Here is a 72089-nt window from a genome sequence, read left to right on the forward strand (position 1 = left end):
GCCATTAGACCTACGATATGAACAAACAGTCTTGCTGGGGGTGATGGATGTTGAAGTACTTGTGTAGTCAGCCGACAGTACTCCGGTGTTCAGTAATTAGGCAATTTCTGAATGTGTGTCCAGATGGCATCCAATAAATTCTATTTGTTCAGTTGGAACCAGATGTCTCTTTTTAAAAAAAAAAACTGTTTATTCTGGAGGTTATGGTCAGTCTTCTATTGATGGTATACACCCCCTAGTAGGTTGTTTTCCCTGTGGACACTTGCGAACATGTTATAAAAATTAAACAATTTTCATCAGCTAATACGTCTCATGTATTTGACATCAGATATTTTAATAACTGCATTTCTGAATGGGTTATTTATTTAGTAGAATGCTCTTGTTCTGCTTTTTACAAGGACAAACATCTAGACAGTTTAAAGTGCATATTTTTGAACACTTAAGTGACATTATGCATAAAAAGGATGCCCAATGCTTTAAACATGTTTTGCAACATCCTACAGCTATTTTTAGATTTACAGCTATAGATCATATTTGTTTCAGGGGACCTAACAGACTTGGTTGGCACGACCTATTGAACAAGAAAGAGCGGACCTGGATTGTGAAATTAGGAGCGTTGTTTTCTCTAGGTTTAAATGATGCATTTTCTGGGAGAAGGGTGTGTGTTTCTCTTTTGAGATATATTGTGTAAGTGTGTAATGCATTTTCACTTGTTTTATGTGGCACTGAGGAAGCCTTTGGCCAAAACTGGTTTGCCTTTTTGTATATGACTTTGTACTTTTTGTGATTTTCCATTAAATATTCTATATTATCACTGATCATTGTGCTGGCTGTTCTTGAGGTTTTGCATTGATTTTTTGGCCTGCATTGGTGTTGTACATGTGGAGCATTTACTGCTATAGTTCATTGAGATTATCAGATTTTGTTTTAAGTGGAACAGGAGGTCCAAATGGTATAGCAGCACATTCCAAGAGACAGCAGTAAGGACCCAATCGTAGAGGTATGGGAAAACATGGACCCATAGCAGATGTAGGCACATTGCAACCACTGCCACTACCTTGGTAAAACACCCTGGAGGTTTGAGCTGCAATTGAAAGGCAGTGCTCTGAACTGGTAATGATTGGCTCCTTGAATGTCCCTCTGTCTTTATATGATATCATGCATCTTGGAGATCTATGGAACACATTCACTCATCCTTTCTTAGAATAAGCAATATGGACTGAATTGTGACCATCCAGAATTTTGTCTGCCCTACAAAACTGGTTTAGATGACACAGATCCAGAATGTGTCTGAGGTCCCCTGCCTTCTTGAGCTCTTTTTTTGTAGTAGCTTGGGTATGTCTGCTGCTGCATGTTTCCATTGACTAGGTAAAACATTGGTCATTTTTTTTTTTTTTTTTTTTTGCTGGGGACAGGGAAAAGGAATTGAATAGCCTCTGGACATTATTTTGAGCACCCATAAATATATCATGCTTTGCCAGGTTTGTGGGTGCATGGATAATCATCCACTTACTGTCTCCAGAATGCAGCAGTCAGGCAAATTTTCAGGAGTGCTAGTAGGGCTTTTTAGTGAATGGACCACAAAAGCCCTTTGTTTTGCGATCCACCTTTGCCTCTTGGGCTACGTCCATAACAGTTACCTCCTTCTCTGCCATGAGGAGGTCTGTCCCCAGTAGTGTCTTGATAACAACTCTGATTTCTGGAACCACATCTTTTTGCCTCCCCTCTGATTCCTAGAGAAGGTTTTTTGCAGGATGGAAAAATGGATTACCATAGCAGAGAGTTTTACCATCTTGTTGACTTGTGGTTAATGGCTCTTTTAGATTTGGTCCAAAAAGTGTGGAACCATCAAACGAGGCATTAATGAAGGATATCTTAAAGCCTTCCACAAAATCACAAGGGTAGATCCAGGTATGTCGGTGCATGGTGATGGCAGTGTCTGCTGCCCTAGAAGTGCCATTAGCTGGACTAAAAAGAAGTCACATGGTCATATTCAATATAGACTGAAGGGTAAAGAGTTGGGAGCCCACAGTCTTCTGAACATCTGCAGGCTGATTATCCGAGATAAATTTGGAGAATCTTTGGTCAAATCTCTCTGGAAACATGTAACATGAAACAAACAGTTCAGCAATTTGACTTCAAAAGTCACTGAACCATATGTCTGTTTCCACAATCTGTCCAATGACCTAGACTCCCTCTTGGAGGGGGGACAGAGGAATTTTCTTCAGATAGTTCCCTCTTGGTGGCTGCTGTCACCACCATGGTATCTACTGGTGGACCTCCATTTTAGTGTTTCCTGTTCTTAGGTGCTGATAATATTTTATCTGGTTTCTTCATTATTGGTTCCACCACATTAGGGTTTTTCCATGTCTATTGACCCATGAGGCCAATAACAGTATCAACAGACAGTATTACCCACTATGAGAAAGAGCCAGAACCAAAGACTTCTAAAAGCACTGTCTCATCTGGCTAATGGTTATCTGTGGACCAACTGCCTCATTGTTTCATCAGTTCAAGGATCTCACCAAAGATGATTTCTTCTGAGGGGGATTGAGGGGCACCCTCACCACCTTCATCCAAATCTGAGTCTTCAGTGAAAGACTCCGGAGAGGAGTCTACATGCTTACATTTGCACTTCACCTTTCTGTGACTCTGTACTGGTGGATGATCAGACAAATAAGAATCAGACTGGGAGCTCATAAGTTAAACTGTCTCAGATGCCTGTGGTACCAACTGTCCCTGTCGGAAAAAAACAAAGGGAAGAAGCAGAATCCCACTGAGGTTTGGATGGAACTAAGCTGAGTGGTAACTCCTTTTCTTTGGACACAGCCAAAACACTCTCAAAAGCATCAAAGGCAGTCTCCTCTTAGAGGAAGAGGAAGGAGGAGGGACCTGTTGGGAGCCAAAGCTCTGAGAGGGAGACAAGCTCTTAAAACTTTGGAGTTGACCCATCCCCTTGAACCACGGCACTAATGCTTCGACTCTGAGATTTTTCCTGATTTGAATGAATTGGAGTCAAAAGAGGTTGTGGATGCTACTGAAGTTGAAGCAGCCTGAATTGTCAACTCCAACAAAGGCACACCAGTGTAGGCTGGATCCAAAATGACCAGGTCTGTGGGACAGACCAGCACTGAAGAAAGAGGAGGGATTGTTGGACCAATACTCTGTGCATTCAGAGGTGATGGCACTAAAAGAACCCCAAGCTGGATTTGCGTTCTCAGAAACTTCATAATTCTACTGCTATCTTGTTCAGTACGGCTGCTGGATGTCTAAGCAGAAGATGCCGTCATGGGTGGTCTGGAACATCTTTTTTTCCTGGAGAATATAGACTTGGACTCACAGATTCGGTGGAGAACCAGAGCACAGTTGAAAAAGGTCGGTTCTGAGAAGCTGGCAGATACAACTAGGATCTGGACCAGTCAACACAGAGGGATCCAGAAATCATTCCCTGGTATTTTCTATCTGACTTTTTTTTTATTTTCCCATGCTTTACCTTTTCCTTCACTTTATCATTTTTCTATCTCTTTGGGCTTCCCTTTGTTCTGTTTCTTAGCAACTGATGTGTCAGCAACAGATGAGGAGGTGGCAGCTGAGAGACAAGACCCTGTCTGTGGAGGAGAAAGGCCTTTAGCAATCAGTTTCTCCTTATGCATTGGGATAACCTTAGACCCAAAAGAGGCACCAGTTTTACAATTTGTCTCAAGATGAGCAGTGCCCAAGCAGTAAACACATGAATGAGGATCCTGAGGAAGGATGTTGTTTCTGTATTCAGCACGCTTCTTAAAACCTTGGCTGTAGGACATTCTAAACAACTACAAAAGCAACAGCAAATAGAAAAGTGCTGTTACCCTTGACAAGATAAAGTATACAACCACTGGAAAAACTAACTATACTAGAATATATGTATCTAAATCAATGTTTGTTTGTCTTTCGGCTTTTCCCGGTTAGGGGTCGCCACAGCGGAACTCTGATCCGCTAATGATTGGCAGTTGTTTTTTATGGTGTCAAGTTGCCAGCCCAACGCCCAACCTTCAACGAAGGCACGCCCATTCAACGCATGTCTTTCGAACGCCCACTCGACCACGGGGAGGACATGCAAACTCCACACAGAAGGCACTCCCGACCCAAGCCGAGAATCGAACGGGAGAACCTCTTGCTGTGAGGCAACAACGCCACCGTAATTCAATAATCCTAGAAAAACAGTAAGAATGAGAAAAGTTGCCCAAAGGGATAACCATTCTAAACTATCCATGCTTTAACTAACACCTATATGGTGCGGAATATCACATCTCTAGCGGCCTAAACACATCTTCATTACAGAGCATTTTCTGAAAATGAAACTTAAAAAGCATAAAATAAACATAAATATTTTGTGAACAATTAAAGCCATTGAAGCTGTACAATTAGCAATGCTACCAGCAAGAAGTATTCTTTACAGTAATAGTCAGTGCATTCATAGTCTTTTTCATAAATACTGTAATGTATTATAATGCATACAAGCCCAAATTATATTTTTGTAAACTTTACTAACAAATGTTTACATCTTACAAACTGTACAACCTAGACATACATTGTTAGAAAATCTATTAACCAAACATAAGCTTTTGCATGAGAAGAAATTCCTCTATACTGTACATGCATTTTTGAGATATTTACAGATATCATGTAAATACGTGCTTAACTGCATAATTATCAAAACAAATACTACTGTCTCAAAATATGCAGCTTACAGTGCAAATATCATACAGTTTTCTTCAACAACATCCAAGACATCAGTTAACACCATGCAATAGTTTTAAGTCACTTGGTTTTTGAAGTATATGTACATATTGGATATTGCTTAGTTTCATAATTACAAGCAAACTAGCAATATTTATAGTACACTGTGATATAAACCAGCATTTTCAGTGAATTGACCTGTCTTCCACATCGGTATTTCACACCATACTCCTCAATAAAATGTAGGTCTCTCATTTATGACACTATGGATATAAATATGAACATATAGAAAATAAAAAAATCAATGAATTCCAGTCCTGGCTTTGTCACCATTTACCAGACATAGTAGCAATAACTGAAACCTGGCTTAAAACACATATCTGACACTGAAATCCTTCCACCAGGTTACAACATTCTTCGTAATCACAGACCCCATAAAAAGGTGGAGGTATAGCCTTAATTTATCGAGACTCCTTAACAATAAACATTCATCTGAAAACTGTCCCCACTTTCAATAATATGGAAATCCTAATAACATCCCTTCATATAAACCCTAATAAATAACTCTGCATTGCTGCTATCTACATTTCCCCAGGTCAAAACATCTCCCATTTGGAAGACTTCCTATGTTGGATTAACCAAAATATCTCCCAATAAACTATTACTCTAGGAGACACTAACATTAATTGGCAAAACCTAACCTTCAAAGCTCCTGCTACCAGCATTAACCTCCATAGTTTCACACAACTTATCACAGAGCCTACACGTGCTTTAAATACCCCAGCAGAATCTACATTAGATTGGATTCCAGTATCTCACCCCCATTACTACTCCAATACCGGCATCTTCCCAAGCACTTTAAGTGATTACCTACCTGCTTACACCCACAGAACCCAAATACAAATCCCCAAACCTCACACATACAAATCTACTAGAAACCTTGCCCACTTTGATCAAAACATATTTATCAATACCCTACAAGCTCAAAACTGGACCCCAATAAAAACACTGCCTCTGGATCATGCTGTAGACTAGTTCAATAAAGTCTTTCTTAGCACATTAAATAGTTTAGCACCTTTTCGTACAAAATGAACAAAACCTAACCTTGCCCCCTGGCTAACAAAACAAACAAAATAAATCCTTCTGTCTAGAGACAAAGCCTGGAAAATATGGAAAACAGTAGAACTCAAGCAAATGAACAAAATTATAAACAACTTAGAAATACTGCAAAAAAACTAATCATAACTGATAAGAAAACCTATTCTCCTCATAACTATCTTCCCATAGTAATAATCCCAAAAAATTCTGGAAATCTGTATCCTCCCTGGTTAATCCTGGTAACATTCAGAATCCATCACCCTCTCCCGACAAAGACCCTCACCAAATAGCACAAATATTTAACATCCACTTCATTGACACAATTCAAAAAATAGTCAATGATTCATCTACAAAAAGCAACCCTAACTCCCAAAATACCACACAAATAGACCCCATATCCACCTCTATACACAAAGTACGGTTTACTCTAACAGTAACCCACCCAATCCTTCTTTCTCACTACAACCAGTACCTACATCCCCAGTTCTAAAATTGCTAACCAAACTAAAGCCCTGCTCACTCTCTGCTGATAACTTACCACCTGAATACTTACAACTTGCTGCCAGAGCTATAGTCTACCCTGTAAGTATTCTTATTAATCATTCAATCTCTGAATCTTAGATCTCCCAACTGTGGAAAAAGTCTATTATAACTCCACTAACACAAAGATGGTAATGCACATGATCTCTCAAATTACCGGCCAATCTCCATTCTCTCCCCGCTATCAAAAAATCCTAGAAAAATGCATGCAATCCCAACTACTAAACCACCTCATTAACAACAACTTCCTAGCTCCCACTCAGCATGGATTCTGCCCTGCACATAGCAACCACAGCTTTCTCCCCGTCACTGATACTGTGAATAAAGCTCTTGATGCTGGCCTATCAACTTCAGTACTCCTGTCAGACCTATAAAAGGCTTTTGACACAGTATCACACCCTAATTTATTACAATATTTAGAAAAACTTGGTTGCTCTCTAAATGTATTAACCTGGTTTTCCTCCTACCTAAATGATAGACAACAATCGGTTAGATGGCAAAACCAACAATGAGAGTATCTGGCAAATAACACAGGAATCCCACAGGGGTTCATTTCAGAACCACTACTCTGTAATATATTCATTAATGATCTTAATAAAGCCTCCCAACAAAGCATATTAATTCAATATGGTGATGATTCAACTATCTCATCCTCCAACAATTTTGCTAACCTTCAAAAAATCATCCATGATGCATTCACATCCATAGAAACCTGGCTAAATGACGCTCAATTAATGCTGAACCCCCAAAAAACTAAATTGTTACTATTTTCATCAAAGCCTCCAGCTGCAGAATTCAAAATTTTTTCACATAACAATACATAAATAGAAATGGTCCTATCTGCAAAACTTTTAGGAATCACTATTGATAACAAACTCTCTTTTGAACAACACATTCTCAATACAGTAAAGAAATTGCATTTTAAACTTGACAAACTATACCAACATAAACTCTACCTAGATAAACGAAATAAGATAAAACTACCAAACACTGCTTATCCCACCCCTCTTTTATGGATCCCCCATTTTCACTAACCTCCGTACATCCCTCAGTAATAAGCTGCAACCTTGCTACTACAAGATAGCAAAATTTGCCTCTAACATTCCCAACTGCTCACACCACTGCAAAGCTATCTTAAAGCTGTCCTGGCTTGAATTTCACCACTCTCTCTATTATACTCAATTAACACTTGCTCATTAGCTAATTTTCAAACCTGATAGCTGTCCTGCACTCTAGTCTATCTTACACACATACACCCCAACTAGAACCTTCCGGTCTTCAGAAAGGACACTTTTAAGTGTAGCTAAACCCAACAAAAGAGCAGGACGATCCCTATATTCCTACAACATTGCCAAACTATGGAATAGCCTCCCCTCATACATTACTCAACTTGACTTCCTAATAGCCCTTAAAGCTACACTAAAAACCCACTATTTAAATAATCCCAGCTGTACCTGCTAAATACAGTGTAAGCCCCCTTAACTTCACACACTTAACTACTCAGATCCTACTCTTTAACCCTCTGTTATATTATTTTCTTCCCCGTCTATATGACTGTTTCTCTTACCTACGATATGTGCAATTTACTAATGATTACGATTACTTTCTTGTGATTGAAAGTATGTTATGTAGCCATACAGTCTGATAATTATGTAATAACTATATACCATTACTCCCCACCCTATGATAATGTATGGACATCTCTTTCACGTTGTATTTGTTTTGTACAATATTTGATTAACTGTGGTGCTTTTCTCCCTGGGCCTCCACTGAAAATGGGTTTCTGACCCAGTGGACTTTCCCAGTCAACAAATACCAATAAATAAATAAATAATATAAATACTAAGTGGCAAAGAAAGATTCATTTCTCCACTGCAGGACATCCTAGCCTAAAAATCTTAGTGTCATTTTGCTAATATCTCTTTGCCCTTTCTAATACTATGTTTTATTGGCTGGCAAGTCACTTAGTTAAAGAGGCCAGACCCAAGAATGCTGTGGATACCATAATGTGGTGTGGGCGTGAACTTAAAGTACACAAAAAGGAATTTGAGGCTTGAGTGTGTTAACTATAAATCTTAAAAAAATAATAAATATACCAAAAATATATACAGATACAGCAGAAGAGACGAGTTTATTGGTATGACAGGAAAAAATTGAGAAACCAAATTTAAAGGATACGCTTATTGAAGAGAGACCTCATAAAACCCATCTGTTCTTCAGGCTGTAAATGAGATACAAGGTACTAAGGTGGAGTAAAGGGAAGCTCACGATCTGAAAGGTTCAGGAAAGGTGCCAAGGTCAGATCTGGTCAGATCCAACAACCCATAAGTTGAATCAGACAAAAATAGACAACATTGGATAGACAAGCATACAGTTAAACTGAATGTGTGGGACTATTAGCTTCACAACAGGAAAGAGAGGAATTCTGGGATAAACTGAAAAAGGCACATAAAAAGGTAGTGAGCGACATGTATTTGCTGGAAGATGTTTAACATCTACTGTCTGCAGTAGTGAGGAAATCATTCTATGCTGCACAACTCAAACAAAGGTATGGCAACGAAGTCCAAGGAAGTCATTGTCCCACTGTATTCGGCATTCATCAGATCTATCATTGAGTACAATGCCCCCTTTGGCATGTACCTAACCAGGCATCTCCAGCAATTTCAACGTCCACAGAGCTTCCTCACTAAAAGGTTATAAGGTACATGAACTGCATGCACTCCTGGCTGTCCACTCCCCTGACATTCTCTTTTTATCTGAAACCTGGTCAAAACCTAACACTGCAGACAATGATGTGTTACCACCTAGGTAAAACATACACAGGCTGGATCGTGTTTCCAGGAAGGGGGATGGGGTAGCTGTTCTCTATAAATCTGAGTTGAATGTCACCCTAGATCCTATACAACCACCTCAGATTAATAACTCTTCTTGCCACCAAATTGCAACTTAATAAAAATAAATGTATCAACATCATCTGTATGTACATTCCCCCAGGTAACAATATATCTACACCTGAAGATACCCTTCACTGGCTATCATGTCACTACTCCCAATAAACCCTACTACTCTGTGATTTTAGCGTAGACTGGGGCACCTGTTCCTCAGAATCCCCAACCACCCATATTAACCTGCATGCATTTACACAAATCATAACCACCCCTACCAGGATAGGTAAACCTAACCAAAAAGAAAGCATACTTGACTGGGTACTCATAAATAGTCACTCCCAACTGTACACCTCTGGGACCCTCCCTGATGACCTAAGCGATCACCTTCTCACCTATATAATTGAGCACAAAGCCATTAATCCCCAACAACCCTTACTCAGAATGGTAAGAAACAAAAAAACTTTGACCCTGCCAAATTCCAACAAAAACTAAACTCATGTAATTGGTCTATTCTAAAACACCTCCCCTTAAAGAAAGCAGTTGTATACTTTAACAACAAATTCCTTGAGATCCTTGATTCGCATGCACCTGTTCGCTCAAAAAGAACAAAGGCAAAAACTGCGCCATGGCTTTCAAAAGACTCCAAACTCAAAATTATCCTTAGAAACAAAGCATGGGCTTTATGGCGTACTACTAAAGACCCCCAAGATCACATTAAATACAGGCAATCTAGGAACAAAACTAAAAAATCCATTTTACAATACAAAAACAATACTACTGTAATTTACAGACAATAAATCAAAATAATCCTCAGAAGCTTTGGGCAGGTTTAAATAAACTACTACATCCTGGACAAACTTCAACCCCTATCCCCACTGCTACCATTAATAAACTCCCTGAGGATGTCTCAGACAGTTTTAATCGATTCTTTACTGAGACAATTCAAGCCCTAGCTAGCCAACTACCTCCTAGCTCCTCCGGCCCTGAAGAAAGAAGAAAACAGGTTGGCACAACAAACTTAATAATATGGAAACTATGTGGATAACCAGGTTAGGGGCTTTGTTCAAACCTGGACTAAATGAGATGACATAATTGTTAACCTGCTTTTTCCTGCTAAGTTTTTCATGAAATGTTTTTCGTGCTATATGTTTTTATGTAATCTTTTTTATTAACATCTCCTCATTTCTTCATCTTTATTTTTATTTTATTTTATTTTTGAAGAGATGGATGCATCAGATACAATCCACAAACTTTTTTTGGCAATACCTCTTTAAATCAGTGTGTATATATAAAAGCGACACACTGACGGATAAACCAATAAACTCCACAAAACCACGAACCAGCAAGCAGGAACACTATCAGAGACAGCTTTATGATATAAAATGGTTTTAATAAATCCAAGTAAAGTTAGCGCTTTCGGCCAAACCAATGTTCAGCCTTCATCAGACAAACAGCAGAATGCTTAATGAAAGAACTTTTTATATTGTTAACATGTGCTTAGTACCAATCAGAGACAAGTGCATTCATTAATTAAATATAGCTATGGTAACCTTAAAGAAGTACATCACATAGCTTATATAAAACACTAAATAGTGTTTCTTAAAACAATTACTTGGTACAATAATAAATCTTGGAAATTGCTTGAACTTGAATTTTAAAATAAAAATGTGCTGAAAAGCACATCAGATGTTATTTAGTAATAAACATAAACTGTACATAAAACATTTAAAATGCAAGTTAACATTGAACCTTGCATTACACTTCACATTCTTTTAACAACAATCGGACCCCTAGGATGTTAACTTCTCAATTTGTCATATACAGCTAGCATTAACGGAAAAACAATAAACCTAAATATGCATACCTGTTAAAAATAGGGTTCATATTACCAATTCTATTCAAAAAATAGATCACATATGAATACATCTAATCTTGGAAAGTCATGAAAATATATATTTATGTTACATAGGTGTTTTGACATGTAGTTCCTACAGACCCCCTACTGATCACCTTTAAGTAAATACATGAAGGTGATAGTAAATGAATGATGATAAACCCAAAATTGATGATGTAATCCATCATGTTACATCTTTAGTAAAAGGGTCTATTAAGGTAATAATTTAGTATTAACTATTAATAAACCTACTTGTAAGCTGTTTGATTTAATTACCTATTGTAGGATAACCACTTAAGAACACATTTTATAGAGAGATTATCATTAATTCCTGGTGTGAGATGGGCTCTAGTTCGAATCTGCCACATAAGTTCGTCAATTTCTAATCTTATTTGCCATGGGCCCCCTCTTATGTCTGGGGTTCTTTGTTGCAGTACAACAAAACTGAACACGTGCCCACTATTGTGTAGAATGTGCTTAGCTAAGGCATTATTTTCATCATGTCTACTAACAGCGTACATGTGTTCATAAATCCTGGTTTTTATCCTACGCTCCGTTTTGCCAATGTAGAAGGCTTTACAGTGGTTACACAGAGCGGCGTAAACCACTGATTTAGAGTCACAGTTGAAATAATTATTCACTTTATATGCCTTATCATTGATAGCAAATTGTGTTCCAACTTTAAGGAACTTGCACTGTGCACATGTACCACACTTGTACATGCCGTGTGGCCGATTAGAGATAGTTTTTTTCTTTGGTCTCTCTAAAATAGCTTTTAGATTTTGTCCCCTCCTATAAGTTAATTTTGGTTTTTCACCCAATATGTTAGAAAGAGTACTGTCGTGTTTTATCACATCCCAGTTTTTATTGACAGTTTCTCTAATTTTGTAAAAATCCAATGAAAAGGTATGTAAAAAAGAAATACAATAATTATTGTTTTCCAACCTATTGGCCCTAGAGAGCCCTATTGATGTTAATGAGTTTTCTGTGTTTACATACTCTTCATTATTGTTGTTGGTAGAAAGTAGGGGGATGAAATAACCTTCTTTACGTTTGCTAGATACCTCCAAAATAATATTGTTGATTAAGTTAAGTGGGTACCCTCTAGATGAAAACATGTTTTTTAATTTGTTACATTCAATTTGAAAATCGTGGCCGCCAGTGACCATATGTGCCGCCCTTACGATTTGACCTTTTATAACAGATCTTTTTTGGTAGTAAGGGTGGCTACTGGAAAAATGTAACAAACAATTTGAGTACGTGGGTTTTCTATAAATAGTGCTTTTAAATCTTTGGTTATTCATATCTTTTGTAAGAAGTATGTCAAGATAGTTTATCTCTGTATCAGCTATATTGAAGGTGAACTGTAAAAGTCCGTCATATTAGTCATTCTTTCAATAAGTGAGGGGATCGATTCCTTCCCACCCTTCCAGATACAAAAAATGTCATCCTGGTACCTAGTGTACCAGGAAACATGTTGTTGAAATAACTCATCCTTAAATAACAGTTCAGCTTCCCAATATGCCAGTACGGCATTTGCAAATGAACCGCCACAGGGAGAACCCATGGCAACACCTGATGTTTGGAGGTAAAAACTATTCTCAAAGGTAAAGAAGTTATTTGATAGTACTAACTCCAGAAGTGTTTCAATTGGGTAAATGGTGTTTTCTTCCACTTTTTTGGCAACCAAAAATTCTCTCACCCAGGTGAGTCCTATCCCTTGTGGTATGACAGTATAGAGATCTTTGATGTCTATTGTTAGAAACACTGAATCAATAGTGTATCCTACTTTACTAATGTCCTTCAAGAAGGACCAGGAATCTTTACAAATGTGCACCTCTTGTTCTAAAAGAGGTTTTATAATGCTGTCTACAAGTTTAGCACATGCATAGGTGACCGAACCTCTCCCGTCCACAATTGGTCTAAATGGCGGTGCATGTAGTCGTTTGTGCAACTTGGGTGTACCAAAGAAGGCCGAAATTCTTGGGGCTGCCATCTGTAAATATTTATATGTGTCAGAATCAATAAAACCCTCTGTGAGAAGGTCATACAGAATATTGTTAATCCTTCTATAGGCACCATGTATTTCATTAAGAGATACTTCTTTGTATACTGATGTGTTCAAATGCTCCATCATGTATTCTACATATTTGTAATGATCCATCAAAACCACCCCCCCGCCCTTGTCCGGTTTCATAACCCGGATATTACAATCCTTCAACAACGGAGAAAATCCCATTCTAGCATAGTGATGTTATTGGAATGTCTTTGGTTGCTATCACGTAACTTGATTCTTTATTGCCCAAAGATCAATCTCACACATTTTCTCAAAAACAGCTAGAATGGGGTGAAGGGGTGGGTTGTATGCACTAGAAACCCTTAAGGTGTTGAGTATTGGGGTATCATTACCAAGTAAAGAATTCAAATTAAGTTTCCTGACATATACTTTTAAGTCAATGAGCGTCCTCCCTATGTCCATGTGTTGCCCTGGGACAAAAGAAAGGTCCTTAGCGAAAAAATCAACGATATCTTGGTGTATATCAATAAGTGTATAGTTGTAAACAGTAAAGTCACTGTAAGAACTAACTAATATTCTTGGTTGGAGGCCAAAATTAGGGATTTGGATCATCTCTTCCTTCCCCGTCTCTTGTTCCTCGTGTTGTTCGCTGTCTGGACCCGGGGACGATTGTTGACTCGAGAGTTGTTGGCCTGGTGAAAATCCTGGCCTTCCTGTTGATTCATGTTACCTGTGGTGTAACTTTGTATTTGAATATTGTCCCTGGGTATAAACCCTGGTGCGTTGCCCTGGTCTAAATTACTAGCACCAACATTATTATTGTTAAGCCTTGGGTTCCTTCTTGTGCCCTGTCTTTGTTCTGTAAAATTAATTTCATTAGTTGATTCAACATGGTTGTTGTCCTCACTATGAGGTGTTTGTGCTTTACGAGAAGGCCTAGGGTAAGCACATTTGTTAGAATAGTCTGTTAAATCCCTGTTAAGTTTCTTCTTCTTTGTAAATAATAATTTAACCGTCCCCGGGTCCAGACAGCGAACAACACGAGGAACAAGAGACGGGGAAGGAAGAGATGATCCAAATCCCTAATTTTGGCCTCCAACCAAGAATATTAGTTAGTTCTTACAGTGACTTTACTGTTTACAACTATACACTTATTGATATACACCAAGATATCGTTGATTTTTTCGCTAAGGACCTTTCTTTTGTCCCAGGGCAACACATGGACATAGGGAGGACGCTCATTGACTTAAAAGTATATGTCAGGAAACTTAATTTGAATTCTTTACTTGGTAATGATACCCCAATACTCAACACCTTAAGGGTTTCTAGTGCATACAACCCACCCCTTCACCCCATTCTAGCTGTTTTTGAGAAAATGTGTGAGATTGATCTTTGGGCAATAAAGAATCAAGTTACGTATAGCAACCAAAGACATTCCAATAACATCACTATGCTAGAATGGGATTTTCTCCGGTTGTTGAAGGATTGTAATATCCGGGTTATGAAACCGGACAAGGGCGGGGGGGTGGTTTTGATGGATCATTACAAATATGTAGAATACATGATGGAGCATTTGAACACATCAGTATACAAAGAAGTATCTCTTAATGAAATACATGGTGCCTATAGAAGGATTAACAATATTCTGTATGACCTTCTCACAGAGGGTTTTATTGATTCTGACACATATAAATATTTACAGATGGCAGCCCCAAGAATTTCGGCCTTCTTTGGTACACCCAAGTTGCACAAACGACTACATGCACCGCCATTTAGACCAATTGTGGACAGGAGAGGTTCGGTCACCTATGCATGTGCTAAACTTGTAGACAGCATTATAAAACCTCTTTTAGAACAAGAGGTGCACATTTGTAAAGATTCCTGGTCCTTCTTGAAGGACATTAGTAAAGTAGGATACACTATTGATTCAGTGTTTCTAACAATAGACATCAAAGATCTCTATACTGTCATACCACAAGGGATAGGACTCACCTGGGTGAGAGAATTTTTGGTTGCCAAAAAAGTGGAAGAAAACACCATTTACCTAATTGAAACACTTCTGGAGTTAGTACTATCAAATAACTTCTTTACCTTTGAGAATAGTTTTTACCTCCAAACATCAGGTGTTGCCATGGGTTCTCCCTGTGGCGGTTCATTTGCAAACGCCGTACTGGCATATTGGGAAGCTGAACTGTTATTTAAGGACGAGTTATTTCAACAACATGTTTCCTGGTACACTAGGTACCAGGATGACATTTTTTGTATCTGGAAGGGTGGGAAGGAATCGATCCCCTCACTTATTGAAAGAATGACTAATATGACGGACTTTTTACAGTTCACCTTCAATATAGCTGATACAGAGATAAACTATCTTGACATACTTCTTACAAAAGATATGAATAACCAAAGATTTAAAAGCACTATTTATAGAAAACCCACGTACTCAAATTGTTTGTTACATTTTTCCAGTAGCCACCCTTACTACCAAAAAAGATCTGTTATAAAAGGTCAAATCGTAAGGGCGGCACGTATGGTCACTGACGACCATGATTTTCAAATTGAATGTAACAAATTAAAAAACATGTTTTCATCTAGAGGGTACCCACTTAACTTAATCAACAATATTATTTTGGAGGTATCTAGCAAACGAAAAGAAGGTTATTTCATCCCCCTACTTTCTACCAACAACAATAATGAAGAGTATGTAAACACAGAAAACTCATTAACATCAATAGGGCTCTCTAGGGCCAATAGGTTGGAAAGTTAGAAGTTATGTACTCACCATAACGTTCCATCTGAGTAGGTGACTTCATTTGGATGCAACCTGTGGGTATCGGATCCGACCTCAGATCCGAGCCGGCATTTCAAAAGCTTAGGCTCCGAGCTCCTAGCTCCCCCCTCTTACCCATAACCCCTTGCCAAGCCCTGACTGACCTCAGATTGAGTTTGCCTAAATAATACTGACTACAGTACATGAACAAAGCATAAATACTCGCTCTATAAAGGTCAGGGGGATGGTTGCATCCAAATGAAGTCACCTACTCAGATGGAACGTTATGGTGAGTACATAACTTCTAAATCTGAAGTAGGCAGACTTCATTTGTCTGCAACCTGTGGGACAGAGTCCCCAGCTACCTGAATCTTGGGCCGTCATGGAAGGATGTTCCGGAGCACCGCTGAGCCAAAGGATGCTCTTCCCCTGGAAACAACATCCACCTTATAATGAGAAATAAAGGTATGAGGCGAGGCCCAAGTAGCTGCCACGCAGATATCATCCAATGACACACGGGACTTAGGCGGCTGACGTGGAGACTGCCCTAGTAGAATGAGCCGTAACCCTCTGAGGAGCAGGTCTACCTGAAGTGTCATAAGCCTGCAGAATACAATTAGCAATCCACCTAGATAGTGTGACTTTAGACACTGCTTTACCCAAAGCAAATTTAGCAAAGGAGACGAACAGCTGATCTGATTGCCTGTGACCAGCTGTTCTGTGAATATAAAATCGTAATTGTCTATGAACATCCAAGGAATGCAATTTGTATTCTCCTTTGTTTGAGTACTTGGGAAAAAACACAGGTAAATTGATTGATTGGTTGATATTATATTCTGAAGAGACCTTCGAAGAAAAGATGGATTGGTCCTGAGGCACACCCTATCTGGAAAGAAAGAAAGGTAAGGCGGCTTGACGATAGAGCCTGAAGTTCAGACACTCTTCTGGCTGAAGTGATAGCTACTAAGAAGGCAGTCTTCCAGGAAAGGTACTTTAGGTCTGTAGAAGCTGCAGGCTCGAAGGGAGGAGCAGTAAGGGCTTGCAGAACTAAAGATAGGTCCCAAGGTGGTACAATCTCCTTGACTGGTGGCCTCAACAAAAAAATCCCTTTGAGAAAGGTTTTGCACAATTTGCGTCATGAGGGAGCTGTCTCATGACCAATGTGATAATGCGAGATGGCTGCCAATTGTACCTTAATCGTGGAAGAACTTGCCCCTTGATGAAAGAGGTCTGTTAAAAAATCCAGCACTGCTGACATAGGTGCTGAGAAAGGATCCAAAGTTCTCTGAACCGCCCAAACAGAGAATCTCTTCCATTTACTCCGATAAACCTGCCTGGTGGAAGGTTTATGAGCTGCCACTAAGATGGCCTTAACCGGTGACGAGATACCGGGAGTCCTAATCAAGGATGGAACTGGAGCAGCCAAGCTGTCAATTTCAGGGTGCGTAGATTGGGAACCGAAATTCCCAGAGGGTGGGAGATGAGATCCGAATCGGATCCAGAATCCAGGGTGGATTGATTTTGTGAGACCATACAAAGGGGAACCAGGGTTGACGAGGCCAGAACGGGCAATGAGAATCATTCTGCTCCCCAAACTGTTGGCTTTCTGCAGAAGCCTCTGCATCAGAGGTAGTGGAGGGTAGGCATAAAGGAGACCGGGAGGCCAAGCATGCACCAGCGCATCTCGAATTCCCTAGTGGGGAAGCAGAGCGAAGAAATTGTCGCATTTGGCGTTTGAGGGAGAGGCAAAAGATCGCAACAGGGTTGCCCCCAAACGGCAAAAATCTTCTTCGCTACCTGAGGATTGAGAGACCACTCGTGAGGTGAAAGAATGGTGCGACTGAGTTTGTCCGCAAGGATGTTGGATTTTCCCGGAATGTGCGTTGCTACCAGAAAGCGTTTGGTGGAAATTGCCCATTCCCAGACTCTCATGGCCTCTCGACAAAGGGGATAGGACCTGGTTCCTCCCTGTTTGTTGATGTACCAGACTACCGACATGTTGTCTTGTCTGAATCGCAATAGTCCCTGAAGGAAGGACGTGGTGAAGTGCTTGCAACGCTAGGAGCACCGCCCTCATTTCTAGGACATTTATATGCAACGACGTCTCTGTGGGGTTCCACGTGCCTTGGACAATCTTTCCCGCAGAATGCCCCCCCCACCCGAGGCAAGAAGCGTCCGTGGTCACTGTGGCTTGGGGAAATGCAGCACAAAAAGGTCTCCCTGTCAGGGGCTCCGGAGAAAGAAGCCACCAAAGAAGGGAATCCTTGCACACTTTGCTGACCGCTATCGGAGCATTGAGAGAGGAACAGAGAGGGGACCACTGAACCTGAAGGGTCCATTGAAGAACCCGCATGCGTAAGCGTGCATGAATAAGAAGCGGGATAGCTGCTGCCATCGAACCTAGGGCCCTCAGGACCGAAGCTGCAGTCGGAAATGGTTGCAGGACCGCTGCTACATGACACTTCAGGTTGGCTATTCTGTCTGGAGTGAGGAAGGCTCGCATTGACCTGGTGTTTAGCCTTCCTCCTATGAAATCTATAGCTTGTGTGGGGTGCAGTAAAAATTTCTCCCAGTTGACAGTGATGCCCAGCCTTGGGGCTAGTCGAAGAAAGTAGTCCCTGGCTGAGCACAGAAGATGCCTTGATGATGCCGTCAGGAGCCAGTCGCCCAGGTACGGAAAGACCTGTAATCCCTGGAGCCTCAGGTGGGCCGCTACCACCGCTAGAACCTTGGTGAACACCCTGGGGGCTGAGGTGAGACCAAAGGGGAGGACCCTGAACTGGTAATGACTGGCTCCCCGCCGGAAGCGAAGAAACCTCCTGGACCGTCTGTCCATGCGAATGTGGTAGTACGCGTCCTTGAGGTCGATGGAGCACATCCAGTCGTTCTCCCTCAAGAGGGGGAGTATAGATTGAAGGGTGACCATCCGGAACTTTTGCTTGGTTACTGACAGGTTCAGCAGGGAAAGATCTAAGATCGGTCTTAAGTCCCCGTTTTCTTTGGCACCAAAAGAACCTGGAGTAAAACCCTGACCCGGTTTGATCTGGGGACGACTGGATAGCTCTTTTTTCTAGCAGCTGTTCGATTTGATAGCTGCTGCCTCCCTTTGGTCGGGTGGAACATCTGGGAGGCTGCGAGATCTGGGAACTTTGTACAGGGGGATTGTATAACCTCTGGATATCACGCGAAGCACCCAACGGTCTGATGTGATGGACTCCCAAGAAGTTAGGTGCCTCGAAACACCCCCTGACTGCCTCCAGAGACGGACAGCCGGGCAACCCTTCAGGGCTGCTGCGTGGGTCTCTCAGAGAAAGGTTCTCTGGACCCAAAGTTTCTAGGAGCCCCCCTGCCTCTAGGACGGCGACCTCCCTGTCCTCCTCTGCCACGGGAGGACTGGTTATCCGAGCAGGTTGGGACTGCTGCGATTTCGAACCACATCTTCTTCTGTCCCTTTTGGTTCTTCGGGAAGGACCTCTGGGGAGCAGAGAAGCGGACTCCGACGGCCGACAGCGTCTTCCCGTCCTTATCGCTCTGGACCAGTGTTTCACAACAGTCTTGCCAAACAAGGCAGAACCATCAAAGGGGGCATTCGCGACAGTCGCCTTGAAGGGCTCTGCGAAATCACAGTGGCGGAGCCAGGCCTGCCGCCTCATGACTAGGCCTGCTCCGCTGGCTCTAGCGGCTCCCTCAGTAGCGTGAGAAAGTAGCCGCATAGATGTGTTAGAAACCGCTCTAAGAGTGGCCATTCGGGTGGAGTATACCTGCTTATCCTCACCCGACATGGACTCTGGGGGAGATGCAGCGTATTCTTTAATCAGATCCCGCTGCATCCTGATGACGTGTGCCACGTAGTTCAGCGCTCTCAAAGAGAAGGTTGCTGAACTGAAAACTCGCTTCCCAATGCGATCCATCGAGCGGGACTCCTTGCCCAGAGGATGCACAGAGGGACTCTCCTGGGCCAATTCCCTCTTAGTGGCTGCAGCCATCATCATGGCATCTACTGGGGGGCCCTTGCTCCAGTGAGTGCGGTCCGCGGAGGAAAGGATACGGTCAGGACGCTTGGGTACAGGCTCAACGGTGTCCGGATCCTTCCACGCTCTGATGGATATAAGGTCCATCAGAGGGTCAGCAGGAGGGGACACCCAAGAGGTAGATGGGCCCGCCTCGAATGCCTCCAAGAACACAGACTCGTCTGAGGAAGCCTTGGGGGCAGACCACCCCCCCTGATCCTTAACATTTCCATAATGTCTCCAAATGAGACGTCTTCAGGGGGTGATCTTGGGGAGCCTTCCCCTTCATCCAAGTCTGTGTCTTCGGTAACGGACTCGGGGGAGTCCATGTGCCTCCTTTTGCACTTACGCTTCCTTGGTACTTCATCGGGGGGGCTGTCCGAGGAGTACTCTTCCGCAGCTGGATGTTCCAAGGGAACTACTTGGGACATCGAGGCGGGCTGTCCCTGGGACCGGCTGGTGGGAGCCTGGCCCAACTGCAAGGGAGTGCGGGATGGAGCCGTGGCAGGGACCGGGGGTCCGGACGTCCTCAACAGTGCCCTTTCCACTACGTCGAAGGCCGAGGGGGAGCCAGCACCTCTAAACCCCGAGAGCCGACCCCCACTCGGATCCGACGCACGGATCGGAGCCGGAGCCGAAACCGTCGGATCTGAGAGACCGGTGTGCTCCGACCTGGACGGAGCCGAAGACACACCAGCTCCCTCGGATCCGAGGCTCGGTCCTCGGCTCCGAGAGGTCGGGTCCGGCACCAAGCACTCAAGGGATGGGACGGATCTGAGGTGCGCCAACCTATCGGATCCGACCCACCCCAGGATCCAACTCTGCCCGGCGCCGACAGCTCCGAACCCATGGTATGGGTCGGAGAAGGAGCCAAAGGCGAAAAGGTCAAGCCCTCCCGGATGGGGGGGGGCTAGGAGCACTCCCATTTGCATTTGGGCCTGGATGAATTTCCTCATCATCCGGTCCATATCTGCTTCACTCATGGAGAATGTGGATCTGGTGGAGGCCACCGCGGACCTAGAGAGCGCCTGGGACCTCGCTGAAGGGCTAGCCTCCTCCTCCTCGGGCCCAGGAGAGAACCGAGGGAGTGGAGCCGAGGAGGAGGAAAGCTGGAAGGCACAGGGAGGCCGCTAGAAGGAGGAGCACTGGAGGTTTCAGCTCTCCGTTTGTGGTGCCTCTCCCTGTGCCTCTCCTTCTTCTCTCTCTCCCTAGAAGACTCTCTCTCCTCCGGCATCTTAGAGGGAGGTTGAGTCCCAGCCGGTGGAGGAGAGCCCACAGCAACTGCTTGCTGAGTAGAAGGGGCAGAAGCCGAAGCGGTATCTGGAGGGAGAAGTCCCGCCAGCACCAGCTTCGACCTCCGCTCCCTCAAAGCTCGGGGGTTGAACCCTGCACAAATGGTACAACCAGATGACAGGTGTTCAACCCCAAGATGAACGCACAGAGTGTGGCCATCCGCTGGGGACAGCTTATGGCCACACTCGGTACATTTAGAGAATACAGCCTTATGGGCTTCAGACATGTTAAGCCCTAACAGGCCTAAAACAAACACACACACACACAAACTACGCAAAACCCGAGAAAAGTTTAAAAGAAAGAGAGAGGAAAGCCTAACACAATCACTTCTAACTAATTAAATTAAAAAAAGTTAAGGTTTTGAAAATTTTTCTGTCAGAAAAACTTATCTGCACTAGGAGCTCAAGGAATCCGTCGCAACTTGAAAGCGGCAAACGAAATCTGAGGTCAGTCAGGGCTTGGCAAGGGGTTATGGGTAAGAGGGAGGAGCTAGGAGCTCGGAGCCTAAGCTTTTGAAATGCCGGCTCGGATCCGAGGTCGGATCCGATACCCACAGGTTGCAGACAAATGAAGTCTGCCTACTTCAGATCAATAATTATTGTATTTCTTTTTTACATACCTTTTCATTGGATTTTTACAAAATTAGAGAAACTGTCAATAAAAACTGGGATGTGATAAAACACGACAGTACTCTAACATATTGGGTGAAAAACCAAAATTAACTTATAGGAGGGGACAAAATCTAAAAGCTATTTTAGAGAGACCAAAGAAAAAAACTATCTCTAATCGGCCACACGGCATGTACAAGTGTGGTACATGTGCACAGTGCAAGTTCCTTAAAGTTGGAACACAATTTACTATCAATGATAAGGCATATAAAGTGAATAATCATTTCAACTGTGACTCTAAATCAGTGGTTTACGCCGCTCTGTGTAACCACTGTAAAGCCTTCTACATTGGCAAAACGGAGCGTAGGATAAAAACCAGGATTTATGAACACGTACGCTGTTATTAGACATGATGAAAATAATGCCTTAGCTAAGCACATTCTACACAATAGTGGGCACGTGTTCAGTTTTGTTGTACTGCAACAAAGAACCCCAGACATAAGAGGGGGCCCATGGCAAATAAGATTAGAAATTGACGAACTTATGTGGCAGATTCGAACTAGAGCCCATCTCACACCAGGAATTAATGATAATCTCTCTATAAAATGTGTTCTTGAGTGGTTATCCTACAATAGGTAATTAAATCAAACAGCTTACAAGTAGGTTTATTAATAGTTAATACTAAATTATTACCTTAATAGACCCTTTTACTAAAGATGTAACATGATGGATTACATCATCAATTTTTGGGTTTATCATCATTCATTTACTATCACCTTCATGTATTTACTTAAAGGTGATCAGTAGGGGGTCTGTAGGAACTACATGTCAAAACACCTATGTAACATAAATATATATTTTCATGACTTTCCAAGATTAGATGTATTCATATGTGATCTATTTTTTGAATAGAATTGGTAATATGAACCCTATTTTTAACAGGTATGCATATTTAGGTTTATTGTTTTTCCGTTAATGCTAGCTGTATATGACATTTTGAGAAGTTAACATCCTAGGGGTCCGATTGTTGTTAAAAGAATGTGAAGTGTAATGCAAGGTTCAATGTTAACTTGCATTTTAAATGTTTTATGTACAGTTTATGTTTATTACTAAATGACATCTGATGTGCTTTTCAGCACATTTTTTATTTTAAAATTCAAGTTCAAGCAATTTCCAAGATTTATTATTGTACCAAGTAATTGTTTTAAGAAACACTATTTAGTGTTTTATATAAGCTATGTGATGTACTTCTTTAAGGTTACCATAGCTATATTTAATTAATGAATGCACTTGTCTCTGATTGGTACTAAGCACATGTTAACAATATAAAAAGTTCTTTCATTAAGCATTCTGCTGTTTGTCTGATGAAGGCTGAACATTGGTTTGGCCGAAAGCGCTAACTTTACTTGGATTTATTAAAACCATTTTATATCATAAAGCTGTCTCTGATAGTGTTCCTGCTTGCTGGTTCGTGGTTTTGTATATATAAAAGACCAGGATGTTTCAAGTTGTTCAAATAATTATTTAATTTTGTTTCAGCACTGAAGAAGGCTGTTTTTTCAGCCGAAACCGGTTTGCTCAACATTTATTTTTGTTTTATGATATTCAGTCTTTAATAAATACTTTTGCCTGCATCATCGTTGTGCTGGTCCGTTCTTGGTTTTTTTGTATCATTGGTTTGGACCTTTGCACTCTGTCCCACGTGCGTGTGCCTTGGTTTGTTCTTGTGTCTTGCTGTTTCACGCTGGGGATGCCTGAGGTGCAGGCAACATCGTTTTCGATAGCTTATGCGTATTCTTGGATTATCTACAGCTACCAGATATCCTGGTTTTGGCATTTAGTATGGATATTTTTATTTTTATTCTTGCCAATTTTTGGATTGTGGATTTAGCTTTATCGGATGTTTACAATTTGGAGATATTTTCTCTTCAATATTGACATTGGGTCTGTCGTGGGTGTCTTTCGTACATATTGGAGCAATGGGACGACGTTGAAGACTGTGGTTTAATTTTGTTGGACCTTTTGGTTTCTTGACAACTTTTTCTTACTCAATATAAGGTAGTGCAGACTGTGTTATTTGCATTGCTTGGATTGCTGCAGGCTTATCTAAATCCTTAATCCAAACATTGTTTTCCTTACTAGTGACATTGGGCCTGTCGTGGGTGTCTTTTGTATATATTGGAAGAACGGGATGACATTGAAGTCTGTGGCAATATCTTGTTTGACATTCATTTATTTTTTTCGGTTTCTGGGCAACTTTTTCTATTCCAATTAAGGTACTGTATAATTTGGCTGCCACTTGGATTGTTTGGATCGCTGCAGGTTTATCTAAACTTTAAATTCAATATAAGGTACTGCAGTCTGTGTTATTTGGGCTATACTTCATGCTGCCACTTGGATTGCTTGGATTGCTGCAGGCATATTTAAATCCTAAAGTCAAACATTGTTTTCTTCCCCATTGACATTGGGCCTGTCGTAGGTGTCTTTTGTACATATTGGAGGAATGGGACAACGTCAAAATCTGTGGCATTATTTTGTTGGACAATTAGTTTTCTGTTTCTGGGCAACTATTTCTACTTCAATATAAGGTGCTTTAGACTGTGTTATTTGGGCTGCCACTTGGATTGCTTGGATCACTGCAGGCTTATCTAAACTCTAAATTCAAGCCTCGTAACTGTATATGAACAATTTTTTTTGGTTTTGCGCGACTAAAATCACTTTCCAAGAATTGTTATTCTACGATGTATTCTGAACATAGCCCTACACTAAGGCACTGTACGAGCACATCCACTCATGTATGAATCGTGCCATCCCAAATAGAACCAAAATGCACTCATCCAAAAAAAGGAAGCCAATCTGGTGGTCCCCTGCCATAAACAAACTTTACAACAAAAGGAAGAAACTTTTGCAGAAAAGAGGAAAATCCCAGGATGCAAAAAACTCCCTTACTGGCCTCAGTAAGAAACTGAGATGCCTCATAAAATCCTCCAAAGCTAGTTACGAAAATAAAATTGCCAAAGATTCCAAAGACAACCACAAAGCATTCTATAACTATGTCAAGAATCTAAATGGCAATGCTCAGATCTGCGCTGAGCTAAAACAGAATGGCATTAAATATACTGATCCAAAGGATATTGCCAATATCTTGGCAGATCGATTCAGTGCCAACTTCACCCCCCTCTCACCCCCTAAATGGCCCATCTCAATACCGGAAGATTGCCAAATTCCAGTAATAACGGCCACACAGGTACAAAACGCACTCTCTAAAGCCAAGAATACAGCATCCATGGGACCAGATGACATCCCAGGCTGTGTACTACATGAACTACAATATGAACTGGCACCTCACCTAAGTGTCACGTTTAATCATAGCCTCACCTCAGGTTTCATGCCCACTGAGTGGCGCAGAGCTACAGTTATCCCAATCCACAAGGGGATCCACCTTGGATCCCGGAAACTACCGTCCCATCAGTCTGACAAGCCTTATCTGCAAGGCCATGGAGCGTATTATCATGGAACTTATAAACAAAGACATTGGCAACCTTCAAACACTGGACCCCACCCAGTTTGGGTTTGTGAAGGGCCGATCTTGTCTCCTGAACCTGACTGACTTCTTTGAATCAGTCTCCAGAGCCATGGACAAGGGTAAGGTGGTCCACACAGCCTATCTAGACCTTGCCAAGGCCTTTGACACCATCCCCCCACTCTGGAATCATAGATAAACTTACTAAGTTGGGCATTAATCCCTATGTCACCCAATGGGTTGCTAAATGGCTTACTGATAGAACCCACACTGTAAAAGTAGCCGACTCCAAATCCAGCTCCAGACAAGTGACAAGTGGAGTACCGCAGGGTTCAGTCCTGGGGCGCTCTTGTTTGGCATCTACTTCTCTGAAGTACAGGTCAACACTAAGGGACTCTGGCTAACAAAGTTTGCAGATGACTGCAAACTGGGAGCCATTATTGAATCCCCAAATTATGTGGATACTCTACAAAAGGGCCTTACAGAAACAGATGCTTGGTGCCAGAGCCATGGGCTCAAGCTCAATGCCAAGAAATGTATTGTTATCCCCTTTGGGAAAAAACATGTATCCATGAATTACCATATAGGTGGCAGTACACTAAACACAGAAAGTGTGATAAGAGACTTAGGGACACAGGTGGACAGTGGTCTCACCTTCGATAACCACATCGCCACAACAGTCAGGAAATCCTTCTATGTAGCACACCTCATCATGAAGGGCTTTTCATCCAGAAAAAAGGAGGTCATTGTCCCACTGTACTCATCCCTCATTAGACCCATTATAGAATACAACGCCCCATTTGGTATGTACCTCTCAAGACATCTGCAACAACTGGAAAGGCCTCAGAAATACCTCACTAAAAGAATCACAGGCCTAAAGCAGATGCCCTACGCTGACCGCCTTAAAAACTCCAGCTATACTCTGTCATATCGTCTACTCAGAGGCGATCTCTGCTTAACATACAAGGCCATGTCAAACCCAGAGCTGTTGGACATGCTACACAAAGAAATCCCAATCCCTCAGAGTTACACGCTCCAGGGATCTAAACCTTGTCATCACAATAAACAAAACATGCTGGAGGGATAGGTTCCTGACCCAGAGACTCCCCAGACTCTGGAATAGATTGCCCATACATGTCAAGCAGAGTGCCTCTTTGGACCTCTTCAAGAGGAACCTTGACGATTGGATGGGAGAAAGGAAATTCACCCCAGGGATCACGTCAGTCGCCCTGCTAGACAGGGGTCCAGGAAAGTAAATAATGTGGGAAGAAATAGCCAGGGAATTGTTATGGCTAGGCTTGTATAGGCCCTAGGGCTGATAGCCTAGTACCAACCTATGAACCTATGAACAAGGCGCAAACCCAAGATGATCCTGAAGGTTCAACAAACATGATTTTGATCACCATAAAAAATATATAACTTACTGTGAACCAGGACATACTTGTGTTTTGCTTTCTGACAGTTCAAAAACAATGACCGTCTTATACATCATTTGGTGAACATACGCTCTGCGTTATAATAATATTTGTGGACATTCTTTCTTATTTGGAGCAATAACAAGTTTTTTGTCTTTAGTCTCTTATTACATTTTTTGCTACTGTGGAATTCTATACAAATTAACCATTAGTACATTGGCTTGGCATATGTTAGGCTCGTTTTGAGGTCATTTTCATTACTTATGTTTTTTTCTAGAGTTTTATACTAGCTAACCAATTTTGTTTTTTATACTGACATTCGCTGTGTGGCTCTATCGACCAAGCAATATTGATTTTTCATTGATAACTTGTTTTTTCAGGATACTTTTTTGGGCATCAGGGTCAGGGTTTTTCTAATCAACCAATGCACATGTTGTATGTTGCAAGTAGTGTAGTTATCAAGGAACCGATGTATGTATATATTATATGTGGTTCCAACCCAGTTCTTATCCTACCCACTGTTTTTTAACCAATAATATTTGCATATGGATTTGTGCTGCAGTGATCTTGTTTGTGGAGCATAAGTGCACTTACAGGGGCCAGTAACCTTTACCCAATACACTATATTTTTTGCAGGAAGTTTATACTATATTGATACTACTTCTTAGGACATTTATCCTAATCTGTAATCTCATTTATTTGGGATGAAAGTCCATACAAATTTATGATTTCTAATATATTCAACAGTTTTTTTACATAATATTAGGGATGAATGTCCAGTTGGAATTTACAGAGAATTGTTTCACAAAATGGTAGCAGAGACGAATAGTCGGCTACAGAACTATGTCATAATCTCATGATTATATTATCAGGTTTGCTAAGATTTAGCTTTTCAATCAACCTTTATATTGTAGAGAGGTGGTAGTTTATGAGAGGAATTGTCTAACATATTCATATCTTATACATATATATTATTGGTCATATTATTCACTGTATGTAGATAGTGTTGGGTGCGATTGATGGCTTGCCCTGTGGGTGTGTATTGTTCTACAGATATTGGTTCGCATGCAATACATTATCATATGGCCAATAGTGATAGACATATTTACTGCTTTTTAGACTTTTAGAGTCTTGTCGGTAGGTTTAAGAGCTTGGTTGTTGCATTGTATACATCGGTTCTAATATGGACCTTAATGGTATCTTGAAAGGTCTATCAGCTGACAAGGACAATTTGGAAGCATTTGGCTTCCATAATAGGGGGTCAACCAATAGTAATAACATTGAGTATGACTTCAAAACAAAAATGTGGATTCATCTTTCATAATTTGGCAAAAAATATGAACCATCTTAGGTCTAACATTTGGCACTTGAAGTTATTCAAGGCCTACCAATTAAAAGATATTACTCCTAGAGGTCTTAGGATCCATTTACAACCTCTTGTCTCCAATGTTGATGCTCAGTTATCACAAGATTGGGCCTTGGCACAACATCAAGCAGCTATATTGTTTGTAAATACCTTGATTGGATACTATGAAAGAATTACTGAATCACAAATTGTTGAAATTAACAAAGTTTGTATAGAGGCACAGGCATTTCAAACTGAAACCCATTTTCAGGAACATACTTCAGCTTTGGCCAAAGATTTGGCTAATTTAGAACAACAACTGATCAAGAGAAAAATACAGAAATTTAATCAGGATTTGTCCGATTATGAGAAAGGGAAACCCTTTGTAGTATCAAAGAATGTCAGGTTCACGGATAGAGCTATCAAAAATAAAAGCAATCAAGGCAGAAAAAGGCCCAGGTCAATTTTAAGGACTGATTCTTCAGTCAGTATGACTTCAGAGGATGATAATTCCTCAGCTACCGATTATGATGTACCTTCACATCAGGCGTCCCCTGCTGCTAAGCAAAAAGTGTCTGACCCTTTAGACATAAGACACGCAGGGGGGCAGAAAGTATAGAAACAGACATGGGAACAACCAGTTTACAAGTACTTTTACAACAGATGGTGAAATAGTGAACAATGTACATAACATTTCATCTTTTGTACTATCACCTGTACATATTCAAGTATTGAATAAAGGTCTGAATTTTGCGCCTTCCGCACCTGTTTCTGAATTCAATTTGTTAAATGATGTTAATGAATTCTGTAGATTGGTTAATCTTAAGATATTTTTTTTCAGATCATGACTCTACTCAAAGATCTACTCAGTTTAATTTTGGTAAATCTGATTTTTCACCGCCTATGGATAAACATGTTTCTATATTTAAGGAATGTGTCATAAAAGATTTGCATTTTTCCAGTAGGTACTCATCTGTTCATCATAACCTTACTCAAGCTCGGAGACATGCATTAACTGAACTCCAACTTAACCATTCCATAGTTATCACTCCGGCGTGGTGTTGTGGTTATGGATCATAGTACATATAAAGATGAGGCCCATAGACAGCTGGCCGACACTCGTTTTTATATTAAGATGGTTGTGGATCCTACACCCAATTTTAAGGCACAAATAGATTCTCTACTGGATTTAGCGATGGAAGATGGGATCATTGGTAGACAGACTTGCAGACAACTTAAAGTGGCTGAACCTATGCCCCAGTACTTATATTTACTTCCTGAAATCCATAAAGATTCTATTAACCCCCCAGGAAGACCAATTGTCTCGGGAAGAGGCTCTCTTACAGAACCACTTTCTGCTTTCCTTACATATTATTTGAAACCCCTTTTGGTTCATGTTAGATCTAGAATACAAGATACTACTGAGTTCTAGAATATCATTCAGGACTCACAACTGGAAGACGATTGGTGGCTATGTACTTTAGATGTGTCATCTTTATACACAAGTATACCACATGAAGCCGGAATAACAGCTATTTCATATTGGCTAAACACATCTGGGTTATATTCAACTGGTTTCAACAATTTTCTGGTAAAGCTGACTGAGTATGTGTTATGCAAAAATACCTTTTACTTTGATGGACAACCTTACTGGCAGACTAAGGGGACGGCAATGGGGGCATCCTTTGCCCCTATATATGCTGACCTTTTCATGGGATTTTTTGAACAATCATTCATCTATGATGTGGATCAGAATTTATACATAAACAATCTTGACATCTGGAGGAGATATTTAGATGATTGTTGGATGGTGTGGCGTGGGGATAAGGACCATGTGTCTGATTTCGTTCAATATCTTAACAACAACCCTTGGGATACACAATTTACCTTAAATACTGAATATGAAGAGATTGTTTTCTTGGATGTTGTTGTTTCCAGACAGATGGATCATACTCTAGCTACACACGTACATAGGAAGTTTCCTCAATATAACACATTACTACATGCATCCAGCTCTCACCCCCGCCACATCATCCAAAATATCCCGAAATCCCAATTTTTGCGTATGAAACGCATATGCTCATCACATGAACAATATGAAACCTGTGCACAAGATTTGTCAGATAGGTTTATTGATCGTGGATATACCAAACATCAGATCTCTCATACCATTCAACAAATCAAACATGTGACACGACCCACCTTATTACAATATCATAATAAGGAACACAATGACAATTCCATTCCTAGGCAGCCAATCAGATTTGTTACTACTTTTGGGAACAATACATCTAGATTCAGACAAATCATTGACAGACATTGGGATATACTTAAATCCCATGAACTTTTGAATGAGATTTTACCAGACAAATGTGCTTTTTCGTACAGGAGTGGTAGGACTATACATTTAAGGTTGACACATTACAAAAGGTACACACCAGCAATACCTGTCCAAACCACTTTATTTGGTGACCCATTGCTTGGCTGCTTCCCCTGTGGGCACTGCAGTGCCTGTCAACATATTTTTAAAACCAAAGAATTTTCAAGTAAAAATACATTTAAAGTATATCAAATTAACATTTTTGGCAACTGCAGTTCAGATTGAGTCATTTACTTAGCCTCATGCACCTGTTCATCATTTTATGTGGGTCAAACGTCCAGACCATTTAAACTGAGGATCAGTGAACACCTCAGTGCCATTAGAAACCAGCGTCTGTCCAATGCCCTTTACAAACACACTATTCAACATACCACGGCTGTCTTCAAATTTACTATCATTGATAAAATTCAAATGCATAGGAATTATAAAGCAGGTTGGCACAACAAACTTAATAATATGGAAACTATGTGGATAACCAGGTTAGGGGCTTTGTTCAAACCTGGACTAAATGAGATGGCATAATTGTTAACCTGCTTTTTCCTGCTATGTTTTTCATGAAATGTTTTTCGTGCTATATGTTTTTATGTAATCTTTTTTATTAACATCTCATTTCTTCATCTTTATTTTTATTTTATTTTATTTTTTAAGAGATGGATGCATCAGATACAATCCACAAACTTTTTTTGGCAATACCTCTTTAAATCAGTGTGTATATATATATATATATATATATATATATATATATATATATATATATATATATATATATATAAAAGACCAAGGTGTTTCAAGTTGTTCAAATAATTATTTAATTTTGTTTCAGCACTGAAGAAGGCTGTTTTTTCAGCCGAAACTGGTTTGCTCAACATTTATTTTTGTTTTATGATATTCAGTCTTTAATAAATACTTTTGCCTGCATCATCGTTGTGCTGGTCCGTTTTTGGTTTTTTGAACTACCCAGCCTAATCCAGTATAACCAACTGATAATAGCCTATAAAATCCTCTATAATCCAGACAACACTCCTGCACTTAAAAATATTATCACCCCTTAAAACAATCCTAGACCGCTTCGATCCTCTAACAGACTACTAATTCAGACTTGCAAAATTAATAACACAGCCGGTGACTCTCTCTTTGCCAACTCTGTAAGTAGATCCTGGAACTCTCTCCCAGCTGATATGACTTTACTTTCCACCCTGTGTCAATTTAAGACAAGACTCAAACAACATCTGACCCTTAACTGGCCATGTCAATCTATCAAGCCTGGCCAACTCACCTCTAGAATGAGTAAAAACTGTTAAATCAGCTTAATTGTCTAACTTAATCCTGATTTACACTTGGGATTAACTCTAACCTGTGGAATTTGTATAACTTGCTTACGTATGTAATCCCTGTAAATATTCTACTTGCAATATGTTATGTAGTATCTGTCTTCTTAACTGCTTACCTTGGAGCTTTTCTCCCCGGGTCTCCACTGAAAATGGACATGTATCTAGTCGGACTATCCCGGTCAACAAATGTAAAATAAAAAATAAAATAAAAGAATCCAGGGCATAAGTAAATGTCCTATGCAGACCGCCTCAAGGCCCTATCCCTGTATTCTGTCTCCTATAGGCTTTTGAGGGGAGATCTATGCCTGGCATACAGGACATTGTCAGACCCCACTCTGGTGGACCACAAACTGCACCAGAATTACCCATTCTAAAGACTTAAATCTCACCTGTGATATAAACAGGACCTGCTGGAGAGACAGGTATATATCCCAGAGACCACCCAGTCTATAGAACAGGCTCCCCCTCCATGTGAAGCAGAGTTCCTCCCTAACCCAATTCAAGTGCAACTTGGACAATTAGATGGGGAACAGGAAATTCATCCCTGGTTTGGCACCTATGTCTTTAATGGACACAGCCAACCTGTAAGTGTTTCATCTCCCAGGACCCTGTTTGTAAATGTTTCATCTCCCAAACTCCTGCTTACACTTATTAAGGGTATCAGAACTTGTCAGAGATATGGGGTGCATGGCTAGGCTTAAAACGGCCCTTGTGATCATTAACCTAGTAAACACCTATGAACCTATAAAAAAAAGTTTATGAAAAAAGTGAGCATGTAAACTTGGTATATAATGGTGATATGATGTTGATGGTTTTGGATAGATTTGCTTGATAAAGTTGTTAAAAATATAGTCTAGATAAGGAAACTTTTTAGATTACCAGTATAAATGTGTATTCCAGGTGCACGCAAACAATTAGCCCTCCATACGTCCATAAAGTCATCGTCTGAAGAAAATTCCATAAACATGCCTCCTCCAGTTAACACTATCTAGCAATAAACATTCCTAAAAGATGCCAAAATCCCCCAAAAATTTATGAAACCTTAGTCCAGCTTAACTATAAGCTGGCAGCTTTAATAGAAAATTGGGCATATATGGAACCAGCAATGTATGCAACTTCAACAAAGTTTTACCATCTTCATCCTGCACCCTGTCACTGTAAGAAATCACAAAATACTACTGACGTCACTTCACTTAAGATATGTCACTGTAAGAAATCACAAAATACTACTGACGTCACTTCACTTAAGATATGTCACTGTAAGAAATCACAAAATACTACTGACGTCACTTCACTTAAGATATGTCACTGTAAGAAATCACAAAATACTACTGACGTCACTTCACTTAAGATATGTCACTGTAAGAAATCACAAAATACTACTGACGTCACTTCACTTAAGATATGTCACTGTAAGAAATCACAAAATACTACTGACGTCACCTCACTTAAGATATGCCACTGTAAGAAATCACAAAATACTACTGACGTCACCTCACTTAAGATATGCCACTGTAAGAAATCACAAAATACTACTGACGTCACTTCACTTAAGATATGCCACTGTAAGAAATCACAAAATACTACTGACGTCACGTCACTTAAAATATGTCACTGTAAGAAATCACAAAATACTACTGACGTCACTTCACTTAAGATATGCCACTGTAAGAAATCACAAAATACTACTGACGTCACTTCACTTAAAATATGTCACTGTAAGAAATCACAAAATACTACTGACACTTCACTTAAGATACGTCGCTGTAAAAAATCACAAAATACTACTGACGTCACTTCACTTAAGATATGTCACTGTAAGAAATCACAAAACACTACTGATGTCACTTCACTTAAGATATGTCACTGTAAGAAATCACAAAATACTACTGACGTCACTTCACTTAAGATATGCCACTGTAAGAAATCACTACAAATAATAATCCAAACAGCCGACATATGATCAGTTGAATCGCTAAGAAAATACGAACACTAATCTTAACATCAGCTGACACAGAACCACGTGTGTAACTAATAAATCATTACGAGTAATAATCCCGACATCAGCTGATTTATAATCAGCTGAGTCACTGTGAGAAATCATTAACACTAATCCTAACATCAGCTAACATATAACCACTTCTGTCACAAAGAAATCACCACAAAAAAATCTTACCACACCAGATGACATGATCACTTGTGTTACTGTAAAAAAATCACTAGGTGTGTATTTTACAAATTATATATACACACGTATATGAATGTCATGAAATATCTAAACTGAATATCAAAAAAATACATCAAAAGCACAGAATCACTGAAAACTCATAATACTGAATCACAAAATATCAAATAAATCAATACAAACAAAAAATACTTTATATCACACATCCCAACTACAAAGTCAGGATCTAGTGGGGTGGTACAATGGATAAGGTATTTGCCTCAAAGACACAAGGTACAGGGTTTGATTCTGACCTTGGGTTGTTAGCCATGCTTAAAATTGCCCTTCATGGACAGTTAGCCAAGTATTCACCTATGAATATGTAAGTGCTGTCCTAGTAGTAACACTGTCAGGGAAAGGGTTTTTAGTAACATAATGTGCAGGGTTACAGCTAATGCATGAGTAAATTGAACAGGGGAGAATCCTAACCCTAAACTATGCCTGTTCCTAATCCTACACATTATATTACTAAAAACTCTTTCCTTGACAGTAGCACTACACAAGATAAAAGGACAGAAGACCCATAATATACAACATGCAAAAGAGTAAATCTAGCCCCTTAACTTGTATGTGCATGTGTGCATGTGTGTAGCTGCAGCTAATTGACTCTCAATGCACAAAAACTCTACTATTCTAGAAACTAACTACCCAGTCAATAAACAGAGCACCTATACCTCAAATATGGGATACTCCTAAAGTGTTTAGACTTTAAAAATAAAAGCTACCTAGAAAAGGTAGCTAACAAACCAGCTGGAGGGCATACTATTCTTGACCTAGTCCATACGACTACATCTTCCTCATGTACTATTCCCCTGGTATCTCTCAACATGAGCTAGTAGCCTTCACTATTATTTATTTACATATCTTTGCTTCATTTATTTATTTAACATTTGTTTATCAGGAAAGTCCAACTGGGACAGAGCCCACTTTCAGTGAAGGCACAGGGAGAAACACTCCAAATGCATGCCTTTGGAATGTGGGAGGAAACCAGAGCACCCTGAGGAAACCCACACAAATGCAGGGAGGACATGCAGACTTCACACAGAAGCACCCCAGCTGAGAATCAAACCGGAGAGCCTCTTGCTGTGAGGTGACAACCCTAACTGCTGCACCACTGTATCGCTCTAGTTGACTTGGAAAGTCCAATGGAGAGGCCTGGGGAGAAAAGCTGCATCACAGTATATTTACAATAACAAGGGAATTTAGTTAGTTCTCTGAAAAAACAGTCACATTTCACAGAAAAACAGATACAAGACAGGTATATACAGTAAAGTATTTACATCAATATGTGTACATGTATATGATTCTCTAAATTCTTGCAGGAAATAACTGGATTTATACTTTAGAAGGGAAAACGCAGCATAAGGTGTATCCAAGGTAAGCACTGCAAGGAGGTGCAAACCTACTAATATCTAAGACGTCAAGGATTTCAAATGTACAAATCTCATTAAATTCTATAAGGACTTTGCAAAATTCAAGTATTCCAGAATAACCCCAACCATCACCTCAGCAGGAAGCTATACAAAGGAGTTCTATACCCTCTTAGATAAATGCAGAGAACTGACATTTCCTACCAAAACTAAATATAATGCAAAATTTGAAAGTAAACCACCCTGGTGGTCCACCAACATAAACAAACTGTACAATAAAAACACTCTTTAATGTACACAGTACAGTATGTTTGAAGGATCACTGCTGTAGTAGCTGTAGCTATACGGGTTATATCCTCCTTGGGATATAAAAGCCAGCTAGCTTCCAAAGCATGAGGACACCTTCCATGCACCCAAACAGTTAGTCAGCTTAAGCTAAACAGTCAAGCATTGGTGCCAAGACCTTCAGAGCTTTCATGCCAACTGAGACAAGAAGGCTAAGTCCTCTGAGGACATTGCTAGGAACAAAAAAAAATCATGTCCATATCTTGGCATAAAAACCACTAACAAAAAACAAGGGTGATGGAGGAAGGGAGTGGCTACTGCAGCAGTGCTCATTCAAATATTTACTGTTATGATAAGTTTACTTACACAACTGTACCATGTTTATCAATATGCCTTAGGTATTTGGGTACATTACCACAGGTTAAAAAAGTGGGAGGTAGAAGGGGGAGGGTCGAGGAGCTCCTGCAGACAGTTTAGCAAAGCCTGTCTGAAACATGGAGAAGGAATTTAATCCCTTAGTGCTTTGCAAAAGTATGCATTGAGGGCCAGGTTATTGCTTCTACAATACTTCTAGAATTCAACCCTTTCCAAAAAGCCATAGATGAAGCCAAGGCCATGGCAGGGGGAGCTTTGACCATGCCTGGAACAGTTTTGTTGTGGTCGGAAAAACAAAAGGTAAATTGTCTGAGACAATAATTTATAATTGGTCCATTTTGACACAGGTTTTCCCTTCTTACCTTCACAAGAACTGGACTGATCCAAAGAGTTCAAAGATTTTATGTAAAGATAGTACCAGAGATCTGTGGACATCCAAGGTACAAAGTACCCTTTCTCCCAAAATTTTGGGATCTAGAAAGAAAACAGGGATATGGGTAAGACTGACTTAAGGTAAACTCTGATACCACCTTAGACATGAAAGAAGAATTAGTTCTCAAAGTAAATGCTCTGTGGAAAATGAGAAATTTGACCCATCATAAGAGCTTGCAACTCATATTCCTCCTGCAGAGATCAAAGCAATCATTAAAACTGTTTTTATGTCAAGAAACTCAAGTCAGACACATTAAGCTAGTTCAAACGGAGCAAGTATTAGCTTATCTAATGCAAACTTAAGATAGCTGGGGGAGCCGATTGTTTTCTGGGAAGCTTCTTTTGTAAAACCCCTTTTAAAACATCTTGACATAAGATGGCAATGAAAGAAGGGGATCCATGGGGAGGCATGCTGAAATGGCTGAGAAATGAACCTTGATAAAGTAGTAAGACAGGCCATAAGATAGTAACCTGCACAAACACTATAAAACAGAATAAACATTAGCCCTATATGGGCACTAGTTCTTTTGTTGACACCAACTAGAAAAACTTTTCCATTTGTTAATATATGATTTTCTAGTAGCAGGCTGTCTTATCTTCATTAGTACCTGCTACATGTCCTCAGAAAACAGCAGCCTAAAAGGTTTTAAGACAACCATTGTCCAGGCAAGTCAACTTCAGTTGCTTGGGGTCAAGATGTATCAAACCCCCCTGATCTTGTCTGACTAAATCCAGTCTGTGAGGAAGGTGTGGTAATTGCCCTAGGATAATCCAAAAGAAGGGAAACTCACTGTTACCTAGACCAGGAGGGAGTCACCACAATGGTCTTTGGGGTGTCCTTCTGAATCTTCAGAAGCACCCTGGATATCAGTAGAAAGGGAGGGAAAACATAAATGGACATTTCCATCCAACAGAATGAGAATGTATCCATTCTCCAGGCTTGAGGATTGTTGGAGAAGTTGTTTAATATTATGTTTTGTAAAGAGGTGAACATATCTATTTGAGGAGTTCCCACACATGAATAAATTAGAAAAAAAACTAATTCAATTTCCATTTGTGAGGGCCTGTCCTGGATCTACTCAGCGTGTCTATACTATATTTTGCTCTGAAGGAAAGTAAGATGCTTTGAGGGTTAAGGAATGCTGTAGGGTTCTGTCTGAAGCCATCAGAGCCAGCCTGTAAACGGGGTATGATCTTGCACCTCCCTGCTTGTTTACATACCATATGCTGCCCAGTTAAAAAAACTCCAGCTCTACTGAGTGGCATACCGCCTGTTCAGGTGCGATCTGTGCCCGACGTATAAAGCCATGTCCAACCCGGAATTAATGGACATGCTGCACCTCAGAAAATCCAAATCCCATCGAGCTACGCGCTCAAGAGACTTGAACCTCAGCACTGAAATAAATAGGACATGCTGGAGGGAGAGATTCATAATCCAGAGGCTCCCTTCACTCTGGAATAAAATCCCAGTCCAGGTTAGGCAGAGTCCCTCATTGACTCTCTTCAAGAGGAATCTTGATGAGTGGATGGGAGATCGTAGGTTTAACCCGGGTATCACTTCTGTGTCACTGTTAGACCGAGGCACAGTATACTAACCTCAAAAAAGGGCATAGCAAAATTAATTTAAAATGGGTGGCGAAAGCCAAACACATTCTGGCTAGGCTTATAAATGCCCTAGGGCAGATAGCCTAGTATGAACCTATGAACCTATGTGACTGCAGTACTGTCTTAATCACTTGCAAAGATTATGGTGACCATAGGTAGAGAGACTAAGGCACATACCACAACCAGTATCTCTTTTAGATTGATGTGTTTTGGTCTGGAATGACTCCACAGGCCTTGCAGCTTTACCCCCATGGAAAAGTACAGTTTTGTACCTACCATAAATGTAGATGTTCGAGGATCCACATTGCTGCAGTCCTAACCATTGGGTAGTCCGCTGTCCAGTCGGCCCGAATACCAAAGTATATGGCTGACGTCGGTCAAGGCGCATTAGACTGATGTCAGGAGGTCAGGGTACTAATGCGCATGACCGACGTCATATCCTCAGTCTTTTCTTGCCCCAGATGTCAGATGTCAGAAGACCCTAAAAAAGACAAGGCCCAAACCAAAAACACCAAAAACCCCTGCACCAAACATATGTACAATATATACAAAATTACAAGATTATAGCCTAACTCACACCACCACCCCTAAACACAGAGGGGAAGGAGGGAGGGTAAATTGGACTGCAGCAATGTGGATCCTCGAACATCTACATTTATGGTAGGTACAAAACTGTACTATGTTCTTAATTCCACATTGCTGCAGTCCTAACCATTGGGTAGAATCCCAAAGCAGAGGTAAGGGAGGCTGGCAAATCATAAGGAAGCAGGAGCTGTCAACATGCCTTGTAAAATAGCTGTGGCAAAACCAGCCCTAGATTTAGAGTAGAGAGGAAGGTGGTAATGCTTAGAGAAAGTATGCACTGAACTCCAGGTAGCTGCCTCCAAAATATCCTTAGTTGCCACCCCCCTTAGAAATGCTGTTGAAGTGGCAGTAGCCCTAGTGGAATGAGGCCTAATCCCAGCTGGAATCTCCTTGCCATGATGGGAATAACAAAATGAGATGCAAAACCCAATCCACTTAGAAATAGTTTGCTTAGACACAGGCTTGCCCTGAGAACTCAAAGCAAAAGAAACAAACAACTGTTGAGACTGCCTGAAATCCTTAGTCCTGCTTAAATAATAACGCAACTGCCTGTGTACATCTAAAGTGTGCAAAATCTTTTCCCCTTTATTTTGGGGATCTGCATAGAAAGTAGGCAAATGAATAGTTTGGTTTAAAGCCACACTAGAAACCACCTTAGGCATAAAGGAAGGATTAGTACGTAATGATACCCTATCCTTATGGAAAATCAAAAAGGGCTCTACTGCCATAAGGGCCTGCAATTCAGAAACCCTTCTTGCAGAAGTAATAGCCAACAAAAAAGCAGTCTTCCATGACAAGTATTTCAATTCAGCAGTAGCCGCAGGCTCAAAAGGTTGTAGAGTAAGTTTCTCCAACACAAAATTGAGATCCCAAGCAGGAGTAGGAGCTCTACGGGGGTCTTATATTCTTTGCCCCTCTAAGAAACTGCTTGAACAAAGGATGCGAAAACAATGGTGGGTCACAATCATAGTGAGCTGAAATTGCTGCAGCATGAATCTTAATGGAAGAGAAAGACAAACCTTTGTCCAATAACTCAGTAAGATATTGAAGAGCCACACTCAAATTAGGCTCAGAAATCTCCAAATTCTTTGCTGTACTCCAAAATAAAAATCTCTTCCATTTTTCTGCGTACACTTTCCTTGTACTAGGTCTCCTGGCTTCCATAATCACATTTAAAACTTGTTGAGGAAGTTGAGATCTGCTGTGTTTCAAAACAGAATATGCCAGGCTGTTAGATGAAGAGAGTGAAGCTTGACATTGAGCAGGTGACCGTCCCTCTGAGACAACAGGTGTGGAATCAAGGGTAAAGGCCATGGAGGCTTCCTTACCAGACTCCTCAGTAATGGGTACCAGTGCTGCCGAGGCCAATCTGGAGCTATTAAAATCATCCTTGGCTTGTCTTGTCTGACCTTTAGAAGCACCTTTGGGAGAAGAGGCAGAGGTGGAAAAGCATACACATGAAGATTTTTCCAACTGAAAGAAAGAGCATCCACTTTCCAAGCTGTGTGATGAAACCTCTTTGTGCAAAACTTTGGCAGCTGGTGGTTTAGTGGAGAAGCGAACAGATCTATGTCTGGAGTTCCCCATGACACTGTCAATTTTGAAATACATGAAGATCCAGTTTCCACTGTGGGGATCCATGATTTGTCTGCTTAACACATCTGCTAAGGAGTTCTGTGCTCCGGCAGAAACCTTGCCTGAAGAGTTAGTTGCAAGCTGAGCGCAGTCTCCCATAAAATCATTGCTTGCCTGCACAATGGGTAAGAATGTGTTCCCCTTGTTTGTTGATGTACCACATGACAGTTGTGTTGTCTGTTAGAATCAACACCTGCCCTGGAAGAAGTAACTCCTTGAAAGCCATTAATGCAAACTGGACTGCTAACATCTCTTTCATGTTGATATGTAGATGCTGTAGTCTGGCAGGCCACTTGTCTTGTATCCACTTTCCATTTAGATGAGCTCCCCAAGCAATGTCTGAGGCATCTGTCGTTAGAATCTGACTCGCCTCTGGCCGGGTCACAGAGAGTCCCTTGTTTAGGTGACATTCCTGAGCCCACCACAAAATTCCTTTTGAATGCAAGGTATTATTTGAATGACAGTGTCCAAATCCTGGCAGTGCTGTGTCCATACATTTTGAGATACCATTGCAGCTTCCTCATATGCAGTTTGGCATTGGGAAGCACCAGAATACAAGATGCCATGAACCCTAAGGCTTGAAGGACTGTCCTTGCAGTCAGCCCGGACTGAAGAGATAGTTGATGGAAGTAACTGGAAAGATTCTTTTGTTTGTCCGGGGTTAAAAAGGCCATCTGGGCTGCTGTATTCAGTCTCACACCCAGAAAGCACATGTCTTGAGAGGGTACTAGACTGGACTTTATTTCGTTCACAGAATACCCTAGGCATCTTAGCACTGCTATGACATATTCCAAATGCTGTAGAAGGTCTTCCTTTTCTTGAGCCAGAAGCAGGCAGTCGTCCAAGTAAGGATAGATTTGAATTCCTTTCAGCCTGAAGTAAGCTATCACTGGAGCCAGAACCTTTGTAAATACTCTGGGCGCAGTAGATAAGCCAAAGGGCAATGCAGAGAACTGATAATGAGAATTTCCAGCTCGAAAACGCAGATACTTTCTGCAACTTAGCCTTATAGGCACATGAAGGTAAGCTTCCTTGAGATCTAAAGTTACCATCCAGTGGTCTTTGCCCAGCAGAGGTAAAAGCTGTTGTAGCGTCAACATTTTGAACTTGGGAATGTCCAGATAAGTGTTGAGGGTAGATAAATCCAAAATTGGTCTCCACGTGTTCCCCTTCTTTGGTACTAGGAACAGGCGAGAATAAAATCCTAGGCCCCTTTCTGGCACAGGGACCGGCTGAATGGCCCCTATTTGAAGTAACAGAGAAATTTGCTTGTGAGCCTCTTTCCTTTGTGGAGGAGGAATGTCTGGCATGCCTTTGAAAGGGGGCAAGGTATGGAAATAAAACCTGTAACCGTGGTGAATGATATCCAAAACCCATCTGTCTTGAGTAATTAAATCCCAATTTTCTTTGAAAAGAGACAGTCTTCCTCCCAAAGGTGCTGCCAGACGAGAAAGTACTGGCAGCTGAAAAGGCAGGTCATTGGGTCTGTTTACGAAAGGACTGACCCCTGCCCTCACCAGAAGTCTGAGCAGGTGAACTCCCTGTTCTAGGCCTAAAAGAACCTTGAGCTCTGCCCCTACCACGTCTAGACCTACCCCTAGACTGGGAATCATAAGCAGGATATGTCCATCCCTTAGTAGGCCAATTTCTACTAAACTTCGGAGGCTGCACCTGCAAAAAATCTTTAACAGTTTGCATAGACTTAGCCTTATCCTCCATTTTCTTTAAAACTGCTTCCACAGGCGAACCAAACAACACATCAGACTGTAAAGGAGCATCCAAAATCCTTGTCTTAACATGCTCAGCTAAATTCTGATCCCTCAACCAGGCGTGCCTGCGAAGAATAGAACCAGTGGCAGCCACCCTCGAGGAGGCCTGCACAGCATCAAAACCACATTGCAATGAATGCTTACCCACTTGTTCAGACACATGAACTAAATCCTGCAACTCTTTACACTCAATGCCTTCCGCCAGAGCATCCACCTTAGATTTCAATTGGGAAAGGAGATAATTTTGATATTTTAACATGTGAAAAGTACAGTTTTGTACCTACCATAAATGTAGATGTTCGAGGATCCACATTGCTGCAGTCCTTACTATTGGGGTAGTCCGCTGTCCAGTCGGCCCGAATACCAGAGTATATGGCTGACGTCGGTCAGGGCGCATTAGACTGACGTCAGTACGTCAGGGTACTAATGCGCATGACCGACGTCATATCCTCAGTCTTTTCTTGCCCCAGATGTCAGAAGACCCTAAAAAGACAAGGCCCAAAATACCTGCACCAAAAATATGTACAATATATACAAAAATATATACAAAAATATCAACATATAACCTCACCTACACAACCACCCCTAAACAGAGAGGGGAAGGAGGGAGGGTAAATTGGACTGCAGCAATGTGGATCCTCGAACATCTACATTTATGGTAGGTACAAAACTGTACTATGTTCTTCGTTCCACATTGCTGCAGTCCTTACTATTGGGTAGAATCCCAAAGCAGAGGTAAGGGAGGCTGGCAAATCATAAAGAAGTAGGAGCTGACAACAGGCCTTGCAAAACAGCTGTGGCAAAACCAGCCCTAGACTTAGAGTAGATAGGAAGGTGATAATGCTTAGAGAAAGTATGCACTGAACTCCAAGTAGCTGCCTCCAAAATATCCTTAGTTGCCACCCCTTAGAAATGCTGTTGAAGTGGCAGTAGCCCTAGTGGAATGAGGCCTAATCCCAGCTGGAATTTCCTTGCCATGATGGGAATAACAAAATGCAATGCAAAACCCAATCCATCTAGAAATAGTTTGTTTTGACACAGGCTTGCCCTGAACTCAAAGCAAAAGAAACAAACAATTGCTGAGACTGCCTAAAATCCTTAGTCCTGCTTAAATAATAACGCAATTGCCTGTGTACATCTAAAGTGTGCAAAATCTTTTCCCCTTTATTTTGGGGGTCTGCATAAAAAGTAGGCAAATGAATAGTTTGGTTTAAAGCCACACTAGAAACCACCTTAGGCATAAAGGAAGGATTAGTACGTAATGATACCCTATCCTTATGGAAAATCAAAAAGGGCTCTACTGCCATAAGGGCCTGCAACTCAGACACCCTTCTTGCAGAAGTAATAGCCAACAGAAAGGCAGTCTTCCATGACAAATATTTCAATTCAGCAGTAGCCGCAGGCTCAAAAGGTTGTAGAGTAAGTTTTTCCAACACAAAATTGAGATCCCAAGCAGGAGTAGGAGCTCTACGTGGGGGCCTTATATTCTTTGCCCCTCTAAGAAACTGCTTGAACAAAGGATGCGAAAACAATGGTGGGTCACAATCATAGTGAGCTGAAATTGCTGCAGCATGAATCTTAATGGAAGAGAAGGGCAAACCTTTGTCCAATAACTCAGTAAGATATTGAAGAGCCACACTCAAATTAGGCTCAGAAATCTCCAAATTCTTTGCTGTACTCCAAAATAAAAATCTCTTCCATTTTTCTGTACACTTTCCTTGTACTAGGTCTTCTAGCTTCCATAATCACATTTAAAACTTGTTGAGGAAGTTGAGACCTGCTGTGTTTCAACACAGAATATGCCAAGCTGTTAGATGAAGAGAGTGCAGCTTGACATTGAGCAGATGACCGTCCTTCTGAGATAACAGATGAGGAATCAAAGGTAAAGGCCATGGAGGCTTCCTTACCAGACTCCTTAGTAGTGGGTACCAGTGTTGCCGAGGCCAATCTGGAGCTATCAAAATCATCCTTGGCTTGTCTTGTCTGACTTTTAATAGCACCTTTGGAAGAAGAGGCAGAGGTGGAAAGGCATACACATGAAGGTTTTTCCAACTGAAAGACAGAGCATCCACTTTCCAAGCTGTGTGATGAAACCCCTTTGTGCAAAACTTTGGCAGCTGATGGTTTAGTGGAGAAGCGAACAGATCTATGTCTGGAGTTCCCCATGACACTGTCAATTTCTGAAATACATGAAGATCCAGTTTCCACTGTGGGGATCCATGATTTGTCTGCTTAATACATCTGCTAAGGAGTTCTGTGCTCCTGGCAGAAACCTTGCCTGAAGAGTTAGTTGCAAGCTTAGCAGTTTCCCATAAAATCATTGCTTGCCTGCATAGAGGATAAGAATGTGTTCCCCTTGCTTGTTGATGTACCACATGACAGTTGTGTTGTCTGTTAGAATCAACACCTGCCCTGGAAGAAGTAACTCCTTGAAAGCCATTAATGCAAACTGGACTGCTAACATCTCCTTCAAGTTGATATGTAGATGCTGTAGTCTGGCAGACCACTTGTCTTGTATCCACTTTCCATTTAGATGAGCTCCCAAGCAATGTCCGAGGCATCTGTCGTTAAAATCTGACTCGCCTCTGGCGGGTCACAGAGAGTCCCTTGTTTAGGTGACATTCCTGAGCCCACCACAAAATTCTTTTTGAAGGCAAGGTATTATTTGAATGACAGTGTCCAAATCCTGGCAGTGCTGTGTCCATACATTTTGAGATACCATTGTAGCTTCCTCATATGCAGTTTGGCATTGGGAAGCACCAGAATACAAGATGCCATGAACCCTAATGCTTGAAGGACTGTCCTTGCAGTCAGCACGGACTGATGAGATAGCTGATGGAAGTAAAGTGATAGACTCTTTTGTTTGTCCGGGGTTAAAAGGCCATCTGGGCTGCTGTATTCAGTCTCACACCCAGAAAGCACATGTCTTGAGAGGGTACTAGACTGGACTTTATTTCGTTCACAGAATACCCTAGGCATCTTAGCACTGCTATAACATATTCCAGATGCTGTAGAAGGTCTTCCTTTTCTTGAGCCAGAATCAGGCAGTCGTCCAAGTAAGGATAGATTTGAATTCCTTTTAGCCTGAAGTAAGCTATCACTGGAACCAGAACCTTTGTGAATACTCTGGGCGCAGTAGATAAGCCAAAGGGCAATGCAGAGAACTGATAATGAGAATTTCCAGCTCGAAACCGCAGATACTTCCTGCAACTTAGCCTGATAGGCACATGAAGGTAAGCTTCCTTGAGATCTAAAGTTACCATCCAGTGATCTTTGCCCAGCAGAGGTAAAAGCTGTTGTAACGACAACATCTTGAACTTGGGAATGTCCAGATAAGTGTTGAGGATAGATAAATCCAAAATTGGTCTCCACGTGTTCCCCTTCTTTGGTACTAGGAACAGGCGAGAATAAAATCCTAGGCCCCTTTCTGATACAGGGACTGGCTGAATGGCCCCCATCTGGAGTAACTGAGAAATTTGCTTGTGAGCCTCTTTTCTTTGTGGAGGAGGAACGTCTGGCATGCCTTTGAAAGGGGCAATGTATGGAAATAAAACCTGTAACCGTGGTGAATGATATCCAACACCCATCTGTCTTGAGTAATTAAATCCCAATTTTCTTTGAAAAGAGACAGTCTTCCTCCCAAAGGAGCTGCCAGACGAGAATCTACTGGCAGCTGAAAAGGCAGGTCATTGGGTCTGTTTACGAAAGGACTGACCCCTGCCCTCACCAGAAGTCTGAGCAGGTGAACTCCCTGTTCTAGGCCTAAAAGAACCTTGAGCTCTGCCCCTACCACGTCTAGACCTACCCCTAGACTGGGAATCATAAGCAGGATATGTCCACCCCTTAGAAGGCCAATTTCTACTAAACTTGGTGGCTGCACCTGCAAAAATCTTTAACAGTTTGCATAGACTTAGCTTTGTCCTCCATTTTCTTTAAAACTGCTTCCACAGGCGAACCAAACAACACATCAGACTGTAAAGGAGCATCCAAAATCCTTGTCTTAACATGCTCAGCTAAATTCTGATCCCTCAACCAGGCATGCCTGCGAAGAACAGAACTAGTGGCAGCCACCCTCGAGGAGGCCTGTACAGCATCAAAACCACATTGCAAAGAATGCTTACCCACTTGTTCAGACACATGAACCAAATCCAGCAACTCTTTACATTCAATACCTTCTGCCAAAGCATCCACCTTAGATTTCAATTGTGAAAGGAGAAAATTTTGATATTTTAGCATATGAAACTGACAATTCAACGCTCTCATGGCTAGAGTGGAAGAAGTATACACTTTCTTTCCCCACCTATCCAAAGCCCTTGCCTCTTTATCAGTGGGAACAGGATTTTTAACCACAGAGGCCTTAACACCTTTAGGCCCCTGAGAAACAGTTTCTGGGTCCGCCCTAGGACTCTTAAACAAATACTTATGAGCTTCGGGCACCCTATAGTACCTATCAGGTTTAACAGGAGCAGGAGGCAAAGAGTCAGGGTTCAGGGAAGCCTCTGCAAAAACATCTTCCACCACATTCAACACAGGAGGTATAGCTAAGGGCCTATGCTGGGGTAAAAACAAGAATTCCCTAAGCCTTTTCCTGGAATCAGAGTAATCCTGGCCTTCCCATTTAAAGTGCTCCCTCATGGAATGCAGAGTCTCTGAAAATGAGAAATCCTCAGGAGGAGAAGCTGTAGGAGTGGAATCATCCACATCAGAATAAGGAGGATACTCCTGCAAATCTTCCGCAGAAGACTCAGAAGCCTCTGAACACTGCTCAAAACTATCAAACTCCGGTTCCACCCTAGGCCTCTTATCAGGAGGGGGCATAGAACCTCTAATCATAGTAATCAAATCTTCTGCCATTTTAAGCATATGTTTCTTAGGTACAGAACCCGAAATGCTAGGAGAAGCCCCCACTGAAGCTGAACTTGGCCTACCTCTCAAAGAAGTTTTGGCAACAGAAGGAGAGGCTCTAACTACCTTGGGAAGAGAGGGAAGAACAGTTACCTGAGAAGCCCCTCAGCCTGGCCTACCTCCTGAGAAGGCACATCCTGTAACAGTAAAGTTTCTGCCTGAGACTCCATAGAAACTCCTGGCAAAACCTCTGGCTCCACTGAGCCTTCTAAAGAACCGACGTCCGGGACTGCCGATTCATCAACCCTAGGCTTCGCTGTTTTGTCCTTGCGCTTCTTGGACGAAGCGGGCGTCGGAGCATCCGACGGCATTTTATAATTACAACGCTTCCCAAACACTAACCTGGCACAGTCTAACCTTCTCTTAATAGTGCGTTTGTTAAATCTAGCACAAGAGCGGCATCCAACAACGTCGTGCTCAGGCCCTAAACAAGGTATACACAAAGTATGGTAATCCCTATGAGGTATCTGTTTCCCACAAGAAATACAGTTATTCACTTTTTCTGACATCCGGTTAAATACTGAGGCAAGAAAAAACCAAAATGTTCCCCAACGGGGTACTTAGCCAACTTTGATTCGGTCTGAAACTCCGACTTCAGAAAATTTCAGAACGCCAACCTGCACTCGCAAAACTGCTTCTGCATCGGACCATGCGGCAAAAAAGACTGAGGATATGACGTCGGTCATGCGCATTAGTACCCTGACGTCCTGACATCAGCCTAATGCGCCTTGACCGACGTCAGCCATATACTTTGGTATTCGGGCCGACTGGACAGCGGACTACCCAATGGTTAGGACTGCAGCAATGTGGAATGAAGAACATCTGCTACCCAAGCAAAATCTGAAGTTTCTGTAGTGAGGGATTGTTTTCAGGTCTGGAGAGATAAGAGGAGACTTGGGTTCAACTAAATTTGTTGTCTCTAGCAATTCAGTTTTATTATTTGACATTTGTTAACTGGGTTGGTCCAACTGAGCTGAGGCCCATTTTCAGTGGAGACCCGAGGAGAAAAGCTCCAAAGAACAAAACATTTATATTCATGCAAAAAATATAGACAGATACCTAGTGGTTAAAAATACAATCACATAGCACAGAGAATGAGATGTAGGTAACTACACAAATCATCAATAAAAAGAGTACAACATCCTTACAATGGTGTACAATATATAATAAGTATACTAATATAACGTATAACAAGTAAAGCAATACAGCTGTATTTCAGTGAGAATAAGACCACAAAGAGTTGATTAGTTGTGGTAGAGTAAGGGTGAGTACAGTATAAGGTGGTTAAGTAAAGTAGTTGTCATGAGGGGGCTTGGCATGGGCAGGACCAGGTCTTTTGAATATAGTGTTTTAGCTCTCTTTTAAACTGGTGTTTTTCAGGAATATTTCTTATATTGAGGGGGAGTGTATTCCAAATGTGAGCTACTGAGTATTTATAAAGGGACTTTCCAATGTTCTTTTTGAGTTTGTAAATGTCTAGAAGCTGTTTGTCAGTGGTACAAAGGTGTCTGAGGGGAGTGTAGTAATATACCAGTTTGGAGACAGAGGGGCAGGAATAGGGATTATAGAGAATGGAGTGTGTGATATATATAATTGGGGAAGGAGTAGCTGATGAGAGAATTCAGGACAGAGTAGTATCTTGAGGGCAATATAGTGATGGGAATGGTGAGGAAGGTTAGTGCCAAATCTGGTTATTTTATGGTAAGTTTGCTCAAGTTTAGACATGAGTAGATTGAAGATTAGTAAGGATAGGGGCAGCATACAGTAGTCAAGGTAAGAGAAGTGACTGAGCTAGAGACAGTTTGGAGGAGAGTGTAAGGAATTTTTGATTTCTGTAAAGTAATCCAAGTTTCTGGTGTTTTTTTTTATACAGTGTTGGATGTGTAGGTCGAATTTAAGTTAGTCATTGATTACGATGCCAAGTAGGTTGGTATGAGGTTCAGCTTTAATAATAGTATTATTAAAGGAGGCAATGGTAAAGGAGGATTTATGCTGAGCCAGAGTTCTTGGGAAGAAAAGTTTTTTTTTTCTGAGAGCCATGTTTTGACAGATGAGAAGGTGTCTTGAGTGAGTGTTAACATATTAGGAATATTATGGGGGGTGGTGATGTGTCAAATCGGTGTATTGTAATAAAGTTGAGAGCTTGTAGGCAGAATGCAGTTTGTTAGTGAATATATTGAACAAGAGACAACCCAGGATAGATCCTTGAGGAAACTGTGTTGAATAGGAGGGAGAGGGAAAAGACAGTTTGCCAGTGAACAGATTTTTGCCAATTGCAGACATAGCTGGAAAACTACTTTATGGAGGAGATGTATGGAATGAGGTCTAAGAATTTAGTTAAAAGTTTAGAATGACAGACAGTATCAAAGGCCTTAGAAAGATCTAGGTATAGACAGGAGATCAGCATGTTGTTGTCACAGGGCTCGGCTGCTGTTTGAGTGAAAGAAAGAAGTACTGTGGTGGAGTCTGAGGCCATGTTGGGTGGAGGTGAGCAGGTTATCGTCAGGCAGGTGTTTGAGTAGCTGGATGTGTATGCACTTCTCAAGAATTTTGGAGACAGGGGACAGGATGGCTATGGGCCTACAGTTAGAAGGGTCAGTAGAGTTTCCACCCTTGTGTAGTGGATTGTAAAGAAAGATTTCCAGGTATCGGGGACACAGGCTTCTTTAATGGAATGATTTATGAGTAAGGAAACAGGGTAAGGCAATAGATTCTGCAGCAATTTTAAGAAAGAAGGAAGGTAATTTATCAGCAGAGGGGGAGCAAGATTTGAGTTTAGACAAGAGAGATTAAGGTTTTTGGAAGATGATTTGTTGGGAGTTGAAAGAGGGGTAGAGGAGGTATTGTTATTCTGAGCTAGTTTTGGAAGATGATTTGTTGGGAGTTGAAAGAGGGGTAGAGGAGGTATTGTTATTCTGAGCTAGTTTTGGAAGATGATTTGTTGGGAGTTGAAAGAGGGGTAGAGGAGGTACTGTTATTCTGAGCTAGTTTTTGGATTATTTCAATGAAGTAGTTATTTTGGGGAGAAGCTGTTTCAGTGGCAGAGCTATGTGGGAAGAGGTTAGGAGTAGTGGGGCCGCCAGGATAAAGAAGATTATTAATGGCTGTCCAGATTTTTTTGGATTCTTCTGTGGGTTGCACTGGGAGGTGCAAAATAAATATTTCTTATCATTGTTGACTTGTTTTCTTGAAGAAGTTTTTGAGCTCTTTGTATTTTTGGAGTAGGGCAGGGGACTTGTTTTTGACCCAAGCTTTAAAGATGCTGTCCCTTTTATGCATAATAGAACGGGTGTATTCTGTGAGCCAAGGGGCAAAGCTAGATTTTATTCTGATTTTTCTGGTAGGTGCTAATGAATTAAGTATGTATAGAAAAATCTGATTGAAAGACATAATAGCTTCATTGAGAGGGAGGTGACTAAGGAAGGACTAGTTTACGCTGGACAATTTAGAGTTAAAGGTGTCAGGATTAAAAATGGTGAGTTTGTGACAGTCTCTACAGAGGTGGTCTTTTCGTGGGTGCTGTGAGAATCTGTGCATGAAAGTGGGAGAGCGGTCACTCAGAGTTTGGAAGTGTCCCAAGATTATGATAAAGTTTGGTTTCTGATGTTAGGATCCAGCTAGGGTGGGTCCCGTAGATGAATTTTTGTAATCCTGGTATGGGAGGAGATAAGTTGGTGGAAGCCATGAAGATTGATGCTAAGACTAGGAGATGGAGATGTAATTGCAGTCCAGTTAATAGTAATGTCACCAAGGACAATGGTTTCATATGGGATATGCTGGGTGATTTATGAGAGTATGTTCTCAAGGATGCAAATGTTGTTTCCTGGAGGGGATATAGATAGAGGCTATGGTGAACTTTTTGGGTGAGTTAAGGTGACAGTTTACAATAAGAATTTCGGCAGATTCAAAGTTAAGTATAGGAATAGAGAGTGGAGAGAGATTAAGTTGGTTTGAGTAGAGGATGGCAACACCTCCACCCCTTTTGTTAATTCTGTTAGAGTGAAAGATATTGTAACCTGGGAGTAGAATTTCAGTATTTGTAATATGTGGTTTTAACCAGTTATATGACATGGTTAAGATATGGGGGGAAATGCTAGAGATCCAGGAATGGCACTGGATTTAAAGAGTAAATATTTAATAATCTGAGAGAGGAAGAGGGGGTGGAATGTGAGAGACAGTGAGCTGAGGTGTGTGTATATCAGAGGTAGAGGTAGGTGGCCCTGGATTGGGATGGATGTCCCCATCCAGTAACAGTGTTTCCATGTAAGTAATAAAGTGTGTGAACAGGTCAGGTATATCAGTCCTTCTTGACCTTGCAGAAGATGAGAGTGAGGTGTATGGCAAAGTGTTAATCTTGAAGTATGAAGGTACTAGGTGAAAGAGAGATGGAGAGATCAGCTATGAGTGAAGGAAGTTACATATAACGTGAATGATTGTGAGAGTGAGTGGTATTTGATATGAGTGCAGTGTGGTAACAGGCTGAGCAGGAAAGGAAGGAAAGAAAAGTAGTGGTATGATATACATGTATCATGATGGAGGTAAAAACAGTGGTGGAGATGTAGAGTGTGTGACTTAAACAGGTAGGTCGGCCTATGTACCAAAATGTGAGGGATGGGGGTATTTAAATGCAGTGATTAAATAGAAGTTAGAGATAAGAGTTAGGAGGCTATAGGGAGAGGAGAGGAGAGGTTAATAAGGTTAGAAACAGAAGGGAGGAGGTTGTGGGGTGTGTAGAAAAGAAGAGCAGATTGTTAATAGCTGGAGAGGGTGGATTGGTTAGAGGGATAGGAAGGGGTGTTAGAGAGCATAAATATAAGGAAATAGGGGGTGGGTGGGAATGGGGGTAGGGTCGAGGAGCTGAGTAAGCCTGCGCTGGTCCCATTGGTAGAGGCAATGCAATAAGAGAAAAAAAACAAAACAGACCCCATTGGTAGAGGCAATGGAATTAAGAGAAAAAAAAACAATCAGACAAACTGATGTGTTGCAGGTAAGTAATACCCTTCCCGCAGTATGTACACAGAATGTATGATGAGAACATATAATCAGATTTGCAGGCACTTAGGACCGGAGCTTTTGCTCATCAAAAAATACACCTTAATTATAACGTGCTTTACCTCGGAACCTCTGTGTTTTAACTGCTAGGAAGGACAACTTGGACACAATACACTACAATTCCTTGTGGTATGTTGCCATCCAGTGGCCACAACAGACAACTTCCACATAAAATGCGATAAGCCTTAGGTGAAAAAAAGTACAATCTCGGGAAGTCCCCTGCAAGTGTGCTAGTCACTAACAACTGGATATTACAACAACATTTGAGAATGCAGATGTTGGGTCTCAGTTTTTTTCTTTTTAGAAACTACCATCTTTTTCATTTGTAACCTCGCTAGAGGAATCATGAGAATTACAGATGGCATGAATTCTAAAAAATTTTCTTGCAGAAGTCACAGACTGTTTGGAGAAGCTCAGGAAAGATTCGAGATAAAAACACCTTTCTTTGTGTCAAAATGGCATTTGAAAAGATGTATGTAGAAATCAGCCAAAAAGCAAAATCCAGTGAGATGGAGTCAAAGAAGATTTTATAACATTTATCTGGTTTAGACCTGAGTGGCCTACTGAGCTAATATACTGGAAAGCCCAGACTGGTACCCAGGTTGAGGACTCCTGATATCTAAATAAAGGCTCTGCAAAGCTAAGTTTAATTAAGGAAATATGTGAATGCCACTCTGCAATGAGCTATGACTGAGGCTACACATTTTGTCCACCCCCTTGGAGTGCTAGATATTCTAAAAGGTACTGCAGAGGACTGATAATGTGACCAAAGAACAGAGAAACTTACAAACATTCTGAAGACTGTAGCTATGGGAATTTGGTAATTAGCATATTAAAATTTATCATATAACTCATAGAATGAAAGAGGGGATAACAGGTTCTGAAAGGACAACATTTTTTTAAAAACATCATACATTTACTTATTCTCAGTTACAAACATTATACATCACATACAACCCTCTGTACAGTTACCGTCAATCCAAGATTCAATAGACCACTCACTTCCCGCCTTCCCTTCAACCTCATTCCTGTATGTAATTTGCTCTTTCCCTTTTCTCGAGATTGCACTTATATGTTCATAGGATGTTACCAGGTTATTCACCTAAGGGTCTTCACAAGCCTATCTGTTAAATCCCAATATAACACTAGATGAGAAGTATCTTCTATGCCCAAGGTTTTTCTATTAAGGACTACTCATGTCCAGGAGAGAATCACCAGCAATCCCCTGCAGAAATTTGTTTTCCCATCCAGTTGTCCAGGTTGCCCTTAAACAGGATCATGGAGCTGCTCTGCTTGATATGGATTAGGAGCCTATTCCAGAGGAGTGGCAACCTCTGAGAGATGTATCTGTCTCTCCAGCAGGTCATGTTATGTCACAGGCAGACAGACGGAGGTCCCTGAAATGGGTGACTCTAGTTGCATTTGACTTATGGATGTGCAGCATTACCATTACAGTTGGGTCACAAATAATCCTGTAAGCCAGACATAAGTTGCCTCTAAGTAGTCTATACACAACTGAGTACAGTGACAGCAACTTCAGTCTATCCATACAAGACGTGTTGGAGACCCTGAATTTTTGAGTTAGAAATCTCTAAGGTCTCTCAGGTTGCTGCAGGTGCCTGGTATGGTGCATACTAAAGGGAGCATTATATTCAATAACAGGCCTGCTGAGGGATGAGTATAAGGGAGTTATAAAGTACAGTTGTGTACACTTACCATAAAAGTAGATGTTTGAGTGTGTTCACTGTTGCAATCATCACACTTGGGTTATCCTGCCAAGGGTAGCCCTCAGTTGGCCCGAATACCAGAGGCTTAGTATTTTTGCATCGGTTGGTGTCGCTCCAGGACTGATGTCAGGTAGTCAGTGGTATAAAAACAGGCAGCCGATGCTATTACATCAGTTTTTCTTGCCCCAAATGTCAGGAGCCCCCAAAAGGGAGCTAAGTTATGGAGTAACACCACCAGTAGAAAGTAAATACCAATAGCCCTGAAAGGGTGAGGAAAAGAGAGAGAGAAAGAGACAAGGGGGCTGGAGGGTGGAGAAACCAGGACTGCAACAGTGCATTTATAGCATTTACTGTCTGTTTTTCCTCTGTTTTCTGAAAAAAAAAAAAAAAAAAAAAAATATTGTTTTCCCGCCTTACTGAACTAGAATAGTCCAGTCTTCAGAGTTTGCTGATCTCTGGGCTTTGGCTTGGTTCCTGTGCTATTCCATATCCTTATTTGGATAGAGGGAAGCTTCTTTGTTCGCCGGTGGGAGTGGGGAGCGCTGAGCGGCCTGTTTGTCCCTGGAGCGGTGGTTCCAGCCAGAAACTTGTAGTCTATTGGCCATTTTGGGTCAATTCCTAGCTCTTTTCAACCCCCTGCTATAAAGCCCGCTTTAGCGCGCTTTTGCGTGATTTAGCGCGGAGTTGCCCATAGAGCACCATCGGGCAGCGCCAGTTAAAAAAGGTTAAACTATTTCTGGCTCCGTAAGGTCTGCTTTTCAATTTTCCCTTAGAACTTCTCTACTTGCAATCTAAACAGTCTATTCTCTATCTCAAAAGCTCAGCACTTGCCCCTAAAGCATTTTTATATAGGTAAAGTACTTGTATACTAAACAAAGTACTACATTAGCCTAGAATCCCCTTGAGTACCCATTTCCCTATAGGTCCCTTCTGATTCAGTTACACAGCAAACTTTTTCACTTTTTCTAACATGTCGAAGGGTCAGTTGCTAGCGTCCTCTCCTGTTCAGCTGGTGAATCTGGGCATCTTGAGGCAATGTTACAATTGCCTCATGTACACAGACAACCCACTCCTTCTCCCACAAAACACAAATACATGTGAGAGATGCAACTATATAGCCAAACTGGAGGCTGAGCTCTCTCAACTCAGGACTGGCAAGACCAGACAGGAGGAGAAGGAAACCACGCACACCACAAACCCAGTTTCACATAGAACTATCACAACTGCAAAACAAACACATAAACACACAAAGACATACTTGGCGGCACTGATCAAAAATCTACCAAAACTACAGAGGCCTCCAAAGCAGACACCCAAGCAACTGCCACCTCAAGACATAAGACATGCAACACATAGTTCTCAAAGTCAGTGTGCTAAACAGTCACAGCCCTTAAGGCCAAACACAATGCCAGACACACTTGTTATAGGTGACTCCATAGTCAGACACACTGACGTCCCACTCACCAGACTGAACGAGGAAAAGATCACAGTAAGCTGCCTGTCAGGCGCTAGAATCCGCCACATAACACAAGCACTCAGGTCACTCCACAGCAAGTACAAGTATGACTCAGTCATTGTACATGCCAGTGTGAACGACCTGAGACGTACCTCCCTGGACTACATGAAAAGAGACATAGAGGAGCTCTCAGATTATGTAGCCCAGGCCGGTATGACCCTGACCCTGAGCAGTATCCTACCCTCACCAAGAATGATGCCACAATACAGAGACAAAATGATCAGCTTTAATAATTGGCTTAATTACTGATGTCATTCTAAGGGGATCCAATGTCTGTCTGCCTGGGATGACATGCTTGACAAGCCACGCTGCTTCAAGGGACGGCTTGCACCTGTCACCCTGGGCTTCCGGATATTGGCAAAGGCTCTTGCCACCTCCATAGTGCCTTTTTAGGCAAGGCTCAAATGATAAACCTACCGCCCTAGAAAACAAAAATGGAGAAAACTAAGGGTAATACTACTCAATGCCAGAAGTCTAAACCTCAAGATGCACGCCTCGAAGCCCTCCTCAGTATGGAGAACATCGATGTCTGTGCTGTGACTGAAACCTGGTTCAAGGCTCCTGAGAGCACCCCAGCACTATCAGGTTATACCTCATATCATGCCCGCCCCAAAATCCGGACCGAACCACAAAAGGAGGGGAGTATCCATATTCATAAAGGATACCCACACCTCCAGGTTAGTGGCAACACACGAAGCATCGGAGACCATCCAGGTGCAATTAACCATAGGTAAAACTGCCCTACAGTTTGTAACATGCTACAGACCACCTTCTCAAACTCAGGAAACCCACACAGCCTTCCTGAAGACACTGGAGAGTATGAATGTCTCTCCAAACACCATCATATTGGGTGACTTCAACTACCCAAACATAGACTGGGAACATTACTCAAGCCCCAACACCCTAGCCCAAAGGTTCCTTGAGTTCATAAACTCAAATGCTATGGAACAACTAGTCACCATTCCCACAAGAGGAGAAAATACACTAGACCTGATCATCACAAACATGGAGAAAAAATGCTCCACACCGGAAGTATATCCCTCATTGGTGAGATCAGACCATAAATTAATCTTACTGGAGATCCACATCCCGCCCCCACCCCCAGCAAAAAAGACCACAGTGAAGAACTTCTCAAAAGCAAACTTCACACTTCTTAAGACTGGAGTGGTATCCTTCAAGGCCCCTGAGCCAGTGGAAACCACAACCCACGCTGCTGAAACCCTTACAAATGCCTTCTACGAGCACCTCCAGGAATGTATGGATCAAGCAATCCCTAATAAAATCAAGACCCTTTCCACCAAAGGCAGGCGCCCGGTCTGGTGGACTCCAGCCATAAACAAACTCTACAACAAGAGGAGAAAGCTACTACATGACAGAGCAAAATCCCTAAATGGGAAGGCATCTCTGATCAATACTAGCAAAAACTACGATCACTCATAAAATCATCCAAGGCCAACTTTGAGAGAAAAATCGCTAATGACACAAAAGACAATCATAAAGCCTTCTTTAGCTGTGTTAGAAACCTGGGTGGAAACTCCCAGATATGCTCAGAATTAGTCCAAAATGATAAAAAAATCACTGAACCCACAGACATTGCCAACATACTGGCAGACAGGTTCAGTGCAAATTTCTCCCCTCCCTCCCCCCCAAAAGGAGAAATATCTATCCCACCAGAGTCTAGCCTCCCAAACATCTCAGATGCCCAGGTGAGAGCTGCTCTCTCTAAAGCAAAAATCACAGCATCAATGGGACCGGACGGTGTCCCCGGCTGTGTGCTACACAAACTCAAATGAGGAACTAAACCCACACATAAGGCTGATGTTTAATCTTAGCCTTACTACAGGATACGTACCCAAAGAATGGCGTACGGCAACTGTGGTCCCACTCCACAAAGGCGGTGCTTCTACGGACCCTGGAAATTACCGCCCCATAAGCTTGACGAGCCTTGTCTGCAAAGCTATGGAGAGGATCATAATGGAACTCATAAATAAAGACATTGGGGACCTACAGACACTGGATCCTACCCAATTTGGCTTTGTCAAGGGCAGATCCTGCCTCTTGAACTTGGTCGACTTTTCAAACAGTCACTAAGGCCATTGATGAGGGTAAGGCAGTTCACACAGCCTACCTTGACCTAGCAAAAGCGTTGACACAATACCCCACTCGGGCATCATAGAAAAGCTCACCAGCTTAGATGTAAACCCATATGTCACAAGATGGGTTGCAAACTGGCTCAAGGACAGAACACACAGGGTTAGAGTTGCTGGTGCCATGTCAGACTCTAAGCCGGTCACGAGCGGTGTCCCACAGGGCTCAGTCCTGGGCCCCTCTTGTTCGGCATTTATTTTTCTGAAGTGCAGGCAAACATAGGGGATTGTGGCTGACAAAATTTGCAGATGACTGCAAACTGGGCACCATAATTGACACTCCATCAGACACAGACATCCTCCAGAAAGGTCTCATAGAAATGGATAACTGGTGCCAGAGCCATGGCCTTAAGCTAAATGCCAAACATGTATAGTCATACCCTTTGGGAAAAACAAGGTAACCCCTAATTACCACATAGGTGGTAATCCATTAAACACGGAAGAAGTTATCAGGGACCTGGGGACCCAAGTTGACAGTAACCTCTCTTTGACACTCACATTGCCAAAGTGGTTAGGAAGACCTTCTATATTGCCCACCTGATCATGAAGGGATTCACATCCAGATCAGGAGAGGTCATTGTACCCCTGTACTCTTCACTTATCAGACCAATGATTGAGTACAACGCCCCATTCGGAATGTACCTTACCCGACACCTGCAGCAGTTGGAAAGACCCCAAAAGTTCCTCACCAAAAGGATAATGAGGCTCAAACATATGTCATACGATGCCCGACTGAAGAAACTCCAGCTCTATTCAGTCGCATACCGTCTGCTCAGAGGTGATCTGTGCCTGACATACAAGGCCATGTCCAACCCGGAATTAATGGACATGCTTCACCTCAAAAAATCCAAATCCACCAGAGCCACGAGAGCAAGAGACTTAAACCTCAACACGGATATAAATAGGACGTGCTGGAGGGACAGATTCATCACCCAGAGACTCCCTACACTATGGAACAGAATCCCAGTCCATGTGAGGCAGAGCCCCTCACTGACTCTGTTCAAGAGAAATCTTGACGAGTGGATGGGAGATCGTAGGTTTACCCCGGGAATCATCTCTGTATCACTGCTGGACAGAGGCACAGCAAACTAATGGGTATAGTATTCGCATCCTAAGGGGTGGTGAAAGCCACACACACTCTGGCTAGGCTTATAAATGCCCTAGGGCAGATAGCCTAGTATGAACCTATGAATACACTCAAACATCTACATTTATGGTAAGTGTACACAACTGTATTATGTTCTTCATGTTTCACTGTTGCAGTCATCACACTTGGGTTGATTCCCAAAGCTGAGGATCGGGTGGAGGCAGTCAAGAAGAGTTAGGGCTGGCTAGAATACCCTGCAGGACTGTGGTTGCAAAGCCTGCCCTGGAATTCGAAAAGATAGGCAGGTGGTAATGCTTGGTGAAGGTATGACCAGAACTCCATGTTGCAGCTTCCAGGATGTCCCTAGCAGGGACCCCTCTGAGAAAGGTTGTAGAGATTGAAGTTGCCCTAGTTGGATGTGTTCTGACCCCCAGTGAGGGTGGTTTCCCATGGTGTTTGTAACAGAAATGAATGCAGTGCGCTATCAATTTGGAGATGGTTTGTTTGGATATGGCTTTGCCCTCTGCACATGGTGCAAAGCTGACTAGTAACTGGTCAGATTTCCAAAGGGCTTAGTCCTATCCAGGTAGAATCTGAGCTGTCTGTGCACATCTAAAGAATGCAGGATCCTTTGCCCCTTATTTTGAGGTTTAGGGAAAAAGTTGGACAAATGAATAGATTGGTTGATAGCCACACTGGACACCACCTTAGGCATGAAGGTTGGGTTAGTCCTGAGGGAGACCCTGTCAGCATGAAAAATGTTGAAGGGTTCCACAGCCATAAGTGCCTGCAACTCAGACACTCTTCGAGCTGAAGTGATGGCCAGAAGCAAGGCTGTTTTCCAAGAGAGGAATTTTAACTCTGCTGAAGCTGCAGGCTCAAAGGGGGGGGGGGGTGAGCTTTTCCAACATAAAGTTAAGGTCCCAAGCAGGAGCAGGGGCTCTCCTTGGCGGCCTTAAGTTGTTAGCCCCTCTCAGGAATTGTTTGATGAGAGGGTGTGAAAAGAGAGGTAGCTCAGTGCTGTAATGTGCAGAGATGGCAGAGGCATGGATTTTAATGGAAGAGAAGGACAGGCCCCTGTGGAGTAGTTCTGCTAGGTAATCCAGGATGAGAGGTAAGGAGGGCTGTGCTGGGTCAGCTTCTTTAGTCTGGATCCAGGAACAATACCTTTTCCACTTGTCAGCATAGGATTTTCCAGTACTGGGTCATCTGGCTTCATGTATGACATCCAGGACTTGTTTGCTTTGGGTGGCCACTTGAGGAGAAGTAGAGGAATAAGCCAGGCTGCCAGGTTCAGTGCCTGCAACTGTGGATGCAAGAACTCTCCCTCCTGCTGAGTCAGGAGAGTTGGAATCTAGGGTAGGTGCCATGGAGGCATCGGGAACAGACTGCGCAGTACTGGGTACCAGTGTTGGTGTGGCCAGTCTGGGGCAATCAGGATTGCCCTTGGTCTTTCCTCCCTTATTTTGAGTAATACTTGAATGGGCGTGCCTTCATGGAAGGTTGGGCATCCGGCTGGCAATTCGACACCATAAAAAACAACTGCCAATCATTGGCAGACCGGCATTCCACTGTGGTGACCCCTAACCGGGAAAAGCCGAAAGACAAACAACAACAACTCTGGTCAGAAGAGGTAGTGAGGGAAACGCAAATGTTGAGAGGTTTGTCCACTGGAAGGATACGGCATCCACTTTCCAGGCCTTGCTGTGAGGTTCCCTGGTGCAGAATTTGTTGAGCTGGTGGTTGTAGATGGTGGCAAATCGGTCCACCGTCGGGGTACCTCATTTTTAGGTCACAAGGTTAAAGGTGTTGTGGTTTAATTGTCACTCGTGTGGGTCCAGGAGATTTCTGCTTAAGTTGTCTGCAGAGAGTTTTGGTTGCCTGGCAGGAATTGAGCTTGTAGATGAATATGCATGGCTGAGGCCATGTTCCAAAAGGTCATGGCTAGCCTACAGAGAGGATAGGAGTGGGTTACCCCCTGCTTGTTGATGTACCACATAACTGTGATGTTGTTGGTTTTGATAGGTAGAGGCCCCGGAGAGAGAGCAGGGGACTGAAAGCTGCCAGAGCATGCTGAACAGCTAGCATCTCTTTTTGGTTGATGTGCAGATAAATTTGGTTTGGGCTCAAATGGCCCTGAATGCATCTGCCGTCCAGATGAGAACCCCAGGCATAGTCTGATGCGTCTGTGGTTAGGGTCTGGGTGGTGTGGGGTTGTGAAAAGGGAAGTCCCTTGTTGTGGTTGCATGCTGCTGCCCACCAAAGGAAATCTTTCCTTAGACAGGGTATCATGGGTGTAATAGATTCCAGGACCTGAGAATGTTGACACCAAAGGCTTTTTAAGTACCACTGAAGTTTCCTCATATGCAGTCTAGCATATGGAATTAGTAGAATGTAGGAGGCCATGAACCCTAGAGCTTGCAGGATGTTCCTTGCAGATAACTGGGTTCTGGTGGCCAGTTGAGAGAAGTAGCCTGTCAGGTAGGCTTGATTTTCTGGAGTTAGAAATGCCATCTGGGATACCGTGTCCAGGCTTGCTCCCAGGAATACAACTTTTTGACTGGGGACAAGTTTGGATTTCTTATCGTTGATAGTGTACCCCAGTAAGGTTAGTAGGTCCTTTACAAATGTCAGGTGCAGTAACAGCTTTTCCTGTCTGCCTGAATCAGGCAGCCGTCCAAGTAAGGGTAAATCTGAATATTTCTTTGTCTGTAATAAGCAATGGCTGGAGCCAGGCATTTTGTGAAAACTCTGGCAGCAGTGAATAAGCCAAAGGGAAGTGCAGGGAACTGATAATGCATAGATCCTGCCCTGAAACGTAGATATTTCCTGCAAGGATCTCTGATTGGGATATGCAGATAGGTCTCTGAGGTCTAGAGCGGCCAACCAGCCATATCTGGACAGTAGAGGGAGAAGCTGCTGCAGTGTGAGCATTTTGAATTTTGGTACCACCAGAAATGTGTTTAGAATACATAGATCTGAGATTTGGCACCAGGTGCTGTCTTTTCTGGGTACTAGAAAAAGCTTGGACTAGAACCCTTGGCCTATCTGATCTGCAGGGACAGGCTGCATTGCCCGCATGGAGAGCAGGGAATGAACTTGGTTTTGTGCCTCTGCCCATTGGTTTATAGAAAGATCTGGGAATCCCTTTGCGGTTGGCAAGGTGTGGAAATAAAATCTGTACCCCGGGGACTCTATGTTGGGGACCCATTAGTTATTGGTGATGGAGGCCAAGTTTTCTGCATGGAAGGCAAGTTTTCCTCCTAGGGGCATGAGCAGATGGGCAGAGGTGAGAGGAGTTGAGGAGTCATTGGGAATGCTTTCCATAAGGGGGTAGCTTAGCACTCCCTGGTGGGCACTCCATTGCTTAGATCTCTGCATACCCCGAGATTTCTCTCTGGGGGGGGTCTGTTACCCCTAGGTCTTGGCTGAAGTGACCTTGAGGGGACAGGAAAGGACCAATGTTTTGAGGGACAATGTCTACTGAATCTTGGGTGGCTGAACTTGCAAAAAGTCTTTAACTGTCTGCATAGATTTAGCTTTTTCTTCCATCTTTTTTAAAACCTCTTCTGCTTTGGTGCCAAACAGATTGTCTTTGTTAAGTGGTGCATCCAATAATTTTGATTTGACATTATCTGGCAAGGTCTGTTCCTTAAGCCAACCATGTCTTCGAAGTACAGAACCTGTGACTGCTGCCCTGCAGGATGCTTCTAGGGTGTCAAACCCACATTGCAGGGTATGCTTACTGATTTCACTTGCAGAATGCATATGTTCCTGTAAGTCTTTATTAACTGCACAGTCAGGGAAGGTAAATCATTTTTTGATTAATGTGTTCCATGGTACGCTGCTGGTATATCAGCATGTGGAACTGACAATTTAATACTCTAATGGCAAGAGTTGCAGAAGTAAATACTTTTTTACCCCATCTGTCTAAGGCTCAAGAAACCCTGTCTGAAGGGGTGGGATTCTTAGCTGTAGTTGCTTTTATTCCTTTAGGCCCTTGGGAGATGACCTCTGGGTCAGCAGTAGGATTCTTGAAAAGAAATTTATGTGAGTGAGGGACTCTGTAATATCTGTCAGGCTTCCTGGGAGCAGGAGGTAAAGTATCCAGAGTTAGACCGGATTCCATAAAAACATCATCCACAACATCCAGGACAGGGGGTATAGTTAAGGGCCTGTGCTGAGGTAAATCTAAAAATTCCCTGAGTCTCTTTTTGGACTGAGGGTAATCCTGGCATTCCCAATGGAAGTGGTCTCTCAAAGTATGTAGGGGTTTCACCAAAAGACAAATCCTCTGGAGGAGAGGCAGAAGGAATGGATTCCTCTGCATCTGAATTCTCATAAGCAGATAAGGGCATGTCTTCATAATCAGAAACCTCAGAGTCGTCAGACTCTTGGTCAGATAAAGGTGCTGGGGACAAATCTCTTTTCTTTTAACAGGAGAAGGCTGGCTGCCCCTAATCAGCATAAGGTCTTCTGCCATTTTAAGCATCTGTGATTGTGGCAAGGAAGCAGGCGCTTGAGTTTGGGTCATCGGTTTTCTAGGCGTAGCTCATACTCTCGGCCTTAGAAACTCAGTAGAACTGAAGATGCAAAAGAAGTTGTCGGTTTGTGTTGAATATCGGTAGTGCGAAGAACTTCTTCAGAAGCCGGTGCCTGCACAGCGGCTCCGGACCCATCCAAGGTAGAGACATCTGCAGGTTCCATAGCAAAAGAAGAGTCTCGCAGCATATCGGACTCTGAACGGGTCTTGTTAGCGGCCTGCGAATCCATCAATGCGGGCATCAGGGGCTGTGAAAGCACCTCACTGAGTACCGGCGAACTGGAGACTCACTTAATGGAAGCTTCGGTGGCAGTTTTGAACTTGTGCGGTCTGTCTCTATCTTTTTCCTTATGTTTTTTCGAAGATCAGTAGTCGGGTGGCTTACCAAAGCCATTTCAGAATACGGAGAGCAAGGGCAAAAGTATTTAGCAATAATAAGGGCCCAACAACGAATATTTTGGACGTTGGACAAAGCACAACACCAGCAATGAGGGACGTCGTGGTTTGGGCCTAAACAGGTGACGCAGTAAGAATGGAAATCTCGGCGTGGTATTTGCTTTCCACAGGCAAGACAATTGTTAACTTTTTCTGACATTGGTTAGAGCAAGAAAAAAGGATCCCCAACAGGGTACTTAGCTTTAGAAGACTTCAACTTCAACTTTGGAAACGAAAATCTCAGGTAGCGGCCGACTGGCACTCGTGCAAAGTGCTTCTGCTTCGGGCTCGGCAAGAAAGACTGATGTAATGGTGTTGGCTGCCTGGTTTATACCACTAATAACCTGACGACAGACCTTGAGCGACAGCAACCGACACAGAAATACTAAGCCTCTGGTATTCGGGCTGACTGAGGGCTATCCCTGGCAGGATATCGCATGTGTGATGACTGCAACAGTGAAACACAAAGAACATCCTCTTTTGCCCTTGAGGCGATGCCTTTGTTAATCAGGTGAGCGATGTAGAATGCCTTCCTCACCACAGTAGACACATGGTGGTCAAAGCTGAGGTCACAGTCAACTTGTTTTTCCATGACTCACTACTGAAGTGATACTTAGGGTATTACTGTTTATTTTATAATCAGCAGGGGCAATGTTTTTACCGAGCGGAATGATGACCCATTTTTTAGCATTTACTTTAAGACCATGGCTTTGGCACCAATCACTGGTCTGTGTAAGCCCCTTTTAAAGTATGCTGACATTGCTAGGGGATTCAGTGATAACACCTAATTTGATGTAATCCGCAAACATGGTTAGCCACAGCCCCTCCATTCTGGCCTGAACTTCTGAGAAGTATATGTCAAACAAGAGGGAGGCCCAGCACTGACCCTCCTGGGACCCCACTAATGACAGGTCTGCTACTATAGTCACTACTTCAAACTTGGTTGGTTTAGATTTTGATTTCCATTTTCTAGTTACTGCATTTTTTGGCAACCACCAGAATTCAACTTGGAAATACTCGGTAAGCAAACTGATGCAACTCAGGAAATGTTTTTCTGAGCTGGGATACAGGCTCTGAATTGCTTACACATAGTAAAAACTTGCTAACACAGTTGTCTATAGGGAATTTTTAAAGTCTGCAGACTTATCAGACTCTCAAAAAGTATGTTCCCAATAACCTCTCTTTCCTATCGCGCCTCCAGCATTTGCAATCTACCTGATGAAAAATTCTTTGGTATCTACTTGGGGCATATAAATACCTATACAAACACTTAAAAGCAAAAATTCAAAGTATTCTAGACTTAGTTACATGTTTGGGAGCCATACATATGTCCTTTCATTGTTTCTTTGTGAACTGTTTTATTCACTCTCTCTTCCCAATTATTTCTAACCTCCTCTGATTGATTCCTACAGTTATCTCCTTTCTTCAGTCCCATGTTGGCTTCGTTCTTAGAATACTTTCCTTCTTTTATGAATATAATATTGTGTATGGTTACTGTTATTCTCCTTAAGGATCTGCATCTAAAATCCGAGTCTCTATTTTGAGTCCTGTCCCCCCCCCCCCCCGTTTCATCATCCTCACTTTCCACTTTGAATTTTAGTTTTCTGCTTGAGCTATGTACAGCAGCCTTAACTGTGTAGCTCTAAAATTACCACACCCATAATTACCTCCATACCATCATGCACCCACTTCAAAACTTTACTAAAAGCGCACCTAAAAACATGCTGGCTATGCCCTTGGAACTCCCACTCTAATATCACCCACCCCATCCAAAGTACAGTTTTGTACCTACCATAAATGTAGATGTTCGAAGAGCCACATTGCTGCAGTCCTTACATATGGGTAGTCCGCTGTCCTCGGTCGGCCCGAATACCAAAGTATTAGGCTGACGTCGGTCATGGGCGCTTAGATCTGACATCAGAGCGTCAGGGTATAAAAGCGCATGACCGACGTCATTTCCTCAGTCTTTTCTTGCCCCAGATGTCAGAAGGCCCTAAAAAGAAAGGCCACAGCCAAAAAGTAGAATACTTCCCAAGAGGCATGTGCAAATAACAGCCACCACTCAAAACATAGCAGTATTCCAAACTACAGAGGGGAAGGAGGGAGGGTATGACTGCAGCAATGTGGATCTTCAACATCTACATTTATGGTAGGTACAAAACTGTACTATGTTCTTCATCTCACATTGCTGCAGTCCTTACATATGGGTAGAATCCCAAAGCAGAGGTAAAGGGAGGCTGGCAAAATTATAAAGCATTGGGAGCTGCCAAAATGCCCTGTAAGATTGCAGTGGCAAATCCAGCTCTAGATTTGGAATAAAGAGGAAGGTGGTAATGTTTAGAAAAAGTATGCACTGAACTCCAAGTAGCTGCTTCCAAAATATCTTTAGTAGCTACTCCCTTAAAAAGCTGTAGAAGTGGCAGTAGCCCTAGTGGAGTGAAGTCTGATTCCAGCCGGAACCTCCTTACCATGATGAGAATAACAAAAAGCAATACAAAATCCAATCCACTTAGAAATAGTTTGTTTTGAAACAGATTTCCCCTGAGAACCTAAAGCAAAAGAAACAAACAACTGCTGAGACTGTCTGAACACTTTAGTCCTGCTCAAATAATAACGCAACTGCCTGTGAATATCCAAAGTATGCAAAATTTTCTCCCCTTTATTTTGGGGATCTGCATAAAAAGTAGGCAAATGAATAGATTGGTTCAAGGCCACCTTTGAAACCACTTTAGGCATAAAAGTAGGATTAGTACGCAGAGATACCCTATCCTTATGACAAATTAGGAAGGGTTCAACTGCCATAAGAGCCTGTAATTCAGAAACCCTTCTAGCAGACGTAATGGCCAACAAAAAAGCAGTCTTCCAAGACAAAAACTTTAACTCAGCAGTAGCTGCAGGTTCAAAAGGAGGTAAAGTGAGCTTATCCAATACAAAATTGAGATCCCAGGCAGGAGTAGGAGCTCTACGTGGGGGTCTTATGTTCTTTGCCCCTCTAAGAAATTGCTTAAACAAAGGATGAGAGAATAATGGAGGGTCACAGTCATAGTGAGCAGAAATGGCTGCAGCATGAACCTTTATAGAGGAGAAAGACAAACCCTTGTCTAATAATTCTGTAAGATACTGAAGAGAAACACTTAAATCAGGCCTGGAAACATCAAAGCTCTTTGTTTTGCTCCAAATTAAAAATCTCCTCCATTTACCAGCATAAACTTTCCTTGTACTAGGCCTTCTGGCCTCCAAAATAACATCCAAAACTTGTTGTGGAAGCTGCGACCCGCCAGGTTCTAGAACAGAATATGCCAGGCTGTTAGATGCAGGGACTGAATCCTGACATTGAGGAAATGATTGCCCTCCTGAGACAAAAGGTGCGGAATCAAAGGCAAAGGCCATGGAGGCTCCCGTACTAAACTCCTCAGCAGAGGGTACCAGTGCTGTCGAGGCCAATCTGGAGCTATTAGAATCATGGAGGGCTTGTCTTGTCTGACCTTCAAGAGTACCTTGGAGAGGAGAGGCAGAGGCGGAAAGGCATAGACGTGAAGATTGCTCCAACTGAATGATAGAGCATCCACTTTCCAAGCTGTGGGATGAAACATTTTTGTGCAAAACTTTGGCAACTGGAAATTTAGTGGAGAAGCGAACAGATCTATGTCTGGAGTTCCCCATATCACTGTCAATTTTCGAAATACATGAGGATCCAATTTCCACTCGTGGGGATCCACTATCTGCTCAAAACATCTGCTAAGGAGTTCTGTGCTCCTGGTAGAAACCTTGCCTGAAGATTGAGGTGTAAACTGAGAGCAGTCTCCCACAAAATCATTGCTTGCCTGCAAAGAGGGTACGAATGGGTTCCCCCTTGCTTATTGATGTACCACATCACAGTTGTGTTGTCTGTTAGAATCAACACTTGCCCTGGGTGAAGTAAATCCTTGAAAGCCATCAATGCAAATTGGACTGCTAACATCTCCTTCAAGTTGATATGTAAATGTTGAAGTCTGGCAGGCCACGTGTCTTGCACCCATTTTCCATTGAGGTGTGCTCCCCAAGCCTTGTCCGAGGCATCTGTCATTAAAATCTGACTCGCCTCTGGTCGGGTCACAGAGAGTCCCTTGTTTAGGTGACATTCCTGAGCCCACCACAAAAATTCCTTCTGAATGCAAGGTATTATTTGAATGACAGTGTCCAGATCTTGGCAGTGTTGTGTCCATACATTTTTGAGATACCATTGTAGCTTCCTCATATGCAGTTTGGCATTGGGAAGCACCAGAATACAAGATGCCATGAACCCCAAGGCTTGAAGGACTGTCCTTGCAGTCAGCCTGGACCGTAGAGACAATTGATGGAAGTAAAGTGTAAGGTTCTTTGCTTGTCCGGGGTCAAAAGGCCATCTGGGAAGCTGTATTCAGTCTCACACCCAGAAAGCACATTTCCTGAGAGGGTACTAGACTGGACTTTGTTTCGTTCACAGAATACCCTAGGCACCTTAACACTGCCATCACATACTGTAGATGATGAAGAAGTTCGTATTTGTCTTGAGCAAGAATCAGGCAATCATCCAAATAAGGATAAATTTGTATTCCTCTTAACCGTAAGAAGGCTATCACTGGAGCCAGAACCTTTGTGAACACCCTGGGCAGTAGATAAGCCAAAGGGCAATGCAGAGAACTGATAATGTAAAGTCCCAGCCCGAAAACGCAGGTATCTCCTGCAACTGGGCCTGATAGGAACATGAAGATAAGCCTCTTTGAGATCCAGAGTTACCATCCAGTGATCTTTGCCCAACAGAGGTAGAAGTTGTTGCAACGTCAACATTTTGAATTTTGGAATGTCCAGGTATGTGTTGAGGATAGATAAATCCAAAATTGGCCTCCAAGTGTTTCCTTTCTTTGGTACTAGAAACAGGCGAGAATAAAATCCTAGGCCCACTTCTGACAGAGGGACCTGCTGTATAGCCCGCATTTGTAGAAGTAAAGAAATCTGCTTGTGAGCCTCTACCCTTTGCTGAGGAGGAACGTCTGGCATGCCTTTGAAAGGAGGCACTGTATGGAAATAAAACTTGTAGCCTCGGTCTATAATGTCCAACACCCATTTGTCCTGGGTGATTAAAAGCCAGTTCTGCTTGAAGAGTGCCAACTTTCCTCCCAAAGGAGCTGCCAGACAGGAAGGATCTGGCAGCTGAAGATGCAGGTCATTGGGCCTGTTTACGAAAGGACTGGCCCCTGCCCTCACCTGTAGATTGTGCAGGTGAACTCCATGTTCTAGGCCTGAAAGAACTCTGAGCTCTGCCCCTACCACGTCTAGATCTACCCCTAGACTGTACATCAGAAGAAGGATAAGCCCATCCCTTAGTAGGCCAATTCCTGCTAAACTTAGGAGGCTGCACCTGCAAAAAATCTTTAACAGTCTGCATAGACTTAGCCTTGTCTTCTATTTTCTTCAAGACAGACTCCACAGGAGAACCAAACAAAACTTCAGACTGTAAAGGAGCATCCAAAATTCTAGTTTTAACATGCTCTGACAAATTCTGATCCTTAAGCCAGGCGTGCCTGCGAATAACTGAACCAGTAGCAGCCACCCTGGAAGAAGCCTGTAAAGCATTGAAACCACACTGCAAAGAATGCTTACCCACCTGTTCAGAGGCATGTACCAAATCCTGTAATTCTTTACACTCTATGCCCTCTGCTAAAGCATCTACTTTAGATTTTAGTTGAGAAAGAAGAAAATTTTGATACTTCAACATATGAAACTGGCAATTCAAAGCCCTCATTGCTAAAGTGGAAGAGGTATACACTTTCTTACCCCATCTATCCAAAGCTCTAGCATCCTTATCCATAGGAACTGGATTCTTTACAACAGAAGCCCTGACACCCTTAGGTCCCTGGCTAATAGTTTCTGGGTCAGCCCTTGGACTCTTGTACAGATATTTATGAGCCTCAGGTACTCTGTAATACCTATCTGGCTTAACAGGCGCAGGAGGCAGAGAGTCTGGATTAAGGGAAGCCTCGGAGAAAACGTCTTGAACAACATCCAAAACAGGAGGAATAGCCAAAGGCCTGTGTTGTGGTAAAAACAAAAATTCCCTAAGCCTCTTTCGGGAATCTGAGAAAACCTGACCTTCCCATTTAAAATGTTCCCTCATAGAATGCAGGGTTTCTGAAATAGAAAAATCCTCTGGAGGAGAGGCAGAAGGAGTGGAATCCTCTGCATCTGAATCAGAATAAGGAGGAAAATCCTGAATGTCTTCAGCCGAAGACTCTGAGTAATCTGAAGCCTGCTCCAAACTTTCCACCTCTGGCTCCACCCTAGGCCTCTTATCAGGAGGGGGCATAGAACCTCTGATTAAAGAAATTAAATCTTCTGCCATTTTAAGCATGTGATTTTAGGCACAGAACCTGCAGAACTAGGACTGACACCCGTGGAAGTCAGAGCAGGCCTGCCTTTGGAAGGAGCCCTAGAGACAGAAGGAGAAGGCCTAACCACCTTAGGCAAGGAAGGGAGAACAGCAACCTGAGAGGCCCCCTCAGCCTGGCCTGACTCCTGAGAGGCCACATCCTGCAAAATTAAAGCCTCCCCCTGAGACTCAAGTGAAACCTCGGCTGGATCCCCAGATTCCACCGTAGTTTCTAAAGAACCGGCATCCGGAACGGACGACTCATCCTGCCTAGACTTTAAAGATTTGTCCTTGCGCTTCTTCGCGGTAGCGGGCGTTGGAGGATCCAACGGCATATTATAATTACACCGCTTACCGAAGACAAGCCTAGCGCAATCTAACCTACGTTTAATGGTGCGCTTATTAAACCTAGCACAAAAGTGACACCCGACTACGTCGTGCTCAGGTCCCAAACAAGGAATACAAAGAGAGTGGTAATCCCTATGCGATATCTGTTTCCCACAAGAAATACAATTATTCACTTTTTCTGACATCCGGAAATAACTGAGGCAAGAAAAAACAAAAATATTCCCCAACGGGGTACTTAGCCCAACTTGGTTTCGGTCTGAAACTCAGAATACGAAAATTTCAGAACGCCGAACGGCACTTGCAAACGCTGCTTCTGCATCGGACCATCCGGCAAAAAAGACTGAGGAAATGACGTCGGTCATGCGCTTTTATACCCTGACGCTCTGATGTCAGATCTAAGCGCCCATGACCGACGTCAGCCTAATACTTTGGTATTCGGGCCGACCGAGGACAGCGGACTACCCATATGTAAGGACTGCAGCAATGTGAGATGAAGAACATCCACTACCTTTCTTTCCACCTCACTAACTGCCTTGATTATAGCAAGCTCAGATACTCATAAGCCTAGCACTTATTATACAGCAGGAACTTCTTCTTGTAACATTTGTTAATGTCTGTTATGTACTTCACAGATAAAGATTCTAGTTGTCTACTGATGTACTATGTTCTTCATCTGTAAATATGTTGTAAGTAATTGTTATGTAAATTGTTAGTAGTTAATCCAATGTAACTACTGTCTGTTTATTTTAACTGTGGAGCTTTTCTCCCTGGGCCTCTGCTGAAAATGGACCTACGTCCAGTCAGACACTCCCGGTCAACAAATATAAATAAATAAATAAAATACCCTTAAATAAATAAATAAAATACCCTTTCAAATCAGGTAATCGTAAACTGACTTGTTCTATTGGAAGGATCAACTTTTACCCTCTTCCCCTTCCAGATAAAATCCTTAAACTCTATGAAATGCTGTCCACATCTTTTCCTCTGTTTGATAAAAATATGCTGAAACTGTGTACAAAATTAAAGAGACTTAAACATTTTCAATGCTTTTATCTTGCTATCCATATCCATACACAACAGCTACCAGTATCTCAGTTTTTGTATTTTCTTTTTAGTCTCTTCCTACATATTCTTAGCTGCCAAAACAATAATTTTTGAACCACACTCCTAAGTACTTAACTTTCTGTCTGTAAAGTCAACATTTTGAGCTTTGAGCTCATTTTAAACTTTGATATTTTCACATACAAGTTTATGAATAAAGTCCAGTACTCGTTTCCAAGAGAACTCTTTCTTTGCCTCTGATTTATAGGCACTGGTTCTATGACTCCATGGACGTGTAAAGACTGAAGAACCTGAGAAAAAAATTCTGTTTGGTTCAGACAGTGGGTAGAATTCCCTTAACAGAATTATTTTTTTTATCCAGTGACACGCGTACCCTTTTGTACCACTTTTAACACCCTAGAGTAACAGAATATCTTTTGCTAAAAAGGAATGCTGAGGACCAGCTTTTGAAAATGTCTGTGGAGATAATGGCTGCAGGGGATACCAGCACAGTCAGTCTGCCCTTTTTTGAAAAGACCTGTTTCTTTAAGTTATTACCCCCTGGCGATCTCCTTTTTGTTCCTTGTTAGACAGAAAAAGACTGGTTTTATTTAGCTTTTCTTGTGAAAAGATGGCATCCTATAAAATTTGTATTACAGGAACATGAAAAATCTTAAAAACTTCCTTAATCAATTTCCTTCTTTCATCAAACTGCTTGAGAAACTGGGTAGCAGAAAAGGCAAACAATAGCTCCTTACCTTCATCAAAATATAAAAAACCTCAGACTTA

This window comes from Protopterus annectens, chromosome 4.part0 (assembly GCF_019279795.1).
Source record: "Protopterus annectens isolate FY-2018-M chromosome 4.part0, PAN1.0, whole genome shotgun sequence".
NCBI lineage: Eukaryota > Metazoa > Chordata > Ceratodontiformes > Protopteridae > Protopterus > Protopterus annectens.